General features: G+C 32.1%; 2 protein-coding genes across 2 annotated transcripts in view; both read left to right on the forward strand.

Annotated features, from left to right (window-relative positions):
* The first annotated feature begins 9,391 nt into the window (after nt 1–9,391).
* Nucleotides 9,392–50,669, forward strand: LOC134721516 (enhancer of mRNA-decapping protein 4-like). Its single transcript, XM_063584592.1, has 28 exons — nt 9,392–9,659; nt 12,447–12,492; nt 13,967–14,065; nt 14,853–14,973; nt 15,657–15,762; nt 16,689–16,875; nt 17,548–17,713; nt 18,126–18,230; nt 18,493–18,602; nt 18,910–18,993; nt 21,269–21,364; nt 22,020–22,128; nt 25,177–25,348; nt 26,023–26,116; nt 26,389–26,483; nt 29,543–29,654; nt 31,377–32,051; nt 32,302–32,484; nt 33,423–33,473; nt 33,861–33,933; nt 34,413–34,662; nt 35,455–35,610; nt 44,325–44,440; nt 46,016–46,181; nt 46,716–46,902; nt 47,401–47,617; nt 49,651–49,814; nt 50,392–50,669. Exons 1-28 carry the CDS (start codon nt 9,560–9,562, stop codon nt 50,570–50,572), a joined length of 4,221 nt encoding a protein of 1,406 aa, XP_063440662.1. The 5' UTR covers nt 9,392–9,559; the 3' UTR covers nt 50,573–50,669.
* Nucleotides 50,670–59,135: 8,466 nt separating this feature from the next.
* LOC134722798 (hemicentin-1-like) overlaps nt 59,136–72,089 on the forward strand; it is a 17,582-nt gene continuing 4,628 nt past the window's right edge. Inside the window, exons 1-5 of the mRNA XM_063586424.1 lie at nt 59,136–59,145; nt 61,848–62,147; nt 62,721–63,038; nt 64,168–64,476; nt 66,398–66,688. Of these exons, the coding sequence (XP_063442494.1) occupies nt 59,136–59,145; nt 61,848–62,147; nt 62,721–63,038; nt 64,168–64,476; nt 66,398–66,688 (1,228 nt within the window). The remainder of the gene's footprint in view (nt 59,146–61,847; nt 62,148–62,720; nt 63,039–64,167; nt 64,477–66,397; nt 66,689–72,089) is intronic.

The raw sequence follows: 72,089 nt of genomic DNA on the forward strand, positions 1-72,089 counted from the left end.
AACCCTAACCATAATGCTGTATATAACCCTTAACCTAATGCTGTCTAAAACCCTAACAGCAAGTCTGTATTTAACCCTAACCCTAGTTCTGTCTATAACCCTAACCCTAATGCTGTCAAAAACCCTAACCCTAATACTGTCTTAAAACCAAACCTTAATGCTGTCTTAAACCCTAACCTATATGCTGTCTATACCCATAACCATCATGCTGACTATAACCCTAACCCTAATGCTGTCTATAACCCTAACCCTAATGGTGTCAATAACCCTAACCCTAATGCTGTCTATAACCGTAACCTTAGTGCTATCTATTACACTAATCCTTATGCTGTCTAAAACCCCAACCCTTATGCTGTCTATAACCCTAACCTATATGGTGTCTATAACCCTAACCCTTATGTTGTCTTTAACCCTAACCCTAATGTTGACTATAACCCTAACCCTAATGCTGTCTATAACCCTAACCCCAATCCTGACTATAACCCTAATCCTAAGTCTTTCTTTAACCCTAAGCCTAATTCTGTCTATAACCTTGACCCTAATGTTGTATATAACCCTAAACCTAATGCTGTCGAAAACCCTAACAGCAAGTCTGTATTCAACCCTAACCCTAGTTCTGTCTATTACCCTAACAATTATGCTGTCAAAAACCCTAACCCTGATACTGTCTTAAACCCTAACCCTAATGCTGTCTTAAACCAAAACCTATATGCTGTCTATACCCATAACCATAATGCTGACTATAACCCTAACCCTAATGCTGTCTATAACCTTAACCATAATGTTGTCAATAACCCTAACCCTAATGCTGTCTATAACCCTAACCTTAATGATATCTATAACCCTAATCCTTATGCTGTCTAAAACCCCTACCCTAGTACTGTCTTAAACCCTAGCCCTAAGTCTTTCTACAACCCTAAGCCTAATGCTGTCTATAACCCTAACCCTAATGCTGTTTATAACATTAACCCTAATGCTGTTTAGAACCCTAACCCTAATTTTGTCTATAACCCTAACCCTAAATCTTTCTATAACCCTAGGTCAAATTCTGTCTATAACCCTAAGCCTAATGCTGCCTATAACCTTAACCCTAATGCTGTTTGTAACCCTAACCACAATGTTGTCTAAAACCAGAACCCTAAGTCATTCTATAACCCTAAGCCTAATGCTGTATATAACCCTAACCCTAATTCTGTTTAGAACCTTAAACCTAATGATGTTTAAAACCCTTACCCTAATGCTGTCTTTTACCCCAACCCTTATACTGTCTTTTACCCTAAGCCTGATGCTGTCTATAACCAAAGCTCGAATGCTGTCTATGACCCTAACCCTAATACTGTCTAAAACTCGTAACAAGAATGCTGTCTATAACCCTAACTCTAATGTTGTCTCTATCCCTAACCCTTATGCTGACTATAACCCTAAGCCTAATGCTGTCTATTACCCTAACTCTAATGCTGTCTACAACCCCAATCCTAACGAGGTATATAACCGTTACCCTTAGGTTGTCTAAAACCCTAATCTAATGCTGTCTATAACCCTAACCCTAATGCTTTCTATAACTCTAACCATGATGATGGCTATAACCCTAACCCTAGGTCTGTCCATTACCCTAACTCTAAAGCTGTCAATAACCCTAATCCTGATTCAGACTAAAATCCTAACCCTTACTCTGTTTATAACACACAACTTATTCTGTCTATAACCTAAACACTATAGCTAATGATGGTGATAACCCTAACCCTAATGCTGTCTAAAATCCTAACCCTAATTCTGTCATAAATCCTAAGCCTAATGGTGTCTATAACCTTAACCCTTATGCTGTCTATAACCCTAACCCTAATACTGGTCTAAAAACCCTTACCCTTATTCTGTAGATAACTCAAACCCTAATGATGTGTATAACCCTAACCTTAATGCTGTCTAAAACTCTAACCCTAATGCTGTTTTAAACCCTAACCCTAATGTTGTCTATAATCCTAACACAAATGCTGTTTATAACCTTACCACTAATGCTGTATATAACCCTAATCCTAATGATGTATATAACTCTAACCTCAATGATGTCTATAACCGTAATCCTAATGCTGTATATAACCCTAACCCTAATGCTGTGTATAACCCTTACCCTAATTCTATCTATAACCTTAACCCTAATGCTGTCTAAAACCCTTACCCTTATGCTGTATAAAACCTTAACCCTAGGTCTGTCTATGACCCTACCCTAATGCTGTCTATAACCCTAACCCTTATTCTGTCTATAACACTAACCCTTATGATGTACATAACCCTAACCTAAATGCTGTCTAAAACCGTAAATCTAAGTCTGTCTATAACCCTAACCCTTATGCTGTTTATAACTCTAACCCTAATGCTGTCTATAACCCTAACCCTAATGTTGTCTGAAACCATTACCCTAATGTAGAATATTACCCTAACCCTAATACTGTCTATAACCCTAACCATAATGCTGTCTATTATCCTAACCCTAATGCTGTCTATAACCCTAACACTAATGATGTCTATAATCCTAATCCTAATGCTGTCTTAAACCCTAACCATAGGTCTGTCTATAACCCTAACCCTAATGCAGTCTGAAACCCTAACCCTAATGCTGTCTATAACCCTAACCCTAATGCTGTCTATAACCCTAACCCTAATGCTGTCTATAACCCTTACCTTAATGCTGTCTACAACCCTTACCCTTATGCTGTCTATAACCCTAACCCTAAGTCTGTTTATAACCTTAACCCTAATGTAGACTATAACACTAACCCTAATGCTGTTCAAAATCCTAACCCTAAGTCTGTCTATAACCCTAACCCTAATGCTGTCTATAACTCTAACCCTAATGATGTGTAAAATACTAACCCTAAGTTTAACCTTAATGATGTTTATAACTCTAACCCTAAGGCTGTCTAAAACCCTAATCTCAATACTGTCTTAAATCCCAACTCTAATGCTTTCTATAACCCTAACCCTAATGATGTCTACAACCCTAACTCTAATGCTGTCTATTACCCTAACCCTAATACTGTCTATTACCCTAACCCTACTGATGTATATAACCCTTACCCTAATGCTGTCTGAAACCCTCATCCTAATGCTGTCTATAAACCTATTCATAATGCTTTCTATAATAAATCTAATGCTGTCTAAAATAACTTTAACCCTAATGATGTTTATAATCCTAACTCTACTGATGTATATAACCCTTACCCTAATACTGTCTAAAACCCTAACCCTAATGCTGTCTATGAACCCATTCATAAAACTTTCTATATTCTAACCCTAATGCTGTCTAAAATAACTTGAACCGTAATGATGTTTATAACCCTAACCCTAATGCTGTCCAATACCCTAACCCTAATGCTGTCCAAAACCCTAACACTAATGCTGTATATAACCTTAGCCGGAATGCTCTCTATAACCCTTACCCTAATGCTGTCTATAACCCTAACCTTAATGCTGTATATAACCCTTACCCTAAGTCTGTCTATAACCCCGAGACTTATGCTGTCTATAACCCTAACCCTAATGCTGTCTATAACCGTAATTTCAATGATGTATATAACTCTGACCTTAATGCTGTCTATACCTCTAACCCAAATGCTGTCTATAACCCTAACCCTAAGTCTTTCTATAACCCTAAGCCTAATACTGTATATAACCCTAACCCTAATGTTGTGTATAACCTTAACTTGAAGTCTGTCTATAACCTAAACCTTAATGATGTCTATAACCCTAACCCTAATGCTGTCTATAACCCTAACCCAAATGCTATCCATAACCCTAAACCTTATGCTGTCTTAAACCCCAACCCTTATGCTGTCTATAAACCTTACCTATATGCTGTCTATAACCCTAAACCTAATGTTGTCTATAAACTTACCCTAAGTCTGTCTATAACCCGAACCCTAATGATGTTTATAACCCTAACCTTAATGCTATCCAGAACCGTAACCCTTATGCCGTCTGAAACCCCAACCATTATGCTGTCTATGACCCTAACCTATATGCTGTCTATAACCCTAACTCTAATGCTGTCTATTATCCAAACCCTAATGCTGTCTATAACCCTAACCCTTATGCTGTCTAAAACCGGCCCGAACCCTAATGATGTTTATAACCCTAAACCTAATGCTGTCTGAAACCCTAAACCTAATGCTATCTGTAACCCTAACCCTAATGCTGTCTATAATCCTTATCCTAATGCTGTCTAAAATCCTAACCCTAATGTAGACTACAACCCTAACCCTAATGCTGTCTATTATCCTAACCATAATGCTGTCTATAACCCTAACAATTATGCTGTCTATAACCCTAACCCTAAATCTGTCTAAAACCCTAACCCTAATGCTGTCTATAACCCTAACCCTAATGCTGTTTATAACCCTAAACCTAAGTCTGTCTATTACCCTAACCCTAATGATGTTTATAACCCTAACCCTAATGCTATCTATAATCCTAACCCTTATGCTGTCTAAAACCCCAACCCGTATGCTGTCTAAAGCCCAAACCTATATGCTCTCTATAATCATAACCCTTATGCTGTATATAACCCTAACCCTAAGTCTGTCTATAACCCTCACCCTAATGCTGTCTACAACCTTACCCTAATGCTGTCTATAACCCTAGCCCTAATGCTGTCTAAAATCCTAACCCTAATGTAGACTATAACCCTAACCCTAATGCTGTCTATTATCCTAACCCTAATGCTGTCTATAACTGTAACCCTTATGCTGTCTATAATCCTAAATCTAAATCTGTCTAAAACCCTAACCCAATACTGTATATAACCCTAGCCCTAATGCTGTCTAAAACCCTAACCCTTATGCTGTCTTAAACTCTAAACCTAATGCTATCTATAACCCTGAAATTAATGCTGTCTATAACCCTAACCCTTATGCTGTCTAAAGCCCTAACCAATGCTGTCTATAGCCCTAACCCTGATGTTGTCTATAATCCTTACCCTTATGCTGTCTATAACCCTAACCCTAATGCTATCTAAAACCCTAACCCTTATGCTGCCTAAAACCCCCAACCCTTATGCTGTCTATAACCCTAACCTTTATGCTGTCTATAACCCTAACCCTAATACTTTCTATAATCCTAACGCTTATAATGCCTTTAACCCTAACCCTAAATCTGTCTAAAACCCTAACCCTAATGATATTTATAACCCTAACCTTAGTGATGTCTATACCCTAACCCTAATGCTGTCTATAACCCTAACTCTAATGCTGTCTATAATCCTAACCCTTATGCTGTCTTCAACCCTAACCCTAAATCTGTCTAAAACCCTATCCCTAAAGATGTCTATAACCCTTACCCTTATTATATTTCACATTGAACTTGAATCTGTAGATAGTTGTTTTTATTTTTATCAATTATTTAGGATTCTTAGTGGAGAGTTTTCTCATTGTCAATCATACCACATCTTCTTATATTAGTGATCGGCACATTGTAGTTCATAGTATTTTGACATTTTTTGTGAATAGAACACATTGTATTTATGTTAGATTAATTAAACACTTCTGCCATTAGAAAATTTTATAGTGTTTTAATTGGAAAGATGCTTTAGTGTGAAATTGTTTGTTTTAAGATTGTAACATATTGATGACTGCTGTACCCATATTCTGACTATTTTATTTAATATGTCTGTTTTGTTCACGCATCGTTGTAAAAATAATGGAATTTTATGAGACCGTCGTACAAGTGAGAGGTTTGGCGCTATAAAACCAGGTTTAATCCACCGTTTTCTTGAAAATGCCAGTACCAAGTCAGGAATATGACAGTTGTTGTCCATTCGTTTGATGTGTTTTGTTATTTGATATTGCCATGTGATTAGGGACTTTTTGATTTAATTTTTTTCAGAGTAGAGTAGTTTTGTGATTTTCCTTTTTTTTTTTAAACCCAAACAATGATGAACCTAGTATCAAGATTAAATAAAGAAAATCTAAATCCACTTCTTAACGAAGCCTTTAAACTAACTAAAAATGTAGATACTAAAAGAACGCAGTTGAAGACGAACTACATTTTCTTTTAAAATGTCCTGTTCTAAAAGATACTCGATCTCAACATCTATCCAATTTAAATTCCAAATTCAAAAAATTTTCAAGATTATCTGATGAAATGAAATTTGTTTGGATCCTTTCATCTGAAGATTTGTTTGTAACTTCAAACTTATCTAATTTATTGCACTCCCTTTTTGAAGAACGAAAGAAAATTATAGAAAATATTGTTGTTTTAAAAAAAAAAAAAAAAAAATAGAAGAAAAATATATATAGATATATATAGGAAATAAAATTTATCAGGAGTTGTTTTCCATAGACCTAGTACTATAAAGAATTATGTAATGTCTCCAGGTCACAGTGGCACCCATAACAACTATGTTTTGTCAATAACTTGGTTTATATCAGGTTAATTAGTGTAAATGTGTATTCATGTGTTGTTGTTTTTTTTGGTTTTTTTTGGGTTTTTTTTGTTGTCTAAATGTACTTTAATCATTCTAATCATTTTCTGTGCTTTATTTTGTAATTCATTCATTTGATTGTAGCTCAAATTTTGGGCACCATGATTGGTTAATAAAAATTATCTTATCTATCTTATCTTATCTACTCTTGGTTTACTTTTGGCAAACATCAAATTAAACTAACACTGGAATCAAAAGTATTATTAGCAACAACAGAAAATGAAAATTACAAACACCACATAGAAGATATTCAACATTTATTAGGGGTCTTTATTAAAGATACTTTAAGGTTCACATAATAGATAGTTAAGGTATTATAAGGGTTAATTATTTATTCATTTAAAAAAAAAATATTTATTTTTTTCTGCAGTGCCACATCATGAATACATTTATTTTATTATTTTATACAACAGCGACAAAAAAATTACCAGAGTGATCGAAAATACAGGGAGATTATAGCCAGTGTCAAGGTAATTGCGTGTCCATCCAATAAACTATCGCCCAACATCATTGACTTGCATCTGCTGCAAACTATTAGAACATGTTGTAGCTAGTAGCATTATGAAACACCTGGAAAAAAATAAAATATTGTATGATTTACAACATGGTTTTCGATCGTCCCGTTCCTGTGAAACTCAGCTAATATAATTTATTCAAGATCTTGCAAATTCAAATAATAAAAACATTCAAATAGACATCATAATAATGGATTTTGCAAAAGCATTTGATAAAGTTTCACATCACCACCTCATGTACAAAATTGGTTTCTACGGTATAAATTGCAATGCATATCATTGGATTCAAGATTTCTTAACGAACAGAACACAAACTGTAGTCCTTGAAGGTGAAACATCAAATAAAATACCTGTAACATCTGGGGTACCTCAAGGCACAGTGCTTGGTCCAATTTTATTTTTAATCTTCATTAACGATTTGGCAGAATATATTGAACATAGCACATTAAGATTGTTTGCAGATGATAGTATTATTTATAGGGAAATTAAAAAAACAGATGACGCATATAAATTACAGTCTAACTTAGAAGCGGCTGGCAGGTGGGAGCAGGACTGGCTCATGCATTTTCATCCTGATAAGTGCAACATTCTCAGTGTAACTCAAAAACGCAAACCTTTAGACTTCACTTATAAATTACACAATCATTCTCTAGAAAAAGTTGACTCTACAAAATATTTAGGCCTAACTCTTCAATCAAATTTAAAATGGGACAAACATATTATATAACATGACATCAAAAGCAAATCAGTCCTTTGGATTTATTAGTAGAAACCTAAAAATAGCCTCTCCAAAAGTTAAAGCACATGCATATAAAGCTCTTGTCCGACCAAAATTAGAGTACTGCTCAACAATCTGGGATCCACATCAAAAACAGCAAATTACACAAATCGAAAAAGTTCAGAGAAGAGCAGCACGCTTCTCATGCAATCGCTTCCATAACACCAGCTCAGTTACTGAAATGATGACAGACCTAAATTGGTACCCACTCGAAATTAGGCGCATACGTTACAGACTTCTTTTCTTCTACAAAATTATTCATGAAATTGTTGCAGTCACTACACATAAACATTTGATACCACTAGACAGTAGAACCAGACATGAGAGCCGTGGTGTAGTGGTTAGTGCATCGGACTACTAACACAAAGGTTCCTGGTTCCTGGTTCCTGGTTCGATTCCCGTTTGGGATGAAAATTTCAAGAACTCAATTTTCGGCTCTCCCTTGACACCATTTGCGAGTATGGTCTTGAGGAAACGATGATAGTCCGTCGGCGGGGACGATAAATGGCTGGCCCGTGTTAAGAGAGAGCCACATCTCTTGCACGTTAAAGACACCCTTGTAGATTTCGAAAAAGAGTAGGCTAAATGCCGCTACAAGGCAGCACTCGCACCCGCAAAGTGGAAAGGGATTAATATAAGTTGCAAAACTTGTTTCCCAATCCACTATAAATAAATATGTTTAAACTAAACCAGACATAGCAATCCACACTCATTTAGGCAAATACAAACATCTAAAGACAGTTATAAATATTCTTTTTATCCACGAACAATTATAAATTGGAACTATCTGCCACAACAAATAGTATCATGCAGTACAGTAGAGGGATTTAAGAGTATGATCACAGAATCTGCTCTCATCCCCACATTCTATCCCTAACTATTATGTTGTCAAATGTATATAGTTTTATCAAAATTTCTTTTTTTGAATGTACATACGTTATTTTTTTTTTTTTTGATATTGTTATTATTGATTTTTTTCCCTGCTAAAATGTAAATTATAAATTTTATAGTCGACGCCCGGCGAATAATCTTCAATAATTGAAGGATCGCTAGAAACCTGAAGAAGAAGAAGAAGTTGACACTTACTAAAGACTAAAGACGTTAAATCTATAGATGACACCCAAATAAAGAAACAATAAAAATGTTAACCAAATTTAGAATAAGCGACCATTGTCTTGTAATAGAAATGATATTTAAAAATTACCAAGAAACGAAAAAAAAAAGTAAATGATATATATGTAATTAATATCTTAGATGATGAATTCCATTTTTTCTTTAACTGTTCGCAAATAAAGAATGATACATCACACATCATTTCTATATTCAAGAACATATACACCATTTTCCATTAGAACCACGTGATATTCAAAGTATTGACAACGTGCGGGAATAAGAAAAAAGATAGATAGTGCTCGCACACCTATCTACTGTATAGGTGGCAACAGAGCTACCATAAATCAACACTTTAAACTAAAAAAATATTTTTTTTAAGAATTAAAAAAAAGAAACATATATAAAAATTAGATTTATTCATGCATGTTAACAATTAAAAAAAAAGTAATTAAAATTGAAACAAAGTATAAAATTAATGAGACAGATATATTTTGTGTAATCACGCAGTAACGTGGTTAATGGAGGCCGCCATATTTTGGATGAAAACAAACTTGTTGAAAGTCGAACCCTGCTTTAATGTTTCTTCTGGTTTCGTCAATTATCGTGATTTACCAATAACAATTTGTACTGAAATTTAAAGAAACATTTAATTTGAAATTGAAACTGTCATTTAAAATCATGGACGATAAGGGTAGCCCGTCGTCATCTCTAAACTCAGCGAGCACCGGCGACACAGGTCATCTCCTGCATGAGCTTATGAACTTGCAGAAATCAAATGGTAAATTAGTTAATTACTTAAAAACACCGCAATTATTTAATATTAATGGAACGAAAATAAATAAAAAAAACCCATCAAAAATGTCAAACCCTTGTAGCTAAAGAATAACAGTTTAGGCACTGGTTGTAGCCTATAGTTTGAAAACAACAATAATGTCTTTTTTTTTAATGAAAAAATATTGGTGGTTGATGCATTTAGTTATTTTTGCCGAAAGGCAAGCTTAGATAGGGTACTGATTTATAATTACGGACATATCCTTGTCTCATCAGTTTTCTTGCTATCAAGAATTCATTGTGAGTCCCTGGTAGTCCAAATAATTATGACATCTTGATAGCCTTTCAAGAATTCATTGTGAGTCCCTGGTAGTCCAAATAATTATGACATCTTGATAGCCTTTCAAGACGTCATAATTATTTGGACTAAGTCCCCGGATGATTTACAGTACATTGAAAAAGTAAACATAGTACAAATTGATATGACTTACAAAAATACATGATCTGACAATAACAATTATATATATCTGAGTGCTGTGTTACATCAAAATGCCATATCCCTATTTTGAACTATAAGATGACTGACCCCAGAATCTGCGCCACTTGAACAATTGAAGTCATACAACTATCACTTTTCCATTGTGGCATCAGACATGTTAGATATTTTGCATTATGACATCAAAATCATACAGGAATCTTTGTAATGTCCATTAATGGCAGACAAATAACGATAATGCATTCTGATGTATGTTACGTAATATATTAAAATACAACTTGAAAAACAGCATCCTGGACGCATGAAAATCAAGCTAGACACGTTATTTTTATTAAACCTGTAGGTACCTGGTACCCTCGTCATTGTAACTTGAGTCCCACACTCAGTTTTGCCAAGAAGATTCATGAAAATTAACATTGTTTGACAAGAAAATAAACCAGAGGTCGATGTCATGTTGAAATCAATATTTTGTTGACTGATAACTTTTTTTTTATAGATTAAACGTATTTTATCCATAAATATAATAATTCTCCTAAACTAATTACCATGATTACAATGTAATAGATATGTAAGTAATTAATTTTTTAAAATAAAAAAACAGTCAGCAGTTCAAAAAGTATTATTTTGTAAACTACGTAGTAGTTAATTATCTGAGAACCACGCAGCACTTTAAAGTGTTTTCCGTTTTTAAATGAACTAAATTACTGAGAAGACTAATTCATTTCTGACACTGACAACATGGACAAGGCTTAGGTTTCTGTCTTAGTGCTTAAATAACAAATTTGAACGCGGTCAACACTAAATACCCAATTAACAAACAGAAAGACGACAAATACATGAGATACAATGTAAGTTTAGTTATACAACTGAATTTGCCATCTATCTTAGTTGCATTTAAACACCAACTTTTGGAACAACTACAATATTCTTCTTACAACCAAAGGAAAACAAGAAAAATCAATATTTAAGACAATTAAAAATGGCAGATAAAACTGTATGTAGAGGGAAAAAAAGACAAATTGTGTAAACACTTGTCTCTTGGAAAACTGAACATGTAGTTGCAAGTGTCATTGGATTTGGTATGCTATTTTATTGACAAATACCACAAATTTCCTTTTACTCTTATTAATTATCATGATTATAGAACAGAAAAATGGATTACAGAATATCCTAGCTGAAATTGTTTTGCCTCCAAGGTGGTATATTCCTTGTTCTAATTAGCATGATTAGTATATCTAGGTGTAATACTACCATTGATTTTCCCCTATTAGTCTTTGTTAAATTGGCACTTTTAAAAAAATTGTACAGTATTTACCTTTATTTCAACCAAAAAAATACTTTGCATGAATAAAGTGCAATCCTTTCCAGTGCTACAGTGAAAATTTCACACTACATTTTATTGCATTAAGAAAGAAACCATCACCGTAAGTAAACAACCCAATTTTTACACTGTTATTTACTGGTTACCTGCTTTGGTAACTATGTAACCTTAACTTTCCAAAATATGTTATAAGACCATCAAATAAAAAAAGAATGATGCTTTCAGACACTCAACATACATGTTTATGACTCAGAAAAAATTAAGAGCATTGAAATGCAGGGTTAATTTTCTACTACTGTCAAATTCAAGGGAATATTTTTTTAGACCTACTTTCATATAAAACTGGATATGACGTACCATGATTTGGTGGTATTACACCTCTATAAATGCTGTACTTTTGGCTGAGAAGCTAAGGTTTAAAAAATGTCAGCACTGCGAGGATTATTCAATTAAAGCTTCTTTAAAGTGATTAAATCATTTTGGGGTACAGGACCCTAATCAGACATGACATTTAACTGACTGCAAATCTGACAGGGAGTGCAAAAATTAAAAAAATAACACTTATATTGGCAATACTAAAAATAGAAATCTTGTCAAATTAGGCCAAAAAAAAATATATAAAACACATTTGTACTGGGAGCAGCCATTTTGATTGTTTGGGCATAGAAAGATACAGATATGGACCTGACCGGAAACGATTTTTTTCCGGGTTTGAGTCGGGGTCGGTTGGGAAACAGGAAACATACAACTGCTGTTGTTTTTTTATTTGGTCGGGTTGTTGTCTCTTTGACACATTCCCCATTTCCATTCTCAATTTTATATATTTTTTTTTGGCCTAATTTGACAAGATTTCTATTTTTAGTATTGCCAATATAAGTGTTAATGTTTAGATTTTTCTGGAAACTGTACCATAATGTACATTTGTACCTACTATTGTTACTATATATTTAAATTACATTTATTTTTTTTTATTTCAGCCATGTCCAGTGCAAGCATTTCATCAACATTGAATATGAGAGAAAGGTAAAGCAATCTATATATATTCTTTTTCCATATATTTGTATACATGGCATTATATTAACTTAAAAGCGTCTTTCATCAATAAAAGCTGTAGTCATTTGGGCATTAATGGTAACTTATCAATTTACTGGGGTTTAAATCCTTTGTTATTGTTATTTGATGTTTACATCTTTAAGCTTAAACATTCTATGATGTCTTGAACTCTGTTTACGATGCCATTAATTAAGGATTGATTATGACTTGATTAATATAATGGTCAAGTTCTAGTGCTAGGCACATAGCTTTTAATTAAAGATAATATTGTATAGTAATGATATTTGGAGCCTTAAACATGTTAAAATATATATGCCGCATATGATGGAAAATAATATACATGTACATTTTTGTACAAGACTTTAATTAGTGTTGATGACCAAAGAAGTATTTTAAGTACCCTCTACTTTCCTGTCCACCATCTATGGTTCTCTGACTTCCTTCACCAATCAAAATTGAGTATGATGATAAAGCAAAGAATGCTAAAAGTGATGTTAAACTCCAACAATCAATTAATAGCCATGCCTTTATCCTGAGTAAATTATATAATCTTTGGTTCTATCATTGTATCCTTCTCATTGAAAATTATAAAATATCCTTTCACTAAAAAGATGTTTTTAACTGAATATTGCAATAATAATCAGTCAGGGATATAACTCTATAGGGTTATTACAGAAAAATAACATACATTTGTTATTGTGAACTAAAAATTCAAAGAAAAGTGATAACATATGTATGTTACATGTTTAAAAGGGACAATATACATCATTAATTTAGTTAAAATGTATAAAAGATCTATTGATATTACTTTTGTCTATATGTATACTTAACTATTGAAAGATATGACAGTTCATAGTTTGCCAATTTTGCATAGTACACCTATATGTTATTACAGAAAAAATATGCCTGTAATAACTAAAGGGTGTTATCACAGATTCTCTATATCACTTCAAAGCATTTGATCAGACATACATCATGCTTAATGACAATGTATTTTAATTTACTGTAAGAAATAATGACCAGAGCATGTAATGAGGTTCTGCGCAAGTTTCTCAGTCATTCCCAAGTGTCTTATATAATAAGTTACATTCCTTTAATAACCTAGCCTTGTTATCACAGCTAAGTTTATTCTTTAATAGCCTCGTCTCATTGATTTACCATGGTTGATCAAAAATGAATTAATTTAATTATAAAATTAGTTATCAAGGCTATGCATTTAGTTTCTGTGCAAAGTCTCAAGAGTTCCCTAGAGCCCACTATAAATGAAATAATTTTACAAATAACCAATATATGTTATTACAGATTTAGAAAATTTAAGGAATAAAGAGAAGACAACTCATGAAAGTATCTGTAATAACACACGCAAGTTATTTTCTGTAATAACCCTATAGAGTTATATCTTTGACTGATAATGATGAAATGAATATTATTTTATATATTACAGTGCTGATGTACCAGGACCAGGGGAGGCAACTGCTCCAACAATAAATGAACTTATGCAGACATTCTACAGTCAAAGCCAGCCTTCTCATAGGCAGCTTATGTAAGGATTTACCTTGGAATATTAATAAAAAGAATGTTGGACAAATAATAATTGTAAATGGTGAACAAAAACATGAGTTGACAATCCCATAATAAACCAGTTTATAAAGAAACAGGAGATACAAATCTGAGAATCTCAGTCAAAGAGAGAGAGTGACAAAATCATGGAGAATGGGGAAAACAATGAAAAAAGGGCCTATAAAACACTATACATGCTATATAAATAAAACAAAAAACTGAGCAACATAAACCCCACAAAAGATATGGGTGTTTTAGGGGCTCAAGAAGGTTTAGGAGGTCCTGATATGAATTATAGTATCTCCAGATATAGCTTGAAGCTTACACAAGTTTAAGCTGTGAACACTTTCCTATTATTATCAGGTTCTTCAAAGAAAAATAAAGTTTTCTCACTGTAGTGAAAATCACACAACTCGTGCATGTTTTCCATGATAAAATTTCTAAATATGATTAGGTTAGAGAGGTTACATTCTCATATTGTGCTTGTCCTTATTTTGACCATGAAAATCAAATTTCTGTGAGGGTGAATTTTAAGTTTTTGTTTATGCTTATCTAGTATTTGCAGAAAATAATTGAACAATTTCAAATTTTACAGAAGTGTCATCGTCATGATTATTAAACATCATGAAACTTATTGTATTTATTTTGGAAAATTTAGCTGCTTTAGATGTGTGTTCAAATTTTACACATATAAAAAATATTAAGCATCAGCAATCATGGTAAGAGGATTGCTTTTTACCATTGGCCTTTCATCTATACTTCATTTTCAGAACTTTACAAGGATCAGATACAGTCAACAGTTTCAGTGTATATGGACAGGAAGTAGATGTAGTGGCTAGTAAGCCCATCAGTACTGGTATCTTGTCACAGCCAACAACAGGCAGTAATAAGGTAGTTTGAAATAACAAAAAGATAAAACATTTTAAACAAGTTTTTAACTTAAGAGTATTTATTTTCTGGATTTTGCCTATCACCAATCAGCTACCATTTAAAATATTAGACTCTTGGATGGAAGGTTATGAAACTTGGTACGATTATTCAACATTATGAGAAGGTGTGTTGGGAACAAGGAAGGAAACCATACAATGAAATTCATAGTAAAAAAACTTATTTTGATACAGCTTCCACTGTGAATATAATGCAAACCAACTTATTTTGTGTTTTGCCTTTAATAGTCATGACAGTCCACTTTGAGAATAAGTAACTTCATGACTTTTGATTTATTTTGATGAAGTTTAAGAAGGAAAGCTCCAAGTTGTATCTTTATTCTTGATGATTTATATTTGCGTTATTTTTCTGCTAGCGAAAGTCGCGAAAATAAATTTCTTGCAAAAATATGTTGGTTTACAGTAGGCAAAAATTGTTTCCTCTTTTAAACTTCATAAAGCCATGGGGGTCATAGATGAAAGTTTCTTAATTATTCACCCCCTACTATATGGGTTTACATAAAAGAAAAATGTACACAGATGAACATAAAAAAATGTGTGGATCTTTGTGTCTTAGAAATTTCCAGTGGCTTTTTTTATGGCTCTTACGACCTGTCTAGATTTATTAATGTTTTTATTAATTTTCAGGTTAAAATTACACCAGTTGTGAAGTATGATTGGGAAGCATTATTCTATGTTGGGAACCTTGTCGCTATCCATCGTAATAATACATATGCTGCCTATACATTAAGAGGTAAGACTTATTATTAAACAAGAATGTGTCCCCAGTACACAAATGCCCCACTCACACTATTATGTTCCATGTTCAGTGGACCGTGACATTGGGGTAAAAACTCTAATTTGGCATTAGAATTAGAAAGATCATATCATAGGAAACATGTGTACCAAGTTTGAAGTCGATTGGACTTCAACTTCATCAAAAACTACCTTGACCAAAAACTTTAACCTGAAGCGGGACAGACGGACGGACGGACAGACGGACAGACGAAGGGACGCACAGACCAGAAAACATAACGCCCCCCTACTATAGTAGGTGGGACATAAAAACACCTGAAGTGAGAATGAAAAATTGTGTGGACAGAAATATAAAAAAACTGCCCAGTTATAAAAATAACCAATAATATTAGATCTGGTTCTTCAAATAGTTACAGAGCTTAGAAATAGCTTTTAACAGTGAGGTAATTGAAAGTATTTAGCTAGAGCCAATAATAACTTAGCAAAACACATCTCTGATTGTTCTGTATGCTGGACTTACATAAACAAAATGGAATTCTTTCTCAATACATTATAGAAAAGAAGATGTGGTATGATTGCCAACGAGACAACTATCCACAAAATACCAAAATGACACAGACATTAACAACTATAGGTCACCGTACGGCCTTCAACAATGAGCAAAGCCCATACCGCATAGTCAGCTTTAAAAGGCCCTGATAAGACGATGTAAAACAATTCAAACGAGAAAGTTAACGGCCTTATTTATGTAAAATAAATGAACGAAAAACAAATATGTAACACATAATCAAACGACAACCACTAAATTACAGGCTCATTGAATGTTATAACATACAAATAAATACAATACTCTCAAAGGTTGGTATATCAGAGAAATGACCAACTTTAACATTTTTTTTGATTTGATATACATATATATTTCAGGAAAATCTGGTGGAGTTGTCAGGATAATTAACAGAAAGACTGCAGAGAGAGCACTATTGAAAGACTTTGCTGGCCGTGTTATAGACATTGCCTTTGCTCACACTGATGATATTCTAATTGGTGCTGTTGATGAGATTGGTAACCTTATGGTGTACCATGTCAAAGAAACTGATGATAGGAAATTAATGTATCCTTTTATTAATTAAATAGTCTAACCTAAAGGTTTTTTTTCCAGAGAAATATTTTTTGTCTGAACTTGAGGAAAAGAATGAAAAGTAAGAATTGGAATTATTATAGATTATTGAAATTTGCCGTCTGCTTCAGTATAGTGAACCTATCGACAAAATCAAAAGCAATCTTAGAAAGGCAAGTGAAGTTCGAACATGGTCAATAAAATTTGTAATGAGTATACACCAAAAAATCTAAATTTAATTCTAATTTAATATGGGTTTTAAAAAATGGTTCAAATGAAAACCTTTTATGATACACAATTTTAAAACACATCAATTTTTAAAAGAAATTTATTTTATGGACACAGTAAGACCTTGAAGACATACAGAACACATATTGAATTAAATGCCTACTGTGTTAGATAAAATGACTCTTTAATCAAAAGTATTGCATACAGACAATATATAAAGCAATCAACAAATATTATAGAATTAGAATGAGCGCAAAAAATAAAAATAAAGGATTTTTTATGTTTTAAAGAGGTAGAGAAATGCTCATTTTGCATACAGATTTAATCATCATGATCATGTTAATGATTGGTTCCTGTATTTATGACAGTTTCAACTTTCAAATTCACAGTTATTGAATGGTCATATATGATAATATATAATTCCTTGACAATGCTAAGTGTATTGCTTTCTCTGCACATCCGACGACCAGATGGTGAACAGCCATCAGAATTCCACCGTGTTATCTGGTGTCCATTCATCCCCGATGATTGTGATGATAGTAGTATGACAGAGTCTTCTACACAAGATGCTTCTAGAGTACTAGTCTTAACACATAATGAAAAAGTAAGATTATCAGGGTCATAAGTTTTATGATTGAACCTGTAGGTTTATAGATAGAGTTGAATGATAAAGTTATTCATTAGAATGGTTTAGGTAGTTCACTTCCTCTGAAAATTTTTGGGGACAAAATATTGCCTTCAGCTTTTGTACATATATTTTATTTTTTAGCATAAAATGAACAAATTCAATATCCTTGTTACTATATTGCATACATTTGTGATAACACAAAGTAAAGAAGTGTGAAAAGGTTTTTGTAAAAAATAGATGTAAATTTGACACTTATTGTAGCTTTGTAACTAGAAAATGCTCATCTTAAATTAAGCTTGAATATCATACTTTCTTTTTCATTTGAAATCTATGTATGGAATGTTTCTTTACTTTGAATAACATTTTCATAAATGTATTGTTTATTTAGGCAGAAATATGGAATATAGAACTGGTCACTAAAGAACATGGTAATGGACCACTGGACGCAGAAGATGTGGATTTTGGTTTGATTAAAATTACAAGTCACACACAGGTAAAAATTAAGAGTTCTAAATTAAAAATATGTGGTTTAAATGCCGATGAGATAACTGTTCATAAGAGACGGAATGATGTAGATGTAAGAACTATGGGTATGGCCTTCAACAATGAACAAAACCCATATGACACAACAACCTATGAAAAGTCCAGACATGACAACATGCAAAACAGGAAAACCAACAACCTGAATTGTGTGCAAAACAATAAACCAAAATGATATATATGATATACAGTAACATATTTAATATCTATTTCAGCCTGTTATGGATGCTGCCTTCTCACCAGATGGCACTGCATTAGCTACAGCTAGTCTGGATGGTGAAGTCAAGTTCTTCCAAGTTAATATGAATGAAAGTACATCACCAAGGTAAAAAAAAAGATATAATGTTGATGCCAGTTTCTTAAGTTGACTTTTGTGCAGATAATGATTTTGTGTCATGAATTGACAAACCATCACTTTCCTACCAATTACACAACTTGTTTTTACTTCATTTAACATCGCCAGAAAAATTTAACAATATTTTTTAATTGTTACATGTATTTTTCAATTATTAAATTTGGAAGCAAACCTGTCAAGCAACCACTTGAACATGCATTTGTGTTTGTTTATACAATGTCTCTTTAACACGGCAGATATTAGTTCAAACTAGATAACTTTCTCAATTTTCTTTCAGGTGTTTGCATCAATGGAAACCACATGATGGAAAAAAGCTGTCTTCCCTTTTCTTCCTGGATGATCATAAAAATTCTAGCCCTGAGTAAGTAATCACAGAGTGCTATTGATTTTCTGAATTATTAATGCTAAAACTGTAACCTCAGTTTCTTAATAAGCTCTGATTTTTTTTCAACAGAGAATTTTATAAATGTATAATGTTATGATAAATCAAATGATGAAGCACTGACTGAGCTACTGCTAACAAAAAAAATAATTCTATAATTGTTTTATGTCAAAGTTTTTATTTATTATAATTTCAGCTTCTTCATGATATGTTTTATATAAATCATGATAATTCTAAAAAGTAATTGAAGTTACATGTTAATATATTAAACAATACACCTGTTTTGAAATTGCTGTGTAAAATGAACAACTTTACGTTTGCCTTAAGTTAAAGGCTTTGTTTAATGTAATAGTATTTTAGTTTTCAAATTATAATAGTTTAGTTAAATAGCTTACAGATATGTACCAATTTGAATGCTGTATTTGTCATTTTTCATGAATAGTCGAGTCAGTAATAGTTCTGTTGATTCAAAATTAATTGTTTGAGTGATAAACATTTTCTTATATTTTATGGGCAGGGAAAAATCACATTTTTTTATATTTGAAAAAACAGTTATGGTTAGTTTGTTAGGAACATATTCTACAACTGACAATAATCTACATTTTAATAAATATATTTCTGTATTCTAAAGAGGTATTGTTAATTAATAAAAGAATGATATAATTTTTTCACTATTTAGAAATAAATGTTGGTAAGTGGTTTTGGGCAAAAAGAAAACAAAAATCCTGTAAATATTGCACTCTAACAGATATGAAAGTGAAACTAGGCTGCACACTTCAACACAAGAATTAAACTATATAATTGCTCATATGTTGTAACTAAGTCTATATGTGGAACATAAGGAACAATCTATATAGAAACATTTATTTTATATCATAAATAGGAAAAAGAAAAAGATATCTGGAATAGTCATGTGATTGCTGGAGGGAGAGAGAATACTTTAGTTGTAGAATACTTTTTTTTTTGTTTACAGAAAATTTATAAAATGCGTTCATGATAGTTATGCATTGATATGATATGATGTTGTATGATGTTACCCAATTGGTAAAGCATTTTTAAATGCATTTGGAAAAATTTGCCAATTTGAGTTTGGATCAAGGTAGCAGTTCATAAAGTGTAATTGAGTGATCGATGGAGAGTTGAAGGTTGTTATTCCAACAGTTATTCATCGAAAAAAGTCTTTTGTGAATCAGAACCTTAACAAAAATTCTTTGTTTAAAATCATAAATATTGAATTTTGAATAACCATTTATCAAATCAGAGAGCACAGGTTTTGACCTACTTGTAGTCTGAAACTCCGTTTGACGTTTAACAGTCCTTTTCAAGACTTGCTGGGTCCTTTGGACAGAGCCAAACTCATCTAGGATGGAGAAAATTGTTGGCTATGATTTGGTTTGGCAAGTTTCAGTCTGGCAATCGTAATAGATATATTTTCATTCATGTAGCTATAACTATTTTAAGACAGAAATTGGAAATCGAAAGTCTAGATTAGCTATTTCTATGTTTTCCTCTAGAGGTGCCCTTGTACTCGTCATCTAAATACTCCTAAAAAAAGTTGTGAAGAAGTTAAAGCAGTTTCTGACTTATTTAAACCAAAAGCTTAGATTTATTAATTGTCAAACCCTATAGCTAGATTTGAATCTTAACGTTGCCTTTTTAACAATGCACTTATAAACAAATAGTCTGCACAAATCAAAGGTTATAGATTCTTTCTCCATTTTACCAAAATTTAAAGTAAAATTTTAAATTAACAGTACCAAAATAAATTCTTTTGAAATTTTAATCTTATTTTTAAAAGAGAATTTGAATGAAAGTTTTAATATTTTTTTTTAGATCACTGCAAAGAAACTTTAGGGAATTTTTAAGTAAAAATTGAATATTTTATCACTGAGGATTTCTTTAAAGGTTTATAAATAGGGCTGTAGAAAATCAATTGACCAGAAAATTGTATATATTGGATATATTTTCAGAAATATTTGTATAAATTTCCAGTTTAAGAAAAGCTCAAATGTATGCTTTTTAGTGGATTTTGTTTACAGGCTTAATCACGTTAACCAAGGCTATTCATATGTTTGTGATATTTTTGTATAAGATGTGATAGTGAACTGCCAACTTTAATGCTCAAATATTTTTGGCAATTTAGTTTTAATTGGACAGTTGCAGAAATTCTATAATAAATTAACATTATTGTTTTATGTAAATGTTTAATTTGTATGAGACAAGGAACTGTAATTTGTTTATTTTTATTTTACAGTGCCCAGTTTTGGAAGTTTGCTGTCACAGGAGCTGATAATAATCAGGAAATCAAAATATGGAGCTGTGAATCTTGGACTTGTTTACAAACACTAACGTAAGAAATATAGTAAATGACAAACTATTACATGTATTACAAAAGTTTAATTATAAATTAAACTTTGGAGTTACAAGAAACCCTAAAAATCTTCATCACTTTTCCTTTAACATCATAGTGCATCAGTATTTGGTGTTTGAATTGATTGTGATGAGTATATATATATTCTCCTGACTTCATACAGGAACTTGGCCGTATTTATGTGCTCCAGGTTTAAGTTTTTGGATTATGTATAAATCCTAATAGTTATACATGATAGGATGAAAAAGGCTTCATTTGTGACTAGTAACATATACATGAACATTTTGAACTGTAATACTTATTTGACCTTGACTTTAGTTTTATAGTTCACTGCCCTTTAACAGTTCATATATTTTACAGTAGACTAGATATATTTATGCATTTACTAGTAAAATTGTATTAATTTGAAAATCTTAAGTGGTATTAATTGAAAATTGAACTTGTATAGACCAATGTAAGCTTTGACGAAATTGAAACAAAAATTTATTATAAGATTCTTTAAAAGAAGGAGATGGGGTGTAAATGCCAATGCAATAGTTATTCATTAAATCATGCTGAATATTAGAATATTAAATACTTCATTGAAGTAGTTGCTATTTATTGCCTGCATATAGATATATTTTCTACATTTCAGATTTGTTTGTGCACCTGGATTGCCATCAAATTTTCAGATAGATCCCTGTATGAAAGCAGCATTAGACCTTGGTGCTAAATACCTCATTCTTACAGACATTAAAAGAAAGGTAAGAAGGACACACACATTAATTTTTTTTAGACAGTTGTAAATTACAACAAATTAAAGGTAATATACTTGAATTCTTTTCTGGCAGTAGAACATGTTAAAATATACTATTTAAAGGGATGCCTGTTTAGTTGCAAATATAAAGTCATATCTAGAATTGTTGTAAATAGCCATCCTATTTGAAAGTAAAAGAACCCAATAAATGGCCTTTTTGGAGATCTCTAGGTGAACAGTTGTAATGGAGTTAGGAAGTCTAAATTGTCTGTTAACCCTCTCAATTCATCACACTTTTTATTTTGTTATTGCACTGAAAATGCATAAAACATATGCCACTTGACATTTTGAATAATAACACGCATTTAATCAGCGTTTCGTCTATTTTTATGTATACAGTGAAACCTGGGTAAACCGAACCCTGATAAAACCGAATTTAAGTTTAAACCGAACAATTTTCAAAGTCCCACAAATTTTCCCTATCAATTAACGTTAATCTAACCTGAAAAAAACGAACCCTGTCAACACCGAATTCCGAACGCTTTTTGAAGGCTCGTTAGTAAATTTGTATATAAAAATTACCTGTCAAAATCAATCGATAGCAATCAAAACAATAAAATATAATAATTATGCATGATTTAATTAAACAAACACAGGATGACAGAGTATCCCTGAGGGTATTTTAGGTTAATGAAGTTGTGATTTGTTATTACACACTAATTAGCATGTCTGTGTCCATTATAAAGTGAAAACAAACATTCAACTGATCAGCTGCCCCAATCGCCCATTATGACAAGAAAAGAACTTTCCCTCAGATCAATTAAATACACCTTACTCAAATAATTACGGCCACAAAACCGTAACTGCCATTCTGTAGCTAAACTTTTTAATTAAATAATTATAGTTTTAAAGTCTTTCACTGGATTAGAAGTCGTAACACAACGAGGTCAATGGATTTCGATTGCTGGATTCCCGTTAGAGGCCCTATATATTTGATTCATATGCTCCCGAAGACTTCCGTTAGCTATTTAGCAACGGTAAAGTCCGAGAATAAACTGGACCCCTGCTGCTGTTTCACTCTTATCGTTTGCCGAAGTAACAATCAGCTGGTGACCAGTTTAGTCCGAGAACTCGTGTGTACAATGACGTTCTCGATTCAATTACGGAATCGTCATTCGACAGTGACTGAATCTGAATTGGTCAGTGAATTAAGGGATGAGAAAATAATTGTAAACATCAAAATCGCTCCAGGTCGGACATTTCACAACGATAGACGTGATAGACGGAATGGCATTTGATTTTAAAACAACAATTTAGCAATACGTCTATCTTCATCTTTTTTTTTTACATTTACATCTAAATCAACACAAAAATAAAACTGTCGTCTGTTGTGTCACCTATTATCCCTTGTCAGTAAATACCAAAATTATTTTGGTGTCGACTTCCGTTTACCTCTACAATCCGAACACCTGTGAAAACCGAACAAAACACAAAGTCCCGTGGGTGTTCGGTTTGGACAGGTTTCACTGTATTTACATGCCGACTCTCAATAAAATGTCCTTACTAACTTTGTCACATAGATATATTTTCATGTATTCCTTAATTTGCTTTGAATGACCCTAGATCTGTCTTAGAATAACCTTCTGGCATCATGCAACACTCACTTTATAATTATGAGGTCAACACTTTTAGATAGTGACTCAAAATATTGTGGAAAATTGTTTGACTCTAAGTAATGGTGGTCAATCTCACATACAGGTTTAAGTATTTTTATTGAGGTTTACCACACTCACTCTCCAAATATACCATATTGTGAATCAGCTTAATACTTTACAATATTAAAGTGTATGAAACCTGCAAATTTATATATGCCCATGATTAATAATTGAATTAATAAAAGCACATAGTAACTTCCTAATTATACCCCACGCAACGATTTGCGGAGGGTATAATGTTTTTGATCAGTCCGTCCGTCCGTCAGTCCTGTTTCTTGTCATTGCAACTCCTCTCAAACCACACAACAGAATTTCACAAAACCTTTTAGGACATACTATGTAGTTGTGCAATCGACGGGAAATTGCGATTCAATTTTTTTTCTAGGAGTTACGCCCCTTTGAACTTATTTACTTTAATGTATTACTGCAACAGTTTGTCATCGCAACTCCTCTCAAACCACACAACACAATTTCACAAAACCTTTTCAGATAATAAGGCCATACTATGTAGTTGTGCATATCAACAGGAAATTGCGATTCAATTTTTTTGTAGGAGTTACGCCCCTTTGAACTTATTTACTTTAATGTATTAATGCAACAGTTTGTCATCGCAACTCCTCTCAAACCACTCAACAGAATTTCACGAAACCTTTTCAGATAATAAGGCCATATTATGTAGTTGTGCATATCAACAGGAAATTGCGATTCAATTTTTTTCTGGGAGTTACGCCCCTTTGAACTTATTTACTTTAATGTATTAATGCAACAGTTTGTCATCGCAACTCCTCTCAAACCACACAACAGAATTTCACGAAACCTTTTCAGATAATAAGGCCATACTATGTAGTTGTGCATATCAACAGGAAATTGCGATTCAATTTTTTTTCTAGGAGTAACGCCCCTTTGAACTTATTTACTTTAATGTACTACTGCAACAGTTTGTCATCGCAACTCCTCTCAAACCACACAACAGAATTTCATGAAACCTTTTCAGATAATAAGGACATACTATATAGTTGTGCATATCGAAGGGAAATTGCGATTCAATTTTTTTCTAGGAGTTACGCCCCTTTGAACTTATTTACTTTAATGTACTACTGCAACAGTTTGTCATCACAACTCCTCTGAAACCACACAACAGAATTTCATGAAATTTTGTAGATAATAAGGAAATGCTATGCATGTAGATGTGCATATTGACAGGAAATTATTATTCAATATTTGTTCTTTTTTTTCCTTACACTTATTTAATTTCTCCAATGACAATGTGGGGACGTGGGGTATGTGAGCGTGCTCACTAAGGTTCTTTAATTTACATTATTGATGTTTCTTTTTTTCAGGTTCTTTATGTGTTACAGATTTTTCAAGACAATACAAATAACACTGCCCATTTTAGTTCGATCTCAGAATTTATCTTAGCCCAGCCATGCCTTAGCTTTGCCATTCTTGATGCCAGTAAAAAGAAGTTTAAAAAGACAGGAGAGGACTCTAACCTTGATGACATGACAACAGGTATGGTACTTAAATAATGAGGAAGGATTAGTATTTTTACATTGGTGAATATTGTCCTGATTAGTATGTTAATACCACATATTGTAGAAAAAGAATTAGAAAAATGCTTTATAAATTTCATGTGTCTGAAGCATCTCTCTGGATTTACCTTCATCAGAAATGGTCAAAGCCAAATATTTGAAAGCTAATGATGCATATATAAGAAAAGTAACATTGGAATAGCTATATGACCTAATGAGGACCTAAAAATATCGTATGAGGGAGAGAAAACCTTAGTTTCTACAAAATTTATAACGATTCTGTAAAATTTATAACTTTATATGTATTGAGTGCAATAATGATTATGTCATGTTTGGTTATCAATGGTATATTTCTTTATACAGCTATAAGGTTATTAATAAAGTTTTAATTTCTAGGGAAACAAAAAAAGATGAAAAGTATTGTGCTCATTTAAAAAAAAAATTGAACTAGAATTTAGAGACTTAATTTTTTGTGAGGTTTGGTAGTATAATGATTTAATTTAAACTAAAAAAACCTTTTTTTTATATCATTCAGTATGTGCTCAAAATATCTAATATTTAATCATACTCATATTTGAATGCATTATTTAAGACCGTACATTAGAGATATTTACATGATTTATAGAGATATTTTACTATTATCAACTGTTGTAGGTGAATTAATCAAAGATGACCATGATGATAATGAACAGAAACCAGATGTTACTTCCTCAGGTGTACAGATAAGGCTATACACTGTACACCCAAAGTAAGTTGCTGCATTATGTGTATGGCAATGTTTGTACACTCATTTTTGAGTAAACTGCATTGTTTGTCACTAATTGAATTTAAAAAGTTGTACAAGTCATATATTTTTGTATGACCACCACAGTTTGAAATATTTGTGGACGTGTAGAAAATCTCTCAATAAATTTAAATTGCACATGGTTATTTTCAGAATTTTATCTTTTTAATAATATTTTTTCAAGCATGGTGTAAATATTTGCTATTTGGACATAAAATAATATGGGATTTTTTCAGAGCTTTACAGGAACTACAGATCCGATTTCAGCCAGAATCTTCTGCTCCACCTCCACCCACGCCATCCATTAGCACTGTGTCACATGATGATACAGGTAACTAAACATTTTAGATAGCGTCATAGATAAAGGTTTTCATGGCCTAAAGAGCTCATTAACATGTATATTTTCTCAGACAGTAACCAGAGTCAATATTACATTCATTCCACTTTCAAGCAAGAAAATCATAATTCATTTATCTATATATTTTGGAAAAAGGGAAATTATGCTTTATTTGTTTCATTATTACCTGTTTCATACAATGTGCCCAAACTTCATACGTATCAGGAACATGAGTAATGGACAGTCATCATTTTTAAAACAAAATGCAAAAAAAATAAAAATTGGACAAAAATTGTATTATGCAGTGTTAAATTTAGTATGAAAGAGGATATTGTGTATTGTACATGCATGTAAACTCCTTCCTTATTCAGAACAACTGTTAACAGATATGATTGCCCCAAAAAAGATGACTAGAAACTGCTGGTATACTTGTTTGGTTCATTTCATCAAATAGCAGTTGATCATGTTGTCATATTTTCATGCTCATTATGTTTTCATATCATAACATCTTCATTATCAGCAAGGTCATCACGTAGTCCTAAGAGAATGGGTAATTTTGTGTTTTTGCAATGGCTTGAAGTTTATTGTAGGGGGTGAGGTAGATATGGGTGTGGTAAAAACTATAAAATTTGATTTTTATTTTGTGATGAGATGTATCTCCAGATGGGATAAGGAGCAATTGTCACTTGTCATTTCATCCTCATTAAATCATAATTGAATGTTATATGCCTACTGGAGGTGTTTGCTTCTTGTGTTTTAAACTTTTCTTAAATATTAAGTTAACCCTTATTAAATATTTTGCCAAGCTTTATAAATGTAAGATGTGTCATGATAGCCAATGAGACAACTCTCCACAAGAGACCAAATGACACAGAAATTAACAACTATAGGTCCCTTTACGTCCAAGCTTTGTTTATTTTTCTCAATAATTAAAAAAATAATTGCATTCTAAATACATGTTCTCTTCTGGTAAAATGTTATTTGTAACATAATTCGGCTTTTCAATTAAAAAGATTTATAAACATTTTTATGCTCCACCTACAATAGAAGAGGGGCATTATGTGTTTATGCCCCACCTATGATAGTAGAGGAGCATTATGTTTTCTGGTCTGTGTGTCTGTCCATCCGCCAGTTCGTTCGTTCTTCCGTTTGTCCCACTTCAGGATAAAGTTTTTAGTCAAGGTCCAATCAACTTGAGAAACTTAGTATACATGTTCCCTATGATATGCTAATTTTAATGCCAAATTAAACTTTTTACTCAATTTCACGGTCCATTGAACTTGGAAAATGATAGTGCAAGTGGGGCATCCCTGTACTTTGGACACATTCTTGTTTATCATGCAAAAATTGTGATTTTTTTTCAAATAAATACAAAAAATAAACCAATTTATTTAAAAATGTGTACTCTGTTGAAACACAATTTAAGATAAGTGATTCATCTGAACCCATGAAATCCATTAAAATAGTTAACCACTAATTCTTATGAATTCCTCCCTATCTTGCAACAAATATTGATATTTAGAAAAGGTTTACTAAAACTGTGATGTCAGATGGCTTTGATATATTTAGTATTTTATTTGACAAGGAAATCTCATGAAATATAGTTACAAATGGTGCATACTATTATAAAATGGAAGAAAAATTAAACATTTTATCAGTCTGGATATTTTTACACTCTTCTAAAATGTTAGAAAATTGTTGTGAGATTTCCACTGAGAATGGAAGACTTGTCACAAGTGGAATCAGATTTTATTTTAATATGTCAAAATGGGTTAATCTTCATGAATTATAAACTAGTGTGTTTTGTGTTGGAAAGTTAGAAAACAGAAAAAATCAAAATGATTAGAAAATGAAAAATAATTGTTAATAATATTTTGCCTTAAACTTGTATAGATTTTTACAACCAAACAGGAAATGTAAAGTTAAGTAGTTCTAGCAAAGGCTCCATACATACAAAGTTAACATTTTTGACTTGCAAATATTTTGACAAAAAGAGTTAAATTTGATATAAACTTTAATGAAAACTTGTTTGCTTCAACTTCAAGGTTTACATTACAATGGACTAAGAATTGGCAGTAATATTTTATACAATATGCAGTTTAAATTTTGAAATGTGTTGCTTTATTCCAAAGATTTTTGAAATTTTCTGTTTTCTGACTTGAGAAATTGCACCATAATATAGTACTTGTCTCATCTAATCACAATACTAAACCTGGGGTAAAGATAACATAACCAGTCCATTCACATCATTACATGTGTGTATCAGTCAATTCAAACCATCTACTTATGTATATACATCAGTTCAAGTAATTACTTTTGTGTAACAATCAATTCAAACCATTACTTCTGTATATACATCAGTTCAAGTAATTACTTTTGTGTATCAATCATTTCATGACATTACTTTTGTGTATCAATCAATTTATGTCATTACTTGTATACATGTGCAAATTTGTGTAATCCTTACATTTGATTTAACGGTACCAATGTGACATACATTCTAAAGAATAATTAAGAACATCTTCATAGAAAGAAATCTTTATCTATTCTACATATGAATATAATATTGTCGTTATAATATTGTTGAATATACAGTTGCGTAATTACCGCGGTAAATGACGTTAAGACGTTTACCAATTATATGAAAATGTCCAAGAATGTATAAGGTAATTTACAACAGTGTTTTTACCATAAAAATATAAAAATAAGAAGATGTTGTATAAGTGGCAATGAGACATCTCTCCACCAGAGACCAATTGACATAAAAATTAACAATCATAAGTCAGCATATGGCTTTCATCAAAAAGCAAAACCTATACAGCATAGTGACTAGTCAGCATTTATGTGTAAAAAAAAATAAAAAAATACAATTTTGATAACATCAACCACAAAATTAATTCACATGTCCCTCTGGTATCTTTCTCCTCTCTTTAACTACAAATTTGAGTCAACAACATTGAACAATGATATATATACTGTTAGTGAGCATTTTCAAAATACCTTACAATACCTACATGAAATTTGTATAATGTTTAATTTTCTGAATTTTGTAGGTATTCAAGATGCTTTATCAGATCTGAGTATGGATACTAATAACCACAATAGTAGTCAAGATCTATCACATCCATTACTGCTAACTCCTGATGCCTTTACCTCTAGTCCAAGGTAAGTCTAGATTCTACTCCTCACACTTGCTACCATCATTTTTGTTAAATTGTCAGCTAGTTATTACTTTTAATTTTGAGTTTATTTTTTTTATTAAGAATATGTTTTAACTCCTTATTATTTATTGGTTAGAATAAAGTTTTATGACATCTTTGAACATGTTTAATGTCAAATAACTCAAAATAAAGTTTTCCCAGACCAGATGATAAAGGGCTAACTATTTTTTGTCATCAAAATTAAGTAAAAATTTCCATATATGAAAATACATGACTAAAACTACAGTACTCAGTGCTTATCAAACCTTTCAGTGAAATGTGTTCAAGTCACTTCATCTTTTTAGCAGTTTTGTTCTCTAGCTTTTAACTAGATTTGCAGAATATTAACACAAATATATTGAGATCACTCAAATTAAACACTAAATACATAGATATATATATATACTTGAATGTATGATTCAGGGTAAATTTGGAATTTTTAGATTATATACTATTGTCTGATATATTTTGTAACTCATTTTGCAGTAAATTCTCAAAAGATGGTACCCCGTTATCAAAGTTTGACTTTGGTGACATTATTCTGACAGCTGGCTTGAACTTTGGAGTCTTGTAATTTATTTTTAATTATTTCATTATTGTAAATGTAATTAAATCGTTGTAATGATCAATTTTAATGAAACATTGTCCTCTTTGTTTTAATGTTCTCAAGATGTTCATCTGTCTGTTAAAATCCTGATTTATATTGTGACACAAGTTTCTTGCACGTATTTAATGTTGTTTATACAAACAGAATGAACAGAATGAAATATCATGATCATTTGCATTCAACATTTTGAACCCCATATACTACATACAGGCACTACTAAGTAGCAAGTTTATGGAGCTTTTGACCAGTCAGTCAGTCAGTGATATTTGTATCCACAAAAATAAACCACATACATGACATACTTTATATTGGAATGGAACCTATCTTTGAAATATGCATGGTCACATATAAGGAGAGGAAGATCTAAATTGATTTTGTGGTAACCTTGTCTAAGGAATTGAAAACAGACCTTTTTACATCAACTCTTTTTATTTGTAAATCTTTCCTTATTGTTTGACTTTGTTATTGTACCAGTTGTAATACTTTATAGTAATAGTAATACTTTAAGGCATTGGATATTTAAGCTTGCTCACTGAAGACCTTACATTTTGTGGGTGAAACTTTCTGGGTTTGAAAACACAAAACCAGACAAAATCTTGATATTTATATGTTGATATTTTTTTCCAGTTAAAAACTTTCAAATTTGATAGTTGCCAGAGGAGACATGTTTCCCCAACTCAAACTGTAGACCAAATTTTTAAATTTTAAAATTCCTTCAAATCTACAAAGTAGATTTTGTTCTATCTAAAACTTACTATGTCATTTTTTATGGATTATAGAGAATCTATAGTGTAGCATTCTCATTCTGTCAGAAATATACGATTTGTCTTGATATAAATGTGGATCATGCAAAAAAAAATTATTGCTTAATTGATTGAAATTTCTTTAATCTATCTGTAGTCATTTTCCAGAGAACAGAGAAGGTATCCTAATTATTGTTATTTAATAACACCTTAACATTAAAAAATTAGAGTTGCTGATGTAAAAAAAAATTTGATATAGTTTGCTTATTCAACAACAATTTTTACAGTGCTTCCCTTTATTATCACATTGATTGTAAATTCATTTTTTATCCTCCAGAAAAGCACAAGCAGATACCACAGTGGAACAAACAAGAACCAGTATGGGATCCAGTACAAGTTCATTTACTCATGTTACTGGTTTACAAGAAGAACTTTACTCTCCACGTAGTAGTCAGGGTAACCAGTCTGTAATTTCAGAAGGCAGTACCATCACTCAGACTCCTAACTCAAAAGAATATTCTCCACATATTGTAAATGGGGAGACAACTCCAGGCTCAGTTCCACTACCACCAGTGTCATCTACAGAAGAGAATGAGCTAGAGACACCTAAGTCTAAAGCTCAGTCTGGGGAAAACACTCCAATATCATTAGAAAGACTTAACAATGTTTGTATGGATGATTTCTTTGATACACAAGGTAGTCGTCAGACCAATGAAAGGACTTTGGACACTGCCAGCACGACTGGATTTGAGGTTGTTGAAGGAAGTCAGAAACCTAAAAGTCCTAAGGAATCATTTGATGAAAATGATGAAGAAGTTGCTGGAGTTTTAGGTGAAACGTATGACGAAGAAGACAGCAAAGATGTGGAAGGAACTCAGCCATTTGTGGAACAGTCTTCTGAGAAGAGTGACATGAATTCAACACAAGGAAGTGACAAGGTTATCAGGGCTTGGCCCCTCCCACCAGATGTCAGCAGTGAACAGGGGGAGGAAGAAGAAGAAAATGAACAATGGTATGTTTTAACAATTAAGGGTTAGCACAATGTCATCGATACAGTAGAAACATCTGAAATTTAAAAGTGGGTTTCTATATATGTTAAGAAAATAGTTGAGTTTTCCTACAAAATTTGTATATAAATCTTGTGTTATGAATTCATAATCGGTCTTTATTCAAATATATATTTGACTCTTTCCTTTACATATCGCACATAAAAAAACACATGTCCAGAACATTTTAGTGTAAAATAAGATGTTGTTTTTCAGTAACTATCAGGATCAAGATGACGGTGATGAGGATGTTCAAGTAGAGGAAGAGGAGGTGGTATGTGAAGAAGAAGAGGAGGAGGACACCAGTAGAGAGAAAGAGGAACCAGTGCCAGAGGTCAGCAGTGAAGAAATAGAAGAACATATATTGGAGGAACAATCTGAAGAATCAGAACAGGAAGGGTAAATTTGTCATAGATTCTTATAAGTTTTGTTAAAGTAGCAATTCTTCAGAGAAAACAGGAAAATTTAAAAAGTGGAATCCCTTGAATTGGCAAGGCTGGTGATAAGGCTCACTAATATGATTTAGTTATCATTGTGTTACACAAAAAGAATTGTGCCTGTTATTGTTTTTAGTTTTCCGAAGGGACAAAAAAACAAAAAAAACTTTTTAAGTTCAAGCAATAATTTTTTAACTGTAATCCCATGATTAACCATATTTAGTTATTTTTCATTAACAGAATACATCATTAGATAAAATTTGCTCTGCATCCTTGTATTTAAAATAAGCTATATCTTGATGGCAATGGTTTCCCTAATTTGGACACACATTACATTAAATTCTTAAGTGTGAAATCAAACATACATTTGGGAACTTTTTATAGATGACTATGCGTTATATACTTTGCTCATAGTTGAAAGCCATACAGCTGTGACCTATAGCTGTTTATTTTTGTGTCATTTGGTTTCTTGTGGAGAGTTGTCTCATCAGAAATCATACTACATGTTCTTTTTTGTAAAAAGAAGATTTCATAAAATTAAAGTATGTAATGAATTTGTTCACAAAATATTTATATGCCTTTATTGGTTTTATGAGATCACCAAAGTGAAGGCATAAGGTGAATTGATAAATGAACTACTGCACATATGTAAAGTATTTAAACAAATTGTCTTTTTTTTTGGTTTCAACTGGTCCTATCTGATCATAGAACACACAAAAGTTATGCTATGATATCGTATAAGGTCATCTGTATCAAATTATTGGCAATGCCACTTGTTAGATAATAGATATTCAAAAAGCTTGTGGGGAAAATGGGCTAAGGAATTATAAAGCAGACTACATGAAATTTATTTTAAAAGTGCTTAACCTAGTACTGACATTAAAAACATTGTTTTTGCAGACCCAAAGAAGCACCAGTGGCAGAAAAAGTCAAGCCTCAAATAATAATTAAGTAAGTCTGATTACTACATAACATTTTTCCTTGTAAACAACTAACAACTGCTATTTCAATGGAAATTTTATATTTGATACATAAGTAAATTTAATGATTACACAAATTTGAACATGTATACAATTTTAATGTGCTGTTTGTACTCAAACTGATAGTAAAAACTCTAAAACCAAGATTAGATTGCTAATCACAATTTTGAAACATGCAAAATTCTAATATTTTTTTTCAAATATTTGGTACTGATATGATATATGATATCGATAATTTTAAGTTCCATTAAAAAGATCTAGAGTTCTTTTATCTCTAATTACAAAACTAATTACATGAAATCTTAAAACAGAGTGTTTGAACAAATTCAAGAATAGCCTTTCTGTACTCTTTTTACAGAGAAGTACCAATTAGAATCCAAGAAGTGCGAGAGATTGTCAGGGAAACAGTAGATAGGAAGGCTTTGTCTCAGGTAAGATCAAAATTGTCAGAGAAACGAGTGGGATCATTGTCTAAGGTATCAATGAAGCATTACATAAACATACGTTGTCGTTATATAGTCCACTTTTACCTTACCCTTGTCTATCTGCCCCAAATCAGTTTCCATTTGTTAATTTAGTTTATCATGACCAAATGTTTTGAAACCTATGAACACAGCTTATTGCCACAACAAACATATCAAGTTTGAATTTGAGTTGTGTCACTTTTACAGTTCTTGAGTAATGTCCCTTTATAAAATTATATGTAAGTGTGGTCATCATATGTGTCTTACGGACACAATCTCCATTTATTGCAATTGGGCAAAGTTAAGGCCTTTTTATCATACATAGAATTATTCAAATGCAAAAGAATGATCAATACATTATAAAACATATATTGCCTTCAAAGGACCCAATACTATTTTTTTCCTGAAAAAAGTTCTAACCAAGTGTACTTTTAAATGTCTCACAGCTTCAAGACAACATACAGAACATCCTAAATGCTTTGGAATCTCAAAATGGTGTGATAGAGAGACTGCAGGAGCAATTAGCTGACCAGCAGGAGAAACAGAATGAATTACAGAGACAACAGATAGAGATAGAACAACTCAGACACATGTCACAGCAACCTCAGCCAAACATTGAGGAACACTTAGGCAAATTAGAGGGCATTGTTACATCTCGTGTGGAGAGAATGTTCACTCAGCATGCTCAAAAAGAGAGTATCCTTTCATTACTTTGCTATTTATGATACTTGTTAATTTTCGTGATAACATTGTTTATTTATGTATGAAATGGTGATGAAGTGGGCTAAAAAAATTGTAAAAACACTGTTTACCATTGCACCATGTATTCATTCCATTGCAATAAAGTATTTTTTTTTTTTTATTTCTTCTTGATAGGCTCACCCAACATTTGCATGTAATGTATTATGTAATTTTTATTAACCAGTAGTTAATCAGTAAGTATTCACAGGCTACTTTATCCTTATAAGTTTTTCATTAATTAATTTAGTTTAAACATATTTGATTATAGTGGATTGGGAAACAAGTTTTGCAACTAATATTAATCCCTTTCCACTTTGCGGGTGCAAGTGCTGCCTTGTAGCAGCATTAGCCTACTCTTTATCGAAATCTACAAGGGTGTCTTTAACGTGCAAGAGATATGGCTCTCTCTTAACACTGGTCAGCCATTTATCGCCCCCTTCAGACGGACTATCATTGTTTCCTCAAGACCATACTCACAAATTTTAATGCAACAGTACACAAGAAGATCCACATCTGATATTCTGAAATTTTGCAATTTGCCACATACAGAGAGGGTAAAAAAAAAAAGGATATTCTACTGCATATACCTTAGTGATGGTTGAATATTGACAATATTCACTTGTTTAAGAAAATACATGAAAATTACACCAGCTATCCAACAATCAAATCAATCATTCTTGTACATATACATGACTACAAACTCAAGTTAATTGTTTGACAAACATTACTTTCATTAACATAAACAAGATCAGAGAATAAATCACATCATGCAGCAGTCAGAGACGAGAGAAAAGCAGCGACACGAACGATTACAACACACACTGGTACAAACATTGCAGAAGTCTGTAGCTAGTAATGTGGAGGACCAGGTCAGGGATGAAATGAGAAATACAGTCTTACCAGGTTAGTTATACAGCAGCTAAATGGTGTACCGGGAAAAGAATTTATATGAGGATGGGGAGGGAGTTAGATTACTGTGGATTCGTCATTAATTGAAGGATACCAATTTGTATGGGTATAAGTTAACTGAGGACTTAATGTTCAACAATGTACATTTTTTTTAAAGCTCATGTTTAGATTTGCAGAACTTCAAAAAAAAAATTCCTTAGTTTTCCTCAATCTAATGAAATTGCAACACTTGAAGAAAGGATTTGAATTTTTTCACTTTGGATGGATGATGTATCCAACAAAATAAATGAATAACTGATTAAATTTTCCCCTAGTTTCAGTTTTTAATAGAAAAACAAATTTATATGTTCTTTTTATTCCGAGGCCAAGTTGATAATATTATTAGTTATCTTGGTGTAATCAGGGGTGTACAGAATTTTACACCGTTGTTGAAAATCCATACACCCTGAGGCCAAGCCGAATGGGTGTATGAATTTTCAACAACGGTGTAAAATTCTGTACACCCCTGATTACACCAAGATAACGAATTTATTTCTTATGAACAATTCCTTTCCTCATTTTGAAAACAGGATGTAAAATTGTAAAAATGGTAATGAAAAAATTTCCAGCGTAACATTTTTTCAATGTTCATGTTGCTGCACATTGTCAAATACTTTTTAGCTCCTCACCCAAAGGGCCAAGTGAGCTTTTCCCATCACTTGTCGTCCGTCGTCCGGCGTTAACTTTTGCAAAAATCTTCTCCACTGAAACTACTGGGCTAAATTTAAAAAAACTTGGCCACAATCATCATTGGGGTGTCTTGTTTTAAAAATGTTTCTGGTGACCCGGTCAACCAACCAAGATGGCCGCCACGGCTCAAAATAGAAAATGGGGGTAAAATGCAGTTTTTGACTTATAACTCAAAAACCAAAGCATTTAGAGTAAAACTGACATAGGTATAATTGTTTATCAGGTCAAGATCTATCTGTTCTGAAATTTTCAGATGAATCGGACAACCCGTTGTTGGGTTGCTGCCCCTGATTAATTAATTTTAAGGAAATTTTGCTGTTTTTGGTTATTATCTTGATATTATTATAGATAGAGATAAGCTGTAGAAAACAATACATGTTGGTAAAGTAAGATCTACAAATAGGTCAACATGACCAAAATTGTCAGTTGACCCCTTTAGGAGTTATTGCCCTTTAAAGTCATGTTTTAACCATTTTTAGCTCACCTGGCCTAAAAGGCCATGTGAGCTTTTCTTATCACTTGGCGTCCTTCGTCGTCGTTGTCGTCGTCTGTCGTCGTTAACAATTTTTCAAACATCTTCTCCTCTGAAACTACTGAATGGATTTGAATGAAACTTAGCATGATTGTTCCTTAGAGTATCCTGCACACAGTGTGCGCTTCGATTTTTGATCCGTCAAAAAACATGGCCGCCGTAACTTAAAATAGAACATAGGGGTCAAATGCAGTTTTTGGCTTATATCTCAAAAACGAAAGCATTTAGAGCAAATCAGACAAAGGGTTAAAATGTTCATTAGGTCAAGATCTATCAGCCCTTAAATTTTCAGATGAATCAAACAAACCATTGTTGGGTTGCTGCCACTTAATTGGTAATTTTAAGGAAATTTTGCAGTTTTTGGTCATTATCTTGAATATTATTATAGATAAAGATAAACTGTAAACAGCAAAAATGATCAGCAAAGTAAGATCTACAAATAAGTTAATATGACCAAAATTGTCAATTGACCCCTTAAGGGGTTATTGTCCTTTAATGGCAATTTTTCACAATTTGTTCATCATATTTGCTAACTTTAAAAAATCTTCTCCTCTGAAACTACTGAATGGATTTGAATGAAACTTAGCATGATTGTTCCTTAGAGTATCCTGCACAAAGTTTGCGCTTTGATTTTTGATCCGTCAAAAAACATGGCCGCCATTACTTAAAATAGAACATAGGGGTCAAATGCAGTGTTTGGCTTATATCTCGAAAACGAAAGCATTTAGAGCAAATCTGTCAAAGGGTTAAAATGTTCATTAGGTCAAGATCTATCAGCCCTGAAATTTTCAGATGAATCAAACAAACCATTGTTGGGTTGCTGCCACTTAATTGGTAATTTTAAGGAAATTTTGCAGTTTTTGGTCATTATCTTGAATATTATTATAGATAAAGATAAACTGTAAACAGCAAAAATGATCAGCAAAGTAAGATCTACAAATAAGTTAATATGACCAAAATTGTCAATTGACCCCTTAAGGGGTTATTGTCCTTTAATGGCAATTTTTCACAATTTGTTCATCATATTTGCTAACTTAAAAAAATCTTCTCCTCTGAAACTACTGAATGGATTTGGATGAAACTTGGCATGATTGTTCCTTAGAGTATCCTGCACAAAGTGTGCGCTTCGATTTTTGATCCGTCAAAAAACATGGCCGCCGTAACTTAAAATAGAACATAGGGGTCAAATGCAGTTTTTGGCTTATATCTCAAAAACGAAAGCATTTAGAGCAAATCTGACATGGGGTAAAAATGTTCATTAGGTCAAGATCTATCAGCCCTGAAATTTTCAGATGAATCAAACAAATCATTGTTGGGTTGCTGCCACTTAATTGGTAATTTTAAGGAAATTTTGCAGTTTTTGGTCATTATCTTGAATATTATTATAGATAAAGATAAACTGTAAACAGCAAAAATGATCAGCAAAGTAAGATCTACAAATAAGTTAATATGACCAAAATTGTCAATTGACCCCTTAAGGGGTTATTGTCCTTTAATGGCAATTTTTCACAATTTGTTCATCATATTTGCTAACTTTAAAAAATCTTCTCCTCTGAAACTACTGAATGGATTTGAATGAAACTTAGCATGATTGTTCCTTAGACTATCCTGCACAAAGTGTGCGCTTCGATTTTTGATCCGTCAAAAAACATGGCCGCCATTACTTAAAATAGAACATAGGGGTCAAATGCAGTGTTTGGCTTATATCTCGATAACCAAAGCATTTAGAGCAAATCTGTCAAAGGGTTAAAATGTTCATTAGGTCAAGATCTATCAGCCCTGAAATTTTCAGATGAATCAAACAAACCATTGTTGGGTTGCTGCCACTTAATTGGTAATTTTAAGGAAATTTTGCAGTTTTTGGTCATTATCTTGAATATTATTATAGATAAAGATAAACTGTAAACAGCAAAAATGATCAGCAAAGTAAGATCTACAAATAAGTTAATATGACCAAAATTGTCAATTGACCCCTTAAGGGGTTATTGTCCTTTAATGGCAATTTTTCACAATTTGTTCATCATATTTGCTAACTTAAAAAAATCTTCTCCTCTGAAACTACTGAATGGATTTGGATGAAACTTGGCATGATTGTTCCTTAGAGTATCCTGCACAAAGTGTGCGCTTCGATTTTTGATCCGTCAAAAAACATGGCCGCCGTAACTTAAAATAGAACATAGGGGTCAAATGCAGTTTTTGGCTTATATCTCAAAAACGAAAGCATTTAGAGCAAATCTGACATGGGGTAAAAATGTTCATTAGGTCAAGATCTATCAGCCCTGAAATTTTCAGATGAATCAAACAAACCATTGTTGGGTTGCTGCCACTTAATTGGTAATTTTAAGGAAATTTTGCAGTTTTTGGTCATTATCTTGAATATTATTATAGATAAAGATAAACTGTAAACAGCAAAAATGATCAGCAAAGTAAGATCTACAAATAAGTTAATATGACCAAAATTGTCAATTGACCCCTTAAGGGGTTATTGTCCTTTAATGGCAATTTTTCACAATTTGTTCATCATATTTGCTAACTTTAAAAAATCTTCTCCTCTGAAACTACTGAATGGATTTGGATGAAACTTAGCATGATTGTTCTTTAGATTATCCTGCACAAAGTGTGTGCTTAGATTTTTGATCCGTCAAAAAACATGGCCGCCGTTACTTAAAATAGAACATAGGGGTCAAATGCAGTTTTTGGCTTATATCTCAAAAACGAAAGCATTTAGAGCAAATCTGACATGGGGTAAAAATGTTCATTAGGTCAAGATCTATCAGCCCTGAAATTTTCAGATGAATCAAACAAATCATTGTTGGGTTGCTGCCACTTAATTGGTAATTTTAAGGAAATTTTGCAGTTTTTGGTCATTATCTTGAATATTATTATAGATAAAGATAAACTGTAAACAGCAAAAATGATCAGCAAAGTAAGATCTACAAATAAGTCAATTTGACCAAAATTGTCAATTGACCTCTTAAGGAGTTATTGCCCTTTAAAAACTTTTTTCACAATTTGTTCATCATGTTGACTTACTTTAAAAAATCTTCTCCTTTGAAACTGCTGTATCAATTTCAGCCAAACTTAGGCTAAATGAGTTTCAGAGTTTCAGAGTATCTAGTATAAATTTTATATTTCATTTCCTTGTATGTCAAGAAACATAGCTCCTATATGGCTAAAATAGAACATAGGAGAAATTGATTTTTTTTTTGGCTTTTGAAGAGAATAGGACGATTTAAAGAACATTTAAATAAATTGACAAGCCAAAATAATCATTGATGAGAGATTAAACCAAAAAAATTCAGGTGAGCGATTCAGGCTCTTGAGAGCCTCTTGTTTCATAAATCTTAGTAATCTTTTACAAAAATCTTCTCCTCTGAAACTACTGGGCCAAGTAAATTATAGATAGAGATAATTGTAAGCAGCTAGAATGTTCAGTAAATTAAGATGTACAAACACATCACCATCACCAAAACACAATTTTGTCATGAATCAATCTGTGTCCTTTGTTTAAATTTCACATATACCAAGGTGAGCGACTCTAATTTACTTTTTTTGGGAAATGAAAATTTTTGTGTTCTTTTTAGTGCGGTGACTGAAGGCAGATTTTTTCGAATTTAATCTCCCCACCGAACACACACCTATATAATATATCGTTGGAAAGAGGAAATCGTGATCTATAATAATATGCCTGTCGTCAGGACCTGATATGGTCACATATTTTACAAATTGAGGTCAAAGGTCATATGTAAAAATCTGTGAAAATTTAGGAGGGTTTCAATTTTGACATTTTTTTCTATTTCTAAACTGTACCTAAATACAAATGATACTGTTTTGGCTTTAGTAATGTTTATTATTATACATAAACCTAAATCATTTAGATTTGTTTATCAAAAAAAATACTAAAACGACGTTTAATAAACAAAACTTCAAAAATCAAGTTTTCAACCTATAAAATGTTTTGAGCACCTTAACCTTATGAAAAAAATCGATTTCAGGTAAAAAATTAAGTGTCATGCAAGACAATACTTTAAAATTATTTTTTAAACTATCATATTGGGTGAGGTATGAAACCAAAGCAATAGAACTCTACAGTCAAATATGACTTCAAAATGTATTTGCGGATACTTCAGTTTTTTTATAGACTACTCATTGCTTTTGGGTTTTTTTTCACAATTATTACTGCTTCCATAGTATTATCTGTTGTTACATGTATTATACTCTGGTTAATATCTATTACATTATAGTTTTTGTACCTATATCCCCCCTTTTTGCCCTTGCAACGTACCACAACTTCAAAAGTATTCCATATGAGAAAAAGAAGATGTGATATGATTGCAAATGAGACAACTCTTCAAATGAGAAATAAATTAACAATTATGGTCCCGTATGGGCTTCAAAAATGAGTAAAAGTTATACTGCATAGTCTTCAATTCCCGAAATGAATAATGTAAAACAAACGAAAATTCTAACGGCTTGATTAATGTTAAAAATAAATCAGAAACAAACAAATATAATATATAGAAACAAACAAACACTGCATTACCGTCTCGTGACTTGAAACAGACACATACAGAATGTGGCGGGTTTTAACTTTTTTACGGGCGCGCCAACACGTCCCTAACCTGGGAGCTAGGACCGTGTGTACCAGTGCAACAAGCTACCAAATCAACCTTTATATCCATCTTCTTCATTGTCATCAGCCGTCACAAGACATTTTTTTAATATTTCTATCCATTTTACTCATGACCACAGGTCTGCATTTGAAAGGTTCTGCTAAAACCAAACACGTTATTTTGAGTTTTCCCTTACAAGTGCAGACAAGGTTTTGTAGGAAGTCCGAAGACATTTGTTCCTAAAAAGACACCAGCTTCAAACCATTCCTATCAATTCATCCAAGATTTAACAGATATCTAAAAGGGGGGTTTAGGAATTTCGAAGGTGTGATGACTACCATATGCTTGTCTGCAAATTAAAGATGCTGGGGAAACATTATACGAGACATACACACTATCTTGAATTCGCTCAATTTCATGGTTGGCAACACATTAGATAACGTCGCACTTCACTTTAAGAAGCATAAAATCCATTGGCATTCAAAGTTTGAACAGGGTGTTTTGAACTAAACTCATGGTACATTTGTGAAGCCAATTCTAAATGAAAAGGAGTAAAAAGAAAATGGCCACACAAACGATTGACTCAACAATTGATTAGCATTTATGCAATTGCTCTGGTGCCATTTCCTGAAAAAAGTCTTGGCTGTATGCAGTTTTATCGAGTAACCATAAAATGAATTGCAATAAATACAAAGGCATTGACTGAATGGAAGAAGGAAGAAACAATTCATCCGAAGTTGGGTATTCTTCTGTAGAGTTTCGATGTCTTTTCTAAATATACTTGCAGCGGAATGAAATATCTGTCCGTTATTTGTATCTATTACAGTTGACATTGCGATTTTGAGGTCAGTTTTCAATTTGTCTAGCAGCTGATATGGCATCTCAAACAGTTATTTTGCTACTGAATATTATGTTATATTTGCCTTGAACTTGTTGAAGTTGTTTGACAGCTGTATTTCTACAGAAATCAATGAGTTTCGACTGCATTTTATAAGTAGAATATTTTATATTTTATATTAGAATCAGCCGGAAGGAAAGATCTATGATATTTATAAAGTAACGGTGTCATAAGGAATGACCATTAAATCATTATCAATAGCCAAAATAAAATTAGTAAAAGCAGTATAGGGATCTGAGATATCTGCTTCCACGGGTTTGGATTTTATTTTCTTTTTTCTTTTTTTAGCAAATTATTTGCAATGCAAACAAAATGACAGAGTGCTTGAAGTTTAAAAGATGGACGGGAAACTATTTCAACTTTAACTTTGTCTGACACGGATAAAACATTCTAAATACGCTCATCTGATTCAAACTTGAGTAGTTTTTGATCTTTTGAAAATGTTTTGTTCCAACAAAATAAAAGCGCTCCAGTTGAACGACTGCATTCTAGAACGCCTACAAATACCCGAAACTACGGGACAACAAATAATTGTATGTCGTCATTGAATATCAGAGATAAGAAGCTTCTTTGCTCTAAAAAGGGGAACACATATGTTTACTAGTGTAACTTTTGTAGCACGAACGATGATAATCTGCCTTCACGGAGTTCTTCAAATTAACATGTTCACCTCATCCAATCTTTTATCCAATGCAGATACAAAAATCGACTTCTCTATACTGGTAAATTAACTCAAAATTTCAGTCGAATTTTTTTTTGGGGGGGCATATTATTTAAGCACTGCATAAAATTTAATGACTTTTGTCTTTTATTTGGACTTAAAGGAGCAAGTTGCAACGGACTTGACATATCACGGAATATTTACTGAAACTATCCGTCAATTATTTTGATTTTACAATAACACTTTTTTTAATGTTTCATAAGAAAAAATCATAGAATATAAACATATACAAATAACGTATGTGGCATATATCAGTGCACTTTGATAAAGATGTGTGTATATAATAGCGAAAAAGGTAGTATATTCAAATATCAGTTGAGAGCAAATTATTGACTAATACACAAAATGTGACGGAAGGCAAGTGATTGAGTTCCGTGTTGAAATTAAAGTTTTTACCTCATTCTTTTTCCATTGATTTCTTAAGGTTTTTTTCATATTTTGGTTCCGAAATTTTGATCACTTATTAGTTTTATGAAATGCTATATGCTTAAAATATAATGGGATAATCTTTATTACTACTATGAAGAAGAAACTAAAGTTTGTGTCCAAATTTGCAATTAAAATTACCACAATTTTAAACAGTCAAACTTCGCAAATTTTATAGATTAGAAGAAAATAAAGTACTGAATAGAATATTTTGACATATAAATATAGCTTCAGGAAAAACTTTTTCGATTAAATGTAGACAAACAGACACAATTTTTCATTTTGAAAAAGGGGGGTTGAAACTCTCCAATATACTACTAGTCATTAAAATGACTTTTTAGAAAAATGTGACCGTACGAAATTCTGACGACAGGGCAAAAACGAAAGAAGACATATTTGTCTTTAAGTTAAGACCATTTTTAGCCGTGTGTTATTTGGGGAGATTAACCTCGCGATCTAGACGACTTTTTACACTTCTGTCACCGCACTATTTGAGCTTACAGAAAAACATAAAAACTAAATATATTTTTTTTTTTTTTTTTTATTTTTTTTAGCATTTTCTTCTCAATTATTTTTTTTTTCTATATTTTTTTTTCTTTATCTTGGCCAATTTTTTTTCATACGAAAATTGTTTGGAAATGAGGGAAATGACAAAGATCTGAAATATATCTGGAATATTTACATTTGTGTGAAGTCTGAAAGGTTAAATATTTGTTAAAAAAAATGTTGTCTTACTATTATATTGTAAGGGATTGGTTGAATGTGGTCATGATTATTCTTACTTTTCAGCTGTAACAAGATCTTTAGAACCTGTTAAAGAACAGTTGCATCAAGAATTGGCACAAAAATTAACAGCGACTGATTCATTACTGAAGGATAACATTGGTAAAATGATTCGATCTAAGGTATGTTGAAAGATTGTTAAAAAAGTGTACTTCTAGATATTAAACACAGTCTTAATGAGCAAACACCTCAAATTTGTTTATGTCCCAATTATGTATTTATGGGTATTTGGTTTTAGGTCTGTGTGTCTGTCTTTTCGTCTATCAGTTTGTTGTTCTTCTGTTCGTCCATCTATCATGCTTCAGGTGAAAGTTTTTAGTCAAGGTATTTATCAATTTATGGGCATTATATATTTTGATCTGTGCTTCCATTCGTTGGTCTTTCGGTCCGTCTGTCAGTTTGTCCCACTGCAGGTTAACGTTTTTATTCAAGGTGTTAAACAATTTATGGGCATAATATATTTCTTCTGTGTGTCTGTTCATTGGTCTGGTCCTTCTGTCAGTCTGTCCCACTTCAGGTAAAAGTTTTTAGCCAAGGAAGTTAACAATTTTTGGGCATTACCCGTATGTATTTATACCCCCGCTTTAAAAAAGGGGGGTATACTGTTTTACCTCAGTCCGTCCGTGAGTCCGTCCGTGAGTCCGTCAGTCAGTCCGTCCCATGAATATTTTTCGTCGCATTTTTCTCAGGACCTACAATACAAGGATTTCTGAAATTTGGTTTCAGGGTTTATCTAAGTCAGCTATACAGTGTGATGCGTTTTCAAATTGATCACTTGAAACTTCTTGTTTACCGAACACTTGTATGATTTTACACATGATAGCCAAGTTGAAAATTTTCGTCACACTTTTCTCAGGAACTACAATACAATGATTTCTGAAATTTGGTTTCAGGATTTATATAAGTTAGCTATACCGTGTGATGCGTTTTCAGATTCATCACTCGACAACTTCCTGTTTACCTTACACTTGCATATTTTTATACACTATTTATTTTTTCGTCGCATTTTTCTCAGGACCTACAATACAAGGATTTCTGAAATTTGGTTTCAGGGTTTATCTAAGTCAGCTATACTGTGTGATGCGTTTTCAGATTGATCACTCGACAACTTCCTGTTTACCGAACACTTGTATGATTTTACACATTATAGCCAAGTTGAAAATTTTTGTCACACTTTTCTCAGAAACTACAATACAAGGATTTCTGAAATTTGGTTTCAGGATTTATATAACTCAGCTATACCGTGTGATGCGTTTTCAGATTCATCACTCGACAACTTCCTGTTTACCGCACACTTGCATATTTTTACACTATTTATATTATCCACTTGCGGCGGGGGTATCATCAGTGAGCAGTAGCTCGCAGTTTCACTTGTTTGTTCTGTGTATCCTCTCGTTGGTCCACCAGGCAGAGGAAAAAAACGCTGTTGAAATCTTTGATGCAGAAAAAAGTACAAAGAAAAAAATAATATATAATATTTTTTATTTTGTTCTCTCCTTTCAGTAACCAAGCCCTGGACATGTTGAAGGGTTAACAATATCTGTCCTCTAATATCGTTCTTTGTTGTCCTCCTAAACTGTTGTAAAATAATTTCGGTCACAGTGATTTAATATGTAACATAATACACAATATTTTGCTTCCAAAAGATATGATTGGATCATGAAACAGACTTCATATCTAGCCTTTATAATTTTCAGCAAACAACAGAAGCCATAGGATTAGCTGCAGGCAATGCTTTACAGACTCCAATACAGGCAGCATATAGAGAAGCATTCCAAAATATTGTTATACCTAACTTTGATAGGGCCACTCAAAATATGTTCCAACAAGTCAACGAAGCATTCACAAAAGGAACAAAAGAATGTAAGTGAAGTTGTAGCACAATTTTTCTTTGGTTCAGTGCAGGCATTCGCATGTAAATGTATATGGGTCATTGAAAAAGTTGTCAGAAAAGTGTTTTCTAAAGCTGTATAAATTGATTTTTTTTATATATATATTTGGTCATTTGAAAGATAAAAAAATAATTTTACCTATATAAATTATTGAATCTTCTGTTTACTTGAGAAAAGAATTTGTTTTAATTTATACACTCTTGCAAGATGGTCAAGTGATTAATGAAGAATATTTATTAATTGCACATAGCAAGCAATTAATTTATATTAAAAACCCTCACTAAGAATGTGGTCTGAATTGCATGCACCTTTAGACTTTGTGTGTTTGACCAATGAATATTTTTGTGACACTTTTCTCAGTGAAAAGTGCTTATTCAAAAGATTTTTTTTTTGTTGGTTTGTCCTCCAACATTGTCAAATGTATAAACATGTATCTTCTTTTATATAATTTCATTGTAGCTTTATTTATCATTTAAAGGTCTTTATAAAAGCATTTGTATTTTAGATATCAGAACATTGGAAACTCATTTGGACGTAATTAAACAGAAACATACTGAGGCAAGAGATCCTATTGTAGCTCAGATGAGGAAATTAGCTGATTCTTTCCAGACTTCTGCTGAATCAATGAAAGCACAAGTCACAGCCAGTATCCAGACTCAAGTCCAAAGTGAAATGCAGAATTCTTTCCTCAGGTATGCTTTAAAAAAGTACATGAATTTGCTATAAAAATGATAACCTAAGGTAAAGAAGAAAACTGGGTCCTCAAAATTGATTGATAAGCAATGAAATTCATTCAGTATCCGAAAATGTCAACAAAAACAGAACAAAAATTACTACCATTGGCGGTTGGGACTGTAACCTAGTATAAAGAGTGTGTGCCTGTCATACAAAAATTTCATTTAAATTATCTCCATAAGGCAATTTTGGATAAAATTTGTAGAAATGATGTATAGAAGTGTTCTTCAAATGATCCCTATTCGATTCTGATTGGCTTAATTTTTGGTGAAATAACAAGGTGAAACATATTTTATTTTAAAAGTAAGGGATTGATGTTTAACAAATTTGATTCATGCCTCCATAATAGATTCTTTAGGTGGCTACTCTTTTGAAAGCACCTTCCATTGTCCAGTGAAAATGGAACAGCTATGATTTTATTATAACATTCTTAAATACTAGTTACTTTTTATTAGTCTGCAGGAAACTTTGATCAGAGCTGTAAGGCAAGCTGTAAAAGATGAAGTAAATACTGCTGTCCAAGAACAAGGAGCTACCATTAGTAGTAATGTACTTGATGCCATGAGATCAGGGGCAGCTACTCCTATACCTACTAGTCCTGATCCACAACAAGCTAGAACACATATCATGCAGTTACTCAGACAGGGACAATTAAATGCTGCATTCCAACAGGTATAGGAAATAAGGAAAATGTTTGTAACTGTAAATTCATAAATAATTGCAATGTTTTTATTCTTGCGAAAAATGCAACAGAGTTTTAATGGCAATAATTTAAACTTGCATTTTGATATATTTTTTTATGAATTGAAGAAGATTTTTCTCAATATTTTTCAAAAATTAAAATCGCATTTTAGTCTAAAATGACCAAAATCCCAATAATAAATGCATGCAATCATTTCTGCAAGTTGATTAAAAACTCAGTTTGATATTTGCATGAAAAAAATATCCATTGTGTTTGACCTGTTGCACATTTTTTTTCTGCCTTAGGCTTCTGTGATATTATCCAATTATAGTCCTGAGGTATCCACTGTATGGACTCTACTAACTGCAGATTCATTAGGTTCACTTTCGTTTGTAATTATAGTCTTTGTATGATGTTGATTTGTTATATCAACCTAAGAGAAGCATATGGAATGAGGACAGAACCTGAGGTAGATATGCTTTTCTAGGTTGACATAACATCTTATTGACCTCAACAAAGGCTACAATTATAATATTATTAATAACTATTGCATGCACAATGAAAAATTGAAAATTTCTAGAATGTATTTTTAGTAACATGCTGTATACCCTGTGCACCATGTTGTTTTTGACGTATAAAAAGCTAAACACAACAGTACTGGTGAACTTGTGATAAAGTTTTAATAAATCACTACTCCTTAAAAACATTAATTAATAATATTAACTCATATTTAATTCATGTTCAGGCAAGATTAGATTTGCTGTTTCTTTACTTCCAGATAATAACATTTTGAGTTGTACATTGTTTTTAATTTTGTCCTCCATAATGCAAATACTGTGAAAGTATTTTAATTCGTGGGTATCAATTTTCGTGGTTTGAGCAATATTTACATATTTGTGGATTTTTAAATTCGTGGATTTTAGTTTTCTAAAAAATAAAAATGAAAAAAAAAGCCTTTAGAAACAAAGGTTACAAATAGTCTGGATCGAAGGAAATTGCAATGTAAACATTGACCCGTGTAAATGGTAGTGATAACACTAATTAACCCATGATAAAGTGATCAACAGATTTAAGACCATCAAAGGTGTTAATTAGGCCATAAACATGTCATCTAAATGAAACAGTAACATAAACAAATGCTATAAATGTATCTTGATTTGTGAGGTAATTCTTATCAAAATCAAGCCCAGCATGACATTATTATTTCCCATATATACGAGAACTATGAGGATATGAAATGAACACTTTATCATACTAGCATATCAATACTGGAAATCTGACGTTCATCTATCAAAAATATTTTTTATGACAATTAAAAGATAAAAAGTTGTACAGTTTTATTAAAAATTAGATGGGTATAATCCTGCATACGGTTGTAATTCTGTGACAGCTATAAAAATATTCTCAGATTTGGCGTTATTCAATGTATTCTCTATATAATATCGGTAGTCAAACCTACCGATGGGGATATTTCCATTGCTTGATTTGTACAATGGTTGTTTTATTTCGTTGGACACTTAAATTCATGGATAAAGTCATCCACGAAAACAACCAAAATTGGTACCCCATGAATAAAACTACTTTCACAGTAATAGAAATTGATATTTGTCTTTTGATAAGGGTTTGTAGCATTATTTAAAATTCAGAAAAGTTAAACTGCTGTAATTTCTGGATTTTTTAATCATTTTTTTTTCAGATTTGTTGGGTCTCTTTGCCATGTTCAAAGCCGAAATAGTTTTAATTTCTGGTTTTCATTATAGTGCAACATAACTTAAGGGAAGGATCTGTTTGCCTTATCTTTAAGCAAGTAACTTTATATTTGTTTAAAATCTTTAGAGTTCTGTAATTTTGAAACAAGTTGGAGTTTGAGAATATAAGTTGGCATGAATATTCACCACAACTAAAAAGTGATATGAGTGTCTGATCTCAGAACATGAATTGTACAATTTATTTGTTACCTTACAAAAATAAGAATCATGACTTATATTTCATCTTTTAAAACTGTGTACTCTTTATTTTGTAGGCTTTGTCAGCAGCTAATTTAGAACTTGTAGTATTTGTATGTGAGACTGTGAATCCTGCTCAGATATTCAACCAAACGCCATGTCCCCTAGAACAGCCAGTTTTGTTATCCCTCATTCAACAACTGTCTGCTGATATAGGGCAAAATACAGAACTTAAACATAAGTAAGTTTCAATTTTATTCATTTATTGTGTTGCTTATTTAATTAATATCCCAGTGCCGAGTATTTTCATTAGTGTTGGTATAATTTACACTTGTGTTAGTAAGATTTTCACGTGTATTTTGTATTCCATGGAAAAAGATACTGAATTTTACTTATTCTCAAATGTCATGGAAAGCACTTCTCTTAGATTCAATCACCCATCATATTAAGTGTTTACTTGATTTACAATTCTTGCAAAATCTTAAGAAAAAATGCAACCGCCCATAAATAATTTCTTTGTGTGTTACCCATCCCCCACATTGATCAACTTTGGAATAGCTGTTATATGAAAAAGAAGATTTTGGATGATTGCCAATATCACAGCACTTCACTAGAGAACAAATGAAACAGAAATTACCTGGTGTAGGTCCCTGTTCAGCCTTCAACAATCAGCAAAGCCCATACCTCATTAGATTATTTGAAGTTCCTCCTTAATTTAATTTCAGCAGTTCTTAGTTCAAAAATAAATAAGTCAACACTCTTGATAATTTGGTTGTAATTTTATAGTAATCTTGACTTAAACTTTTGTTTCATTACAGATATTTAGAAGAAGCTGTGATGAATTTAGATTTGACAAATAAGATTACACAGGAGCATATGAGAGGTGTATTGTACAGTCTGATACAGAAATTAAAGAACTATATCAGTCTGCATCCAAATGATAAAACATGTAGACATCTTAAAATGTTACAGATGGCATCAGAATCTTTACTGAAGTAGATGGAATCAAATTTAAATAATGGATTTTAACATTCAATTGTGTCAAGACTCAAAGTTAACGTTGATAGTATATTGTTGTTATATTTCTTTTTTTAAAGAATTAAAATATTTTAAAATATCATGTGTCATGATAGTAAAGGATTGAGTTTTTCAAAAGTGGTAAAAGGATTTCTTATTTTATTTAAATTTAAAAATTTCATCTGTAATAACAACTGTACATCCACAATATTATACAATACAAAATATGTTTTTCTTATTCCCACTTCCATTTGGTTGTATTTATGTTGATATTTTTTTTTATTTCCCAGAAACTTTAGACACATTAGGAATAGAGAAAAATGATCATTCGTTTATCTATGCACATATTCTGTAGTATAAAAAACTATGAATCTTATTTAACACTGATTCTCTCATTAAATTGATAAGGGAGCGGAAAATGTGAAATGAGTAATCAGATTATATCACTTCACCCTAAACAGATTTAAGTTTGTTCTGGTAAAAAAAAAAGTGATTTTGAGGAAGAACAAAAGTTATCTATTTTTATCATAGAATTCGAATTTTGTGTCAAATTCAAATGACTCCTATTATTTTTTCTAATTTTTTTTTTGCAACTTCTAAGCCAATTCATTCTTCTTCAATGTTTTGCAGAAAAAGTGGTACAAAAAACATTAACTTTTCAAAAGGGGAACCAACTCAGATATGTTCCTACAGTATATTTTTGAAAAGGAAAAATTGAAGGTCAAAGTTGAATATTATAATTTGGCTGTTTGAAACGATTAGACAAAGTAATCTGTCAAAAGTTGTTTAGATGTAGGATAGTCATTAACCTATTAAACTATTAGTGTATTCATGAAAACTCAATATAGAGGCAAATATAATTTAAAAAAAATACTTTGTCTATGATATCAGGTTTTTAGTGATATATAGTAGTTGACATAAACTTTCAAACAAAGTTCCATAAGTCATCATGGTACAAACCAGTGAGGAAAAGTTATGTTCTTTGTTGTTATGTTTTATTAATATTGTATATTTTTGTATCAGTATTTTTTTATGCTGCCAAAATGTACCAGCATGCAAGTGCCATGTAGCATTTAGTATTGATTCATGAAGGATGTGGAGCTCTTTAGTTTCTTAGTGTCAAATGATCAGAGTTTATTTAAGCAATATCAAAATTAATTTACTGTTAATTCAAAAATTATTGCATGTATTTATTATTCTAATGCAATTATTTTGTAACAATTGTTCTGATTGGATAACAGCAAGCGTAAAATTCTCTATCTCCTTGCCTGTAACTAAGGAAGCCGACATTTTGAATTTCGGAATGTATTGACATGTTATTTCTACAATAATAAACAAAAAAACTCACTTGTTGTGCCTACAAATATTCTTTTTATCAAATTTTATTACATTCTGAAGCGGCACAGAAGCCAGAAAACGACCGGTGTTTATGTTTGACGCCGGAAGCATACCTATGACGTCACCTAGTGTAGGGACCAAAGAACATAACATCTTTTCGCGGAATTTTCTTTAATAAACATTTTACACTGAAATAATGATTGAAATTTAATTATAAACTTGTTTTGCATTAGAAAAGAGATAACTGTATTGTATTTGAAGCTTTGCGGACGTCCATCGGTAGTTTTACTGTCGCAAATACCCGTTTACCTGTCTCCGCTCCGCGTCGCCAGGTAAACTAAATTTGCGACAGTAAAACTACCGATGGACGTCCTTAAAGCTTCAAATACAATACAGTTATCTCTTAATTGTGATTGAGTCATTTTTGACTAAAATGTGATTTGAAGTTTTGCGATATTGGGAAAAATCCTGTTTAATTCATATGAAAAATTCAAAATGCAAGTTTAAAATACTGCGATGATAACCCGGTCATATTTCACAATAATAAATACATTGCAATATTTCTGAATTTACAGTAATTGATTTTTTTTTTTTATACAGCTAGCTTTTCTACTGCTGTTATCACTTACAATGTATTTGGAAATAAATCTTTGTTTCTACTGTTAGATTTTTAGGAACGCTATTAATAAAATTAAAACTATAATTTAGAGTGGAGAAAGAAAAAAAGAAGGCATCATTTTTTTATACGACCGCAAATTTTGAAAAAATTTTCGTCGTATATTGCTATCACGTTGGCGTCGTCGTCGTCGTCGTCGTCCGAATACTTTTAGTTTTCGCACTCTAACTTTAGTAAAAGTGAATAGAAATCTATGAAATTTTAACACAAGGTTTATGACCATAAAAGGAAGGCTGGTATTGATTTTGGGAGTTTTGGTCCTAACATTTTAGGGATTAGGGGCCAAAAAGGGCCCAAATAAGCAATTTCTTGGTTTTCGCACTATAACTTTAGTTTAAGTTAATAGAAATCTATGAAATTTATACACAATGTTTATGGCCACAAAAGGAAGGTTGGTATTGATTTTGGGAGTTTTGGTCCCAACAGTTAAGGAAAAAGGGGCCCAAAGGGTCCAAAATTAAACTTTGTTTGATTTCATCAAAATTGAATAATTGGGGTTCTTTAATATGCCGAATCTAACTGTGTATGTAGGTTCTTAATTTTTGGTCCCGTTTTCAAATTGGTTTACATTAAGGTCCAAAGGGTCCAAAACTAAACTTAGTTTGATTTTAACAAAAATTGAAACCTTGGGGTTCTTTGATATGCTGAATCTAAAAATGTACTTAGATTTTTGATTATTGGCCCAGTTTTCAAGTTGGCCCAAATCCAGGTCCAAAATTAAACATTGTTTGATTTCATCAAAAATTGAATAATTGGGGTTCTTTGATATGCCAAATCTAACTGTGTATGTAGATTCTTAATTTTTGGTCCAGTTTTAAAATTGGTCTAAATTAAAGTGCAAAGGGTCCAAAATTAAACTAAGTTTGATTTTAACAAAAATTAAATTCTTGGGCCTCTTTGATATGCTGAATCTAAACATGTACTTAGATTTTTGATTATGGGCCCAGTTTTCAAGTTGGTCCAAATCAGGATCTAAAATTATTATATTAAGTATTGTGCAATAGCAAGTCTTTTCAATTGCACAGTATTGTGCAATGGCAAGAAATATCTAATTTCACAATATTGTGAAATTGCAAATTTTTTTTTAATTAAGAGTTATCTTTCTTTGTCCAGTATAGTAAGCAAGAAATATCTGCAAGAATTTTTTTTAATTGGAGTTATCTTTCTTTGTCCAGAATCAACTTAAATCTTTGTTATATACAATATACAATGTATATTCACTTTTTACTTCCAACTGATAAATTTAAATAATCTTTACCATTCAGTGATAACAAGCAGTTTTTTTACATCTTAATATTTTATGATGTATTTAAATGAGTAGTAATTGTTGCAAACTCCATTAGAATATTTTAATTGAAATTAGTTTTGGAATAAGGGAAAGGGGGATGTGATTAAAAAATTAGGTTCAATTTTTCTCATTTGAAATTTCATAAATAAAAAGAAAATTTCTTCAAACATTTTTTTGAGAGGATTAATATTCAACAGCATAGTGAATTGCTCTAAGAGAAAACAAAAATTTTAAGTTCATTTCAATACATTCATTCTGTGTCAGAAACCTATGCTGTGTCAACTATTTAATCACAATCCAAATTTAGAGCGGAATCCAGCTTGAATGTTGTGTCCATACTTGCCCCAACCGTTCAGGGTTCAACCTCTGCGGTCGTATAAAGCTACGCCCTGCGGAGCATCTGGTTATTATTTCCAGTTATAGCACTTATCGTCCATTTGTTAACTTTAATTTTGATCGTTTCTAGGTCAGGAAATATTTTGCCTGAATTTTGCTTAATTGAAAATTAGAGAAAGGAAATCCACATGAAATTTTTCCAGCTTACAGTGGACAAACGTCACGAGTGTATTATTTTAACGAACTAAGGAGAAGAATCTTTTATAGAGTAGATGTAGTATCATTGTCATTTGTAGTTAATCATTTTTATAATATTTTGTTTTAGTTCTGTCAGCTTGGCATTACTGTGATACAGACAGACAAGAAGTCTGTTATAATAAAATAATATAAAACTCCTTTTTGTCTTGTTGATTACATTGAAATTTATCTTGGAAAAAGTCTTAGTAATGATGGTTGTTGTAATATGATGCTCTGTCCAATATTGTTTTCTGAAAAGTTATTATAAAGACATAACGTCACTGAAAAGATTCAGAGCTAAAACTCACACAAAAAGGCAGTACTTGAGTTCTTACCTAGGAAATGAAAAAATAACATGATTATTGTGCCAGCAAGTTCTTTTCTGCATTTAACAAAATGTTTTAAAGTCATACCTAGAAACATGAGGATTTTAGAGGGCACCAGCTGTCAAATTCATGTTCACTAACTTTCATATTCAACTTTAATAACTAAAACATATGTAAAAAAAAGAAGTTTAAAATAAACAGTATGAGGCATAAACTCGGAATTATGTATCAGCATTTCCCATTTATTTTTAGTCTAGAAGCCATTTAGTTAACAAAAAAGGTGACCTTCCAAAGAATTATGATGGTTATATAACCTGATGTAAACATAAACAAAGATATAAACAGAGAGCATACTTGTGCAATTGTATTTTTATGGGTCTGTTTGATTTATAGGTTAAAACAAATGTTGATAATCAATTTTACCTGCATAAGAATAATATTTTGAAGATCAAATCAGTCAGTCAAATGGTTTTCCTTTGTTTCTTTTTCAATGTTAATATTATTTCCTTTTATAAGCTGTTCACGCCTAATTTATTAGTTTAAAGAATCAAAATCCATGCATTAAGCTCAATTTAAGCTCAATCCCACACAGTCATGTTTTGGTGATTTTGCAATACTGTTATTTTTGTCGAGCCTGCAACTTTTGTTGCAGAAAGCTCAACATAGGGATAGTGATCCAGCAGTGATGCGGTGTCGACGTCGTTCTTAAAAGCTTTATATTTTAGAAGGTGGAAGATCTGGGTGCTTCATACTTTGTATATAGATGCCTTATGTTACAAAGTTTGCATCAGTCACCTGTCCAATGTCATTGACCTCATTTTCATGGTTCAGTGACCACTTGAAAAAAAGTTCTTTTTTTTGTAATGTTGAATTTTGTCTTATTATAAGTAATAGGATAACTATATGTGGTATGTGCTTACCTTGCAAGGTCCTCATGCTGGCTAGACAGTTTTCACTTGACCTCTAACTCATATCATGGATCGGTGAACAAGGTTAAGTTTTGGTGGTCAAGTCCATATCTCAGATACTATTAGCAATTTTTTTAGTATATTAGGTGTTTGGAAGGACTAAGGTGTATATGTCCAACTGGCAGGTGTCAGCTGACCTTGACCTCATTTTCATGGTTCAGTGGTCAAAGTTCAGTTTTTGTGTTGGTCTGTTTTTCTCATACCTTATGCAAAAGGTCTACTATATTTTTTGTATGGAAATATTTTATGATTTATATGTCAGTCGGGCAGGTTTTACTTTACCTCATTTTCATGGTTCATTGCTCATTCATTTACCTCATTTTCATGGTTCATTGCTCAGTGTTAGGTTTTTGTGTATTGGTCTATTTTTCTTAAACTTTAAGCAATAGGTCAACTGTATTTGTTGTATGGAAGCATTGTTAGCTGTCCATGTCTATCTGGCAATTATCAACATAATATCAATGATTAGTAAAGAAGGCAAGACATTTCAGCATGTGCACTCTTGTTTATATATAATTAATAAGACAGCATTTAAATTTTTGGATCGTATAAAAATTACTGCAAATTTAAAAGTTATCAGACATATTCTTAAATTACTTAAAACTTGACTAAGATATAAGGTAATAAGAAAAACAAAACAAATTTGACATCAAACAAGTTAACATGGCAACAAATCATGACTTATTTGCATATTTGGCTAAATTTCGTGATTTTCCTTGTTTTTCCATCAAATTTTAAGCATATTTTAGTTTGAAAAAGTATGTGCACACCCAAGAAACAACTTTATATTTGGTGAGATTATGCCAATAGTTGTAATAAAGCTTCTGTTAAATTATTTTGTTGTTTCTCGGCTGTGCACGATGTTTTCACAACGGAAATAGAGATAGAAAACTGCATAAATTCTGTATTTTTCTTCGTTTTTGTGAAAATAGTACACATAATGACGTAATAGTGACGTCATCAGAAAAAAATCCGTATGTTTTTCATTGATATTTCTTGACCCTATGCATTTCTGAACATTATGTGCAAATTTGAAATAGTTATCAAACTTTTTATTTTCTTGGGTCAAAACTAGGCCTTATTGCCCCTACCCCTTTAAACAAAAGGTTCATTACCACAAAAGGAAGGTTGAGATTGTTTTTCAGGGTTATGGTCCCAACTGTTTAGGAATTAGGCACCAAAATGGGCCCAACATTTTTCTAGTTTCAGGATAATATCATGTGTATTTTGATTTCTCTGAAATTTTACCACAAGGTTCAATACCACAAGTGAAATATTTGGGAGTCATTTTTCGAGTATTTGCCCAAACTGTTCAGGAATTAGGGACCAAAAAGGGTCTAAACCAAGCAATAATTTTCTAGTTTTCAGACAAAAACTTATGTTTAAGTGTATTAATATCTCTTTTAAAACTGTCACATTTTACAAAAAGAAAATTTTCTTCAAATGTTATTTTTGTTGAAAAGGGTCAGCGGAGTTTAAAAAATTTTGGAGGGGGGTTGTGTTGGTTGGTCGGTTAGGGAGGTCAAATATCTGATAACAATCCAAATTCAGACCTGTCTCAAGCTTAAATATTGTGTCAATTTTTGCCACAACTGTTCAGCCTAGGATTAACAGAAAATTTAGGCGAGACACTGGGTTCCACGGAACCCTTATGAATTTTTCATAATGGCAATCAATGGTGTAATCAGAATATGTTTGATTAGCCCTATTTCTTAAAAAATTAAAATATAAATGCACGCACAAATTTCTGAATTTGCATTGTTCCAAAGCTACTGTTGTCTACATAGCTATGATACTATAAGCTATATGGCAACTATTATTGGTGTATAGAATGATTGTAAGGTGTACAAGTCTGTCCAGCAGTGTTCATCTGACAATTGACTACGTTTTCTTGTGGTAACCGGAAGGTCATGCTTCTCAGATGCTACAAGCAATATGCTATGTCAGCTATATTTGGTGTACGGATTCATTATAATTAAAGTATACATTTACAATGTTATGTTAATGTGATACTTGTAGTAAAATCTTCATCTGAAAGACTTTTCATGAACTCGATCTTGATCCAAGAGCAAACAAGCGTACTAGCATCTGCACATTTGTTTTATTTAAACATGCTTATAAAGTGTTGATTAAAAGATAGATGTATGGTCAGCATCCATGCATTTTTTTCAGGGGGAATGGGACATACCCAACTATATCAGTCCTATTCAGGACCGATAACTCTGTCGATAGATATTATCGGGTATACAATATTGTTAAAACCAGACCAATCGTATTATACGTCTCTGTTGGAATGTATATAATAAATCTTTTGTTTTACACAATTTAAACTTTAAATCGATTCATTGCCTGGATTTAGCTTTAAATATTGAATAAAAAGATAAATAACAATACAATCATAATCAATGATCGAAATTCATTTAAATTAAAATTGGAATCAGAATATTTCTTTGAAATAATTATAGAAACATATAAATATTTGAATGCCTTTTAAGCAAATAATATTTTTTAAAGAAATATTCATAATATTCATATTTTCCTAAAGTTTATAATGAAACATACTTCTTCTGATTTGACACGGGAAGATATTTATTTGTACATTTATGAAAACCTTTGTATATCACAAAATTTAAACTCTGGTAATACATGTATACACACTGACAGGATGTTTAATGTCAGCTGGTTGCTTTTGGTTTTCACGTCTACCTGGCAATATATTATGATGTAACATTATAACCCAAGTTAGATTTCACCTGTTTGGTCAAGGAATGAAATTTTAAAGGTATAGAATATTTATCTATTATAATTGGACATTGTTTTTTTTCTCTCTTAGGATGAAAACATCTTTGTTTTTGTTTTAAAAGAAATGAATAAATATATTTCTAAAGAAAGATAAAATATACAGAAAACTTTAAAAACACCTTTGAAAAAGAAGAGATTTTTCTTATTATAGATATTGTAAAGTATTTTCTGGTAACAGTATCTCCTGGATGAATATCTGTCAAAATAAATGTTCCCGTGTCACACTTAAAATATTTTTTTTTTATTAAGAAATTTTGAAATCAATGATATCGAAATATCACTAAAGGAAAATAACAGAAACATCAGAGATTCTTTATGAAAAATTAAATATAATCTAGGAAAGTCTACTATAGAAATCATTGATTTGATGCAACATTTTCATATGATACATCAGCCGCCATTTTGAAAAATCTCGGAAAATTACCGTTTTTAAATCGATGTTTGACCGAAATTGCCCTGAAATTAAACTGTTTTAAGTAGTATTTTTCCCCAGCTATATGTTTGAATATACTTAATCGATTTGCAAAGTTTGTTTTTTATTTACAGAATTTCTTTATTTGTTGTAAAAGTAGACATGGGTATCGGTAATTTAGCATTGAGTCAACGGAGAAATGATGAGAAAAAGTGCATGTTTTACGATTCCGATTTGACCGAATTTAATCAAAAATTAAACTGTTAGGACCAACTTTGTTTGATAGAAATATGTTTGAATATCAAGGATTGATTTGCAAAAGTAAGAAAACGGATTAAGTTTAAGAGAAAATTAAACTTTATTGAAGCATATATGTATTTTATATGGGGAAATATAAAACAAAATGGCGGCTAATATACGTCACAAAAGTCACGTGATGTCCAAGTTAGTTTGATATGGCATCTGTATCATTAAGTTCATTTTCGATTGTAATATATTTGCAATGATTTATTATTGTTTGCTTTACATCCAGTGGCAATTATTTCATATAAATTCTGGACTTGTTTCTGAATATAATATAAGCAATGAAAGACTTATAAATGTTTGGATAAACCCGTAGAACAAAGCTTTATATTATTTCCCTTCTCTTTCTCTATACATTATTCATTGCAACATTGTACAGCCATGCATAAATATACATGTTGATGAACACAGTTTTAGTTTTATATTTGAAAAAATAACCATTGCTGTGCTGCTGTATATATTTGAAGAAATCTTATGTTGATTTTTTGGTCTAAAGACAGTTGATAGAAAAAAAAAACGTGGACAATAGTTAGCAATGCAAGTTTTACATTTATGCCATATATATGAATGAATTATTTATTTTATCATTTTTGCTTCAGTATATTTTTAAAATGTCACAGATACAAAGAAAATGTTTGCAGATAAACATCTGTGATGCAAATATGAATTAACCATCAAGTGATTCCTTAATCATATAAAATACTAGTAGTGTCCGTAAATGATAGACAGAAGTTGTGAATGACAAAACTAATCTTATTAATTGCCGAATCACCGGATTGAAATCGTCAATTGCAGTCTTTTGTTATAAAATGACATTATCTTTATCACTTATACTAGCATTTTGCCAATTTATGAAATTAATTTAAAAGGTCCTCAGTTGTAAATTAGTATATCATTGAAGAAAAAATATTTCAAATGATAGGAATTAATCAAAGTTATTTGTCTTTATCAAATTACTTCTGAAGTTCATTAATGTCATTATAGAAGTCGAGTTAAAGGTATTGCTAAATCAAGATGTAATAAATGCACCTTTAAACAGATTAGATGCATTGATGTTAAAAATTGCAATATACTACTTAAAAAGAGTTGGTCATGTTATGTAATTTTAAAATGGATTTTTTGTGCCCGCTTTTGGAAGTGTTTTGTATGATCCTCGTGATTGGTATGTACAACACACTACATAAAATTTTACTTTTGCAAAAAATATTTTCATATTTCCTATCCTTACTATTCCAGTCAGTTCATTCTTTTCAGTTATCCCATGTACGATTAACTTAATAAATAGATTTTTTTCGCGAATTTTTTTTTACAAAATTTACATAAAACGACAATTGTAAAAACAGAAGTTCCAACTAATGATGCCAACCTCTCATTTGAAGGTAAAGACAGTGTTTGCCATCAATTTTTTTTTAAATCATACAGTTTCTTCGTTTATTTTTTAAGCAAAGTTCGGCCCAACGAGAAATCGTTAAAATGTATACATTTTTAACTGATTTACCATAGACAGTATGTGTAAAGTGATATTAAAAAAGCCGTAACAATCTTAAAAACTAATCTGAAAGGTTCCAAATTTACTGTGTGTTGTTTTCATATCTAAACCATCGATTTTTTTTTTGCATTTTTGGAGATTTCAAAAAACACTTTTCTCCCAAAAAATTAAAAAAAAAATCTTTCAACCCATTAGTTACAACATGAACATAACTTGATTAGCATATTGAATATTTTTTAACAAATTTGAAATTTTTTCAGTACTTACAAAATTATGTGTCGATTTTTTATTCAACTTTCCGCAAAAATAATTTGAACCCTATGATCGTTTACACGGAATTTAGAAACTTTCCGACAAGTTTTGATTTTCATTATCACATGTGCATACATTGCAAATGAAAGCTTTTTAAAATAGTGTATCTCATTTTGTTTTATATTTAATACTTTTTGATAAATTTTATTTCAAAGTAGTGTATCGTTTCTTTTGTTGACTAGTATATATATATTTTTTTTTGCGAAAGCAAATTTACAGATCTAACATTGTTGGATTGATGTTTAGACGAGTTGTATATATACATAATGTACACAGCCATGTATCACCATCATTGATGGTGATTTGATGGATAAATCTGTTGTAGAGTTTTCACTGACTCAGACGTACTTATAAATATAATTATTTCCTATGACTGTATCTTACATTAATTTGTAGGATCCTTTACTATAGATAATTGAGCTGATTTGTAAAAATAACATCTCCATGCCTAATATATCATGTACTGTAGTACGACGGTAGATTAAAACTGACGAGGAAAGGGAACACACGGCCACCGAAAGCTTCATTTTTATAAAGCCCAGGTGGTCGTGTGGTCTAGCGGGACGGCTACAGTGCAGGCGATTTGGTGTCACGATACCTCATTAGAGCATGGGTTCGAATCCTGGCGAGGGAAGATAATTGATCTGATTTGTAAAAATAACTTCTCCATGCCTTATATATCATGTACTGTAGAACGACGCTAGATTAAAACTGATGAGGAAAGGTCACACATGTATTACATTTATACCAGAATATTCATTTACTTTTAGTATCAAGCCAGTCTCCTCCTGGAGGTCCAGATATTACTGGACCTGATAGTGTTCTATCAGGTACTGAGGTTACACTTCAGTGCTCTTCCAGTGGCGGTAGTCCAGCACCAACTGTCAAATGGTTCGAAAACGACACAGAAATAGTCGATGGTGTTTCTACTATTACCAATAGCTCTATGGTGACAGCATATTTGACGTATATCGCCAGTAAAAAGGCATACTTTCGTTTCTTCCTATGTCAAGTTAACAATAGCGAACTGGAAAAACCAATGTATGCTAATACATTTGTGGTAGTCTACTGTAAGTGAACATATATTTATGTCCCCTCTTTAAAATATAAATAGGTTAATAATAATAATTAGAGAAATGCGAGGCTTCGTGTTCCATTCAAACAGTCAACTTGGTATTTTCTGACAACATGGACAATGACCACGTATTATTTTAAAAATGGCTACAGCAATAACAGTCAGAATGGTAATACAAATACAAAACCTTTTTCCTTCCGTAAATGAGTCGCTGATTATTTTCTTCAAAGTTTTAAATGTCTATTTATGTACTTCTATAATAATAAATATCTTAAACAAATGAAGGAAACCGTATTATTGAGTGTTATTATTTTTTTAATGAAGGTGATGTTTTCTTTATTCATGTTCTATAATTTATATGTCGCACAAATGACTAGACTTTCCAACAAAATCATAACAGACCCCGACATATCAAAATGTATAACAAATTCTAAACGACGGCATGAGTTTAATGCAATAACATAGTATCCGGTAAGACAGACAGCAGCTGATGACATCCACTGAATTACAAGCTTCAGACATGGAACAAACACGTACCAAAAAGGTCTAGGTTTCTTTCTTTTATCAGATTTACCGGATGTTACCGCAAGTCCAGCATTACAGTTTGTAAACACAAGTGTTTCTCCAGTGACTATTTTGTGTAGCGTGTCGGCAATCCCCGTTGTCAAAATTTATACATGGAGAAAGATATCCTTGGATGGCAAAAGGAATATTACAATAGATGAAAAAGAAAGTGAAGGAAAATATTCCATTATCTATTATGATACCTCATCAAAATTGGAAATTTACGACATTATCTTCAGTGATGATGCAAATTATGTATGTTTTGCCGAGAATGCAGTTGGTATTGGAGTTAGTAACAACGCTAGAGTTGATGTTATCGGCAGTAAGTTAGTTTACGTTTGATTTCAAAAGCTATGGTCGGTCGTTGCCTTTACTTTGAATGATTTGCTGAAACTATTATTTTTAATTGTTCATTACATTGAAAAATTAATTAAATTGCATTTACGAAATATCTATTAGTTTCGTTCTGGATCTGAACAGATCACAATATTATGTAGTTTGGAAAGATAGCCGATGTCCTATAGCCACGTAACCACTGCCAACTGTTTTGGGGAAAACTTGATCTAGTTTTTCTTCAGAAAAAATTGACATAATCATACCCTTCGACAGCGTGATGGTGGGAAAACTATGACCAGGCCTCTTTAAAATCATCTCCCCTTAACTTGTTTTAATGTCGGCGACGTCAGTTGGAAAACTAATACCCATGATCACATAATATTCTTCTCCGTGAATTCCACGTGACTTTCTGTAAAAAAATAATGAGGAGATGTAGTAAGTTCACCAGTAATTAAAGTACCACCACAGCTAAAATGAAGTGGTAGTGGACAATTATTATAATAGCCAACCGTACGGACAACAGCAATAAAATACGATTACCCATACCGTTTAGTCGGCTATAAATAGCACCGGTCGTATAACGCAATGCCATGCATGGTCAAATCCATGTTCTTCTATAGTAGAACATGGATTTGAACTGTTACCATCCGATCAAATTAATCTCCATGATTGATTTAATCGGATGGTAACAGTTGTTGTAGCAATACTAGTCAACAAAAGAACGATGCGACACTTTAATAAAAACGATTGTTTACTTTTTAGGTAGCTCCATTTATTCAATAATTTTAGTTTAAATTTTGGTATGTTCTATCTTATTGATGTGTTTTTTTTCAAACACATAGATTTATATGCTTTTGTATAATTCTTTGCTTATCTCAAAACACACAAAAAAAAAATTACAGATAAATTGTACTTAATAAGTTATATTGTTTTTCCCTTACAAGAATCAAACGAAGACTTAATCAATCTGTTACAATGTTGAAGATTAAATCAGTTAAATAAAATGTTTGAAATCACCTTTTTTTCTGTTTATGTGTCTCAGTTCACATAATTACGTACTAGTATATGAGTTCTCCATGTATCCTATATTTCTAATACATTTGATTACACTTTAGGTACTCCCCAAGTTTCAATTCCACAAAGTGCATACAGTGTAACATATGGAGCGAACATAACCATTCCATGTACAATTGTTGGTGCATTCCCAGCTCATTTTAGAGTTACATGGTTTTATAGGAACAGAGAAAATCAAGTTACTACTGTAAATATCGGAGATCATACACAGTATAGCGGCGGTACTCTTAACACCCCAGCTTTAACCATTCTAAATACAAATAAGGAGGATGCTGGATTTTATACTTGTGTAGCTGAAAATCAGGTAGACAGTGCCCAAAGCAATGAAACATTGTTGAACGTTTTAGCAGGTAAGCTGATCCATATTAAAATTTCTCTAGATTTTTGACGTAATAATCAATGAACAGGTCAAAGCTGTATACATTGCTGTTTATAATGAAAGTATCATGCATGCATTATGCACGCATTTTCTTCATTTATATCAATTAAATTGTCTTTCTAAATGGCACATTAAGGATTTATACGTAGTTTATTGTTGTTAGTTGAAGTTATCACAGAGTGATAGTGTGCTATACCTGAAAAGTAAAATCTCAAAAAAAAAAAAATTGAACTCCGAGAAAAATTCAAAAAGGAAAGTCCCTAATCAAATGGCAAAACCAAAACCTTAAACACATCAAACAAATAAACAAATGGATAAAAAAACTGTTATATACCAGTGACTTGTACAAGCATTTTCGTATGTTGAATTGGTGGATTTCGCCTGGTTTTATAGCTAGCTAAACCTCCAACTTAAATGGCATTAATTTCCATTAAATATACAACGACGCAGTATTCATGTTTAAAAAGTAAATATACCAAATGTTGTCTATTATCGGGTACGTACATTGTAAAAGTAAGCAATGACAGTTTCTTATGTCATCAACTATGATTTGAGATTTTGTACATGGTGCTTATTTGTAAAGGGTATACAAAAAAAAATCGGTTGCAATATCCTTAGATATAAGATCTTATGTATGAAACTGATAAGATGCCATATGCTATTTTCCCGGAAGGGTAAGCAGATTCTTCTCCACATGTGGCAACCGTCGTGTTTGCTCATGTTATTACAAATCCGGTAGATACCCGGTGTAATTCGGTAGGTCGTATTCGTGAAAAGGAAAGGGGATTGTAGTAACGACGTAAGAAAAACATCAGATATCATCTGCGAAACGGTTATTCCATAACGGTCAACCAACTCATGATGGCTTCCGTAAAATTTACGAAGGGTTGATTTCAACATCACCATTTTGAACTCTTGGTTTAATAGCTTCCCTTGTGAGCAGCAACCCTCTATCAAGGAATTCATGATATGATAGTATATACAAGTGCGGGGATATTTTATCAATTGGGAGATATATACTCCGTATGCAGGCGCTGCTTGAATGTTGCTGCATAGAAATGGAAAGTTTACAATTAAAAAGCTGAAATCATCTAGATGTACTTCAAGATATCAGGCAGCTTTACCTGTATCTGTTGTATCCTTTAACTTTAGTTTGATGGGGTAGATGCGTTCAACATAGTCACACAATTTTAAATTATTAAGAAAGAGACCATCATCTAGTATATAGCGGGAAGTAAAGTTAAAGAATATTGGCTTACTTCTTATTTTTCCACCTAAGGAGTTCCTGTATGAAGTCAGTGTCATAAAAATAAAGAAACAAGTTGGCAAGAAGAGGGAAACAATTGGTTCCCATTCGAATACCGACAGTCTGTTGAAAAACACGTCCCCCAAACGTAACAAATATGTTAATAAGTCACGCCCATTTAAAATCACGGGGTCCAAGAGAAAATAGATTTTGTTTTCAAAATTTGCGATTTGAAGGAATCCAAATGTATTTTGTTGATCATCTTCATTTAATGATAAGATAAACAGTTAAAATTCAATCCTGAAATATTCGTAGGCAAACATTTTACCCTGCATCGGGCCACTTACAAAGCCGTTAAAATTTTGTCCCAAGGATTCTTTATTGCACAGAGAGCGTGGAATTTTCGCTTGGAGAGGCATCGAATTTAACGTCTACGTATTTTATACATTCTGCGCATTCAAAAAGATCCTCCCCACTTTTTTCCGGCTTATTATCACGATCAATTATGATTGCATAATCAAGATGGCTTTATAAGTTTCATTGTGTCGTTGCTCATTCATTTAATATAATAATACATGTACATCATACTACAGTTATTTATAATATTATTCACTTTAAAGAATACTTTCACTTTTTCTTTTTGTAGAACCTATTGCAATACATGCCAATAATACACAATATTATCCAATTCAAAATACAACGATAACACTTCATTGTAAAGTTACACAAGGAATTGCATTGGAAATCCAATGGTATAAAGACATCAGCGTACTAAATGTAAAAAGCAATTTACGACTTTCTGGTGGCGATGTAGCAACTGAATCTCTGACAATTGTAAACGTACAAAGATCGGATGAAGGAATCTACATATGTCAAGCCACTGATGCTGTATATGATACTATTGTAAACACAGATACTATTCATGTCAACCTTGCTGGCAAGTTCATATTTACCATTGTTATATTCCAGCTATAGGAGGAAAAAAGGAAAACTTCTTCAACAGTGTTATTGTTCGTTTCATTCAAATTACATAATCCACTTGGCAATAATTGTATATACTTTTACTCAAAAATGTTTTTGGCATTTCTAACATTTTGGTTTACTTATATACATTACACTACAATATTCAGGTACTGATCCTTAAACTATAATGAACGTTATCTTCGAGAAACACATTTTCAATTTCATGCATTTGTTTAATTTTATTTGTTACAAAAGGGTATTGTTATATACGACCTCAAAATGGAGGGATTCAAACTTATACATTTACAATTTGCTGTTACATAATATTATAAATTATTATAAATTAAGGAATGTATCTCCCTCATGCAAAGCTCTGTTTCCTTTCACGGATTTGGCTATACTTTTTGGACCTTTTAGCTCATAGCTCTTCATCTTTTATATAAGCTTTGGATTTCAAATATTTTGGCCACAAGCATCACTGAAGAGACATGTATTGTCGAAATGCGCATCTGGTGCAAGAAAATTGTTACCGTTAATTTTATTACTACCAATGGGTCGATGCCTCTGCTGATGGAAAATTAGTCCCCGAGGGTATCACCAGCCCAGTAGCCAGTACTTCGGTTTTTTGCATTTTTGTCTTTGATAAATCTATTGATAAGGCATTTGTTTTTAGCCATAAAAGGAAAGGGACCGAGTTTGAGCTTTGTGAACATGAAATTTTGCCACTGTGGTGGCCTATGCAAGAAGTAAATTTATTGAAAATCTCAGTTTTCAGCGCTTACCTCTCTATTGCCTGATTCAATTGATTAGGTATTTGGTATACCATCATTTCATAAAAATATAGACAAACTCTGAATTTCGTTAAGTGTGAGTTATATATGCAAAAGTTTAGTTGCTTTGAAAAAGAAAAATTCTTGAAAATTGAGAATATAAACTTATAACTCAAGAATATAAAGGTCATTATAAAAAAAGATGTGGTATGATTGCCAATGAGACAACTCTCCGCAAGAGACCAAATGACACCGAAATTAACAACAATAGGTCACCGTACGACCTTCAACAATGAGCTAAGCCCATGCTGCATAGTCAGATAGAAAAGGCTCCGAAATGACAATGTAAAACAATTCAATCGAAAAAACTAACGGCCTAATTTATGTACAAAAAATGAACGAAGAACTAATATTTTGGGTAGCAATTATTGAGCAGTAACACCTTTTATATCTTTTATGTACAAAAAATGAACGATGAACAAATATTTTGGGGAGCAATTATTGAGCAGTAACACCTTTTATATTTATACCTTTCCCAATATCGCTGAAAACGTCAACAATGTCATAATAATAAGCGGTATGGGACAACGAATTACATACGTTGAGCCTATCGAAATAACCAGGATGAATGTCCTTACATCGTACCAAAAGGCAATTTTTATTTGGCAATATTATCTTCTCTTAAATCATATGAAAATTCATTATTTGCAATTGTAACAATTCCTCGTGGTATGTCGCAGTTTATGAAAGCGCTTCTAAATGCATGAACGGATAGTATTGTTGCATTTGAATAGAGTATCTTGTTTTGATTCATCTGATTTACGCTTTATTTATTTCCCCTGATAGTCATCAAGTGCATTTATCACAAATATGAAAGCACCTCGAAGAACAACATTTATAAAGTTTTATTTCATAGATGTGAAAAATTGCCAATTACATCAGGAAAGACTGATTTTTTACATTGTTTTTCTAAGGTTTGCCCGTACTCGAAATCTATCCGACAAACTACACTGCAACATATGGGACACAAGTAGACATTGATTGTTATATCGTATACTCTAGACCCGCAGTGACTTCAGTGTTTTGGAAGAGAAGTTCTGATAATCATATACTTCGTATTGACAGAGGAGACTCGGGGTATCAAGGGAGTACTCCTAAAATACCTTCATTGACAATTAATATTGCAACGACATCTGATGCGGGAAAATACACTTGCCATGCCACAAACGACATAGGAACAAACATCAGTAACACAGGCATTGTTACAATAACTGGAGGTCAGTACTTATACAAAATTAAAAGAACAACTTTCATTTAGGATTTGTTTCATATAATTTTAGTTTACATCGTCAAAGCTTAGTTAGATTGTACAAACTATGATACTTTTTAAGTACTAATAGTTACGTCTGTTAAATTGATCGACATAAAGTATTATAAACTATCGCCAAGAAGCAGTTTGAAGATTCTTACTGTGTTCATAGAAAGGAATACATTGACTACCAACCATGCTATACTGACTCACGGCTTATAAGATTTCATTGATATACCCCCGCTTTAAAAAAAGGGGGGTATACTGTTTAACCTCTGTCTGTCCTTCCGTCAGTCCGTCCGTCCCATGAATATTTTTCGTCGCATTTTTCTCAGGAACTACAATACAAGGATTTCTGAAATTTGGTTTCAGGTTTATCTAAGTCAGCTATACCGTGTGATGCGCTTTCAGATTGATCACTTGACAACATCCTGTTTACCGAACACTTGTATGATTTTACACATGATAGCCAAGTTGAAAATTTTCGTCACATTTTTTCTCAGGAACTACAATACATGGATTTCTGAAATTTGCTATACCGTGTGATGCGTTTTCAAATTCATCACTCAACAACTTCCTGTTTACCGAACACTTGCATATTTTTACACTATTAATATTATCCACTTGCGGCGGGGGTATCATCAGTGAGCAGTAGCTCGCAGTTTCACTTGTTTGAATTGTTTTATATTTTGTCAACCAATGGCCCCTAATACCTAACTATACGTATGCATATTCCTCATGATTGAAGATAGCTTTTTAGATAAGTCTTTTGGTCTTCATCTTTAGAAACCCTTCCACATTGTCTTATTTTCTATTGTTTGTTCATTAAAAGTGCAATAATTTGCGAAACATCAAAAGTAAGCACGAAAATGCAGTGTCAAATTATTCTGAATTGATAATTTTCAAGACATGTCTGCGTGTTTTTTTAAATTTTTTAAATAATGCTTATCATTATTCTATCTTCAATATTTACCAGGTAGCGTTGACACTATACATTGTGTTAATAAACGCATGTTTAGATTGAACATTAGGTAGTACACTTAAAGAACAACTAAGACAAGAAAACATCCTATTTTATAAGTTTATAGAATTTTGACCATGTTAAGAGATATGACTAACATATTGCATTGAACACTGGCAATCCAATGTTTTAGCCGAAAACTTTACAATGACGCATAGAAACAGTACTTCAGATACTAGAAATACCACTTTAGATGCCTGACGTGTGTTTCGTCTACGAAAAACTCATCAGTAACACTCTAAATACATGAGTTAAACAGGCCGACAAAAAATAAGTGAACATCAAAATCAGTCAAACATAAAAGAGGGACGAAAGATACCAGAGGGACAGTCAAACTCATACATATTGATAGAAACACGGGAATATCGTATCAATTGGGAGATTAATACACCGTATACAGGTGCTGCTGGAATATTAAGTTCACAATTGGAAAGCTAAAATCATCTCTTTTGTCGTAAAATTTTGTTTTCAATCGACCCTCATTGTCAATTTCTAGATGTAAGTCAAGATATGAGGCCGACTTGACTGTAACTGTTGTATCCTTAATCTCTAGTTCAATGGGATAGATGCGTTCGACATAGTCACCAAATTTTGAATTATTTAGTGAAAGAACATTATCTATATAGCGGAAAGTAGAGTTAAAGTATATTGCTATCTTCTTATCTTTCTTCTTAAGAAGTTCCTGTATGAAGTCAGCTCCATAGTAACAAAGAAACAAATCGGCAAGAAGAGGGGCACAATTCGTTTCCATTGGAATGCCGATAGTCTGTTTAAAACACGTCCTCCGAACGTAACAAATATGTTGTCAGTCGAGAAACCAAGCATCTTGATAATGTCAGTTTTAGAGAATTTTTTGTTTGAATCAGAGTGATCCTTAACAAAGAAGGATTTATCCCTTCCTAAGACAAGATACTTGTATATTCGTTGGCCATTCTTTTTTTACGAAACAAAGCAATACCAATTCTTGCAATTTGTCTTTTAGTTTGGAATGTGGAATACTTGTATAAAGTGTGAAAGTCAAATGGTTTAATACTATTACAAGATAAAAGAGAGTTAGATTGTATGTATTCTAAAATATCTTTGGAATTTTTAAGTATCCACATCTGATTCACGGCACCTCTAGAATAGGCAGTTTCACAATATCTTTGAAGCCCGTCTTTGATTGCTAATAAAATAGATGTTAATAATTAAGGAAGAGGTTTCGTTGAGCACTTGGAAGACCCAGCAATATACCATTGTTTGAAAGGACACTTATGCAGTTTAGGTATCCAATACATTGATGGAAGATCCAGTTCATCATCTTTGGTTGAAATTCCAAAAGAACATAGAACCGACCTATGATTATCCAGGATTTCCTCTTTGCTAAGTGTCGTGAGGGTATATGTTGGGTTTCCAAGTGGATTGTCATTACCTAATTCGTTTATAAAGGAGTTAATGTAATGAGTATTACGATGGTGTGTGGGGCTTTATCTCCGGGGACAACAACATATTTGTCATGAATGTATACGGATAGGTATTTTGAAACATTTTGGTATTTAAAGATTGACGAAGCATGGACATTGACAGACCGATTCAGTTTCTTAATTCTTATTTGTATCAACCACCTCACTGCCTTAATCCATTCAGAAAGAGTGTCTACGTCTTCCTTCTCACGCTTAGTCCATTGCCTGGCATAATCCATGACTGAATCTATCAAAATTTAAAGTTGTATTTCCAATTGATGGATTTCGGCTCACGATATTTTGGACCTTACGATAACACATTTCGTAGGGAAGGGTTATTGACAATGTTGAGGTCACCGGTGATGACGTGGCAAGCCGGATTATATGTGAATTGGGAACTAGCAAAAGTGCAATCAGGAGGTTTAGACGTGAAGTCGTCAATACTGAGATCCTGCAAAACGTGTTTGTAATTGAAATTTTAGTTGCATTAGGTTTTGTATAGATATCAGAAATGATTGGTACAGACTGGTCTTTGAAATAAGGAGGTATTTTCGATTCAACTAATTCATGATGAAGGAAGTTGACACCATCGAGGCCTTTATTGTCCAAGGAAAGATTACGGAAAGATATTTTCTCAGTTTCATCTTTCCAATGCGAACTGGCTTGAAAAGTCTGTGACTTGCAATATCCGAAACTATAGCTGTAATTTTGTATTGGTTTGAACGATGGTTTGTAACATTAGTTTCCAAAAATAAATTGAACAGAGAATGAAAGAGGTAATGAATAAAGTTTCGTGCGAATATAATGAATACCTAACGGCCTTTGTATAAATG

Source organism: Mytilus trossulus, chromosome 6, assembly GCF_036588685.1.
Source record: "Mytilus trossulus isolate FHL-02 chromosome 6, PNRI_Mtr1.1.1.hap1, whole genome shotgun sequence".
NCBI lineage: Eukaryota > Metazoa > Mollusca > Bivalvia > Mytilida > Mytilidae > Mytilus > Mytilus trossulus.

What these genes read in the sequence shown, in the direction of transcription:
- LOC134721516 (XM_063584592.1), top strand. Translation starts at nt 9,560, where the DNA reads ATGGACGATAAGGGTAGCCCGTCGTCATCTCTAAACTCAGCGAGCACC. An exon ending in CCTTGATGACATGACAACAG is followed by an intron (nt 25,349 to 26,022) that starts GTATGGTACTTA and finishes CAACTGTTGTAG; the next exon opens with GTGAATTAATCAAAGATGAC. An exon ending in GAGAAATACAGTCTTACCAG is followed by an intron (nt 35,611 to 44,324) that starts GTTAGTTATACA and finishes CTTACTTTTCAG; the next exon opens with CTGTAACAAGATCTTTAGAA.